The following is a 72,089-nucleotide window of genomic DNA, read 5'->3' as shown; positions in this document are numbered from 1 at the left end:
GAGTGTGGTTTTCTCATAATCAACTAATCAAGGATGTCAGTTTCAGAAAAGTTTCATTTTGTTTATGAAATATAAGTTTAAACATGTGAAATTTCCTAGTGGAAGCCATATATTGGCGTATAAACCTAAAAATAAAATAAAACAAAGAACATACATATAAACCTAAAAGTATGCATGTAGGTAATGGGTGGCTATGCTAGTTGGGTTGTTTAGTAAGCTTTCCTAGATGATTTAAGAATGTTACACATTCCTAAATTCCTCACCTACCCTCTTTTCATGGAAAAATTGACTCGAAGTACCTTGCCAAGTATGCAAAATTAACCATTCTTCAGAGGTAAATTTTTATATTAAAAATTGAGTACTTTGAGTGGCTAATACTAATTGTAAATAACTAAATACCACCAATACAAGTTGTGACATAAGGATGTGATATGGAGTGTGATTGAACATATGTGCTATTCAGTGTATCTGCCACAAGATCCCTGCACATGGCAGAAATAGGTAGTTTTATGTGGAAATCTCCCTACTTGACCCTAATAGTATCCAACTGGACCTATACTATTTTCTCATTTCTTCTATGATCAGATTCAATTGGATCATGTAATTGGGTGAATTGATCCATTAATAACCTGGTTGTGACAATCAAGCTATCATAAATCTCTTAAAAGAATTCCAAGAACATGCAGAGCAAAATTAAAGTGGGTATTGCTTCTTTATTATGAGATAACCACAATGTAAATTTGCATACTATATGAAACCAATATACTAATCAGCTATTTGTCTGCTAAAGCATCTGGACTGCTTAACATCATGTGATATATGGCAAGCTGCCATATTTAGTATCTATAGAACCTAAGAGTAAGCGTTTGAGATTTATACCCTATAATGATGGGCTACTTTTATAATTATATCTTGATTGAATAAAGAAAAAGAAACAAACAAAGTATGAGGGTATAAAGTAGATGGACTGGGTAGATACTTTTCTAGGACATCTGTATCCTTTGTCTTTTTCTTTACAAATACTGCACACATTATTTCACATTTTCTTTTCTTGGATAACGAAATCATTTAACCCTCGTTTATTAGTTAAATTGGGATTAACAAGTTGGTTTGTTTAAATGAATTGAGTGGTCAGAATCAAGTGACCAAATAAATTATTACATTCCACGTGGATGCTTTAGAAAATACTGGCAGACAACAATTTGTCCAAAGATAGGAAAAGTCCACGTATTTGTGGTCAGGATCACATTATTGGGCTTGTTTTTGGGTCTGCAGGGCCTTCTTTGGTGGGTCCTTTGATTGAAGGTGCATTACACATCTGTGCCACTTGCTGAATGATGCATGTTTCTTTCCGTTTCTTTATGGTTTCGTCTGGTTCAGGCGTTATATCTTCCTTTCAACATTGGACTTACTTTCACCTATTAATTTCTTTGGATTGAATGTCAGTGTATACATTGAGCACACAAAGCAATTTTCTGTGGCATAGTTTGTCTTATTTTTCTCTCTGCCTCGTATTTTTCTTCTCCTAATTTGCAATATAGCCTTGGTTTTCTCTCAGGTCACCGGAAGTTTTTTGTAGATCCAGAGTTTGATTTCCAGCAACAAAACTGAACTATGAAACAGAGGGCTCAAATTCATAATCTCCTTTAGATTATGAATATAATTATTACCATTTATCGAACAATGGGCATAGCCCTGGGCTATGAACAAAACTTCAACTGTGTAAGTTCCCTAGACAGCATGATTTACTACCAGACAAATAGTCTTGGGCTGTTTGTTAATGCCAAGAATGGTGGACCACTGGACTTTTCTCTTCCGCTTGGTGAACCCATACACCAGAAGTTTGTTTATTGGCCATTGACAGGCTGCATATGACAAAGCTGCTCATTTCCATTTTCTTCTTTTGTTTTCCTTTTCCCCAAAACTAGAAATAGTGTAAGAAACTAGTGTAATTAGCAAAATTACTTTTGTCTTAGTGTAATGGAAACTATTAGAAAAATAAGATGTTAGCTTTCAAAAATTGGCAAAACACCTTGTTTGGGGGGAAAACATTTGCACTGTTTTCATTGCTGCTTAATAAGCTAAGCGCCTGAGCTGGTCAGGCAAGTTATTGGATTGCATGCATTTCGTTAGTCTCTCCCCCTCTTTGGCAATCACAATTACAAATTTCACTTGTGGATCATATGCATTGCTTTTCCTTTTTTTTTCTTTTTCCTGTTTCTGCCTCTGTAAAATTACTATTCTCTGCCACATGTCAGAATTTAATCCATGGAATATTTTATGCCGTTAAAAAATAAATTTATAAAACAGTCCATGCATTGCTCATAACCAATACCCTTAGATGATATAGTCAAAGTCTCTTTTGCTTTTGTTTTCTTAGAAAACGAAATGAAAAAGACTACAAAGAAAAGAATAGCCAAAGGGAAGAGAGAGAAAGAGATGTCAGAAATGAAATTTTCATGTTAGTAAATTTGCTCTTATTACATTTCATGTTTACTGAAATGAGACTTGTTTCTGAAAGACTACTTTATGTAAATTCCCAACAATATTCACAGAAAGAAAGAGTTCAAGCCAAACTCTTCTTGAGACTCCTCCCAGAGCACCTACATCGAAGTATGACATAGGCAATAAATCTGTAAACCAGGATGAAGCAAATCACGAGCACAACGTTCCTCCACTTACTCGCATTTCCAAACCCTTCTTCTCTAAGAACATCCTCACCACTTATGACACAAGTACCAAACATGTAATCCAAGCATTTCCCTGAACCAGAGAACTCATTTAGCAAGAACCCTTCAAAAGGATACTTGAAAACCGAAATGTAATGCATGAAGATCCAATAATTTGGAATCTCATTCTTTGATATGAAGTAGCCGGAGAACAGGAAGAATGACCCCAAAACGCCAGATACCACCGAGTTACCAATGATGAAATTTGGCACAAGGGCGCTGAAACAAACCACAACCGAATTTGCTGTGTAGAGTATCAACCAGATCAATAGCAGGAAATACATGAATGCCGTGAAGTTCCGATTAAGACCCACCAACCAATACAGTGGAATGGAAAATAACAGAGCCAGGATGAGAAGAAATGGCAGGAAAACAAGCCCATTGGCGATTGCATAAGATGAGATCCTATAGCTTCCACATGCTGTCTCCCTCATCAAGATCTCCCTCTCTTGCAGGAAAATGGGTAGAGCTTCTGTGGTGGAAGATAACAAGAATGTCAATGTAAATGCAAACAGACCTACTCTTTCTTCGGCACCCACAAGATCATCTTTCAGATCATAAAAGATTGAACCCAAGACCAGCCCGGCGATCAGCATTTGAATTGTTCTACAGGCAAAGAGCTCCTTGGTTCGAAAGATGTTCTTTGAGAACCTATGTGTCAGCACAATCGTTTCTCGTAATCTAGAGTTAGCAAAACCGCAAGGAACATCGATCCCAACATTAACTACTTCTTCATCAACTACCTTAGATTGTTGAAACAGCTGCTGCAGAGTGAACCTACCACTTCTGAACTCACCTTCATCCCCTCTCCTGGGTGGTTGCGGCAATTGTGGTTGTTCTCGTTGCTGTTGTTGAAGGGTTTCAATGGCATCAATGGCGTATTCGACGACATTAACCTGAAGGGGGAGTTGCAAACCCATGGACCGTAAATGCATGCTCAGCTGATCTACAGTCCCGTGGTACAAGACACAGCCATTGGCCAACAAAAGAACTGAGTTGAAGAGCTTCACGATTCGGAACCCAGGCTGATGAACACTGAGAATTATCGTCCTACCCCTCGTCTCAGCCATGGTCTTCAGCATGTCGATGATTTGGAGAGCTGACGTGCTGTCCAACCCCGACGTGGGTTCGTCGAGGATCAACACTTTGGGGTCGTGTATTACGTCGACGCCAATCGACACACGTCGCTTCTCACCACCTGAGATTCCACGAACCCGATCGTCGCCTATTCGGGCCCCCGAGACATGGCTCAGGCCTAGCTCCTCCATCAATGACTTCACCCTGGAGCTCAGCTGCGAACGTGGCAGCCTCAACCGGAGCTTGGCACTGAACATGAGCGTCTCTTCCACGGTGAGGAGAGGAAAGAGCGTATCTTTTTGTGTGACATACCCTGATATCTTCTTGAACTGAGCCTTATCGACGGGCTTCTGATTGACAAAGATGGACGACGTCTGAGGCGTGAGCTTGCCGGCAAGGATCTCCAGCAGCGTCGACTTGCCAGCACCGCTCGGGCCAACAATGGCCAGAATTTCCCACGGCTTTGCTCGACAATTTACGTCCTTTAGTACGTGCCGGCACCTGGGTTTTGTTTCCTTGGCCTTCTCTAGCCCATCCAGTTCTTGATCTCCTTCCGCCGCTTGCTGCTGTTCATCTCTGTCGAAGATCTTAAATGGGTGTCTCCTGTTATTTGTGTAAACCTTGTAGTTGATACCAACTGCTTCTATCTCACAACCTTGCTTCTTCATTGAAGCTTTTTCCTTTCCCCCACCCCCCCCACCCCCTCTCTCACTCACTCTCTACCCACTCTTTCTTTTGCTTCTGATCTCTGCTCGTACTTCAATCTAGTCGACTGTTCCTCTCCTGTGAAAACATTCCCAAGCTTTTGAGAGCTCCAATTCAAATTTCAGAAAGCTTAAGACAGATAAAATGACCGTAATATCCTCTTTTGTTTCATGGTTCACGTGCTCTCGTTCTAAGCCATTTTTTGTTTTTGTGAGGGAAACCATTTTTTGTAGTTCACGTGCCCTGTTGGTGGTTTGTCAAGGTTTCTATCGTAATTCCCATGAGAATTTCCTGGTCTTTTGGTAAATTTGATAATCGATGATCTAGATTGACACGTGTGTCTTGCATCGGCCATCCAATTTAGAGGATCATGGGTTTCTGCCAAGAAATAGGATTCAAGGGTGGGTACTAGTGTGGTAATTTAATATGATAGCTCGGGAGGTAATTAAGCTCAAACTCAAATAGGGAATTGGGGTTAGTTTTGTCATTACAGAAGTACGGCCATGTCGCTTTGGAAACAAGCAAAAGGCTACATGGAGAAGTGGGCAGCTGGTCTCCTCTAGTCTAAGATTGTAGATTCTGGCTGAAATCACATGAAACCTTATTAGTGGCTAACATCCCAAGGAGGCATGGATGCAAGGAGATGGAGATCTCTCATGGCAAAATGCCCCTTCCATTTCCCTTTTAATTGCCATATTGCCACTACAACGCTCATCTATTGATCCGGGTTGGGTTGAATTGTCCACATCAAACTGGTTCTTTTGATTTATACATGTTTAGACCTCTTTACGGACCAGTCCGGACCGGATTTTAACAGAAAATGTCCAAGCTTGTGCCTGATTCTGGTCCGCTATCGGGCCTAGGTCTTGACCTAAAAAAATCCTATCTATAATATAATAAGTTAATATATGTTATATATTTATTATGTCATATTATTTGATTGGGCTTATTTAAGAAAGCTTGAATCTGCCTGAGAAGTTGAATTATGGGTCTAAAATTTTGTCCAATAAAGAATGGGCCGGTCCAGGCCAACCAATCTGATTACCCGGCCCATGAGTAGGTCTAAACATGTTGAACTCTAACCCAACCCGTTTTAATGAACCAGAGCAGAGGGGCAAAATGTCATTGAGTGGTGTGGATTTTTACTTTTCTGTGGACTATGTTTGGGGAGGAAGGAGATATTTTAGTGGTGCAGGCTTTCTCTTTGACGTATGACGTGGCAGCTGGAATTATGTGTCCTTTTTTGTCAGCATCTGACATGTAGCTCCCGTGATCCCTCGTCAGGTTTTTTCCCACAGTCAGACTGCGTGGGTCCCACCCCTTGGAAAAGAACCGAAGAACATTCATTAATTACTCTCTCGAACCCTTTCCAACCCGTGATCCCATCCCAGACAATCCCTTCTTTTTTTATATATTTTCTAACTCTCGTATTCTCCGGAGAATTTGATTTCGTGTGTTTTGTACGTACGTTCGTCCTGTGGGCCCACCCGTGGAGGACATCTTGCCGTACATCAGCATGCGGTTGGTGACGTCGGTGATGAGGTTCGGTCTGTCTGAGTGTTCTCCGGTTCAAGTCCTTAATCATTGATTAATTAAACTTAAACAGATATTGTCTTGTAATTAGAATGTCTCTATTAGAGGACGATAGTGGAAGAGGAAATAGGAGTTATTAATCCACTAATCTGGATTGATTGATGTAAAGTAAAAGTATTATAGTCTAATCATAAATAATGAAACAATTAGAGGGGAACCGTCCTCTCAATCCTGGATGAAGTGCAGACACTAAATAATGGAAAGGGGATTATGTAGGGGTGTCCATGAAAAACCCAAAAACCCAATTGAATCGAGAAAATCGAATTGGAAAATGTGGTTAATCGAATTGATTGGTTTGGTTTCAATTGGGTATTTTTGAAAAATCGAAAGATTGGTTTGGTTTTCGGTTACCTTAAAAAAAAATTGATGGTTAATTGAACCGACCGATATATATTTTATATATTTTTAAATATGTCATATATTTTCTATAATGTATTTTCTATATATTATATATAAATATATATGAATTATATATGTATATATATTATATTTATAATATCTATTTATAAATAAATTATATATTATATATTTTTATAATATTTATAATATATTATTTATTATTTATAATATAATATTATACATATATTCATATAATATATATTATAAATATAAAAAATCAAAAAATCGAAGAATCAAACCGATCAAAAACCAATAAAATGGTTAATTGGTAGAACCAATTTGATTTGCAAAAATTGCCTATGATTCGGTTAACCAAACCGTGGACACCCCTAGGATTATGGATCAACTTAATCTGGTTAACCCGCTCCAATGACAATGAGGATTGGCATAATCAAATTATGGGCATATTTTTTAAATCGAACCGATCCTCCAATTTTTTTTGGTAATATTTCAAACTGACATCGAACTGAATCAATCGGCCAAGTGATTGATCGGTTTGGATTTTGATCAATTCAGTTTATGGGTTTTTTTATTTATAATATATATCAATTGGTTAGGTTAACTACTGATTTTTCTTTTAGTTTAATCGGAACTAAATCCTGGTTTCCATTTATTTTTTGAATTTTTTATGAACACCACTACTTACTAGTTACTAGGGCTCAATTTTGAAGGAATATAAATGCAAATATGTAGAGTGCAAAATCTGGTATTTTGTATGTATTTACACTGTATATATTTATATCTGTACTCTTTTCAAACTGAACCTGAGGTTCGGATTAAGAGAATTATATCCTTACCTGCTTGTGTTGTGCAACTGTTTGGTCTGGATATGGATTGGCATTAATCCGCACTAAACATTACAGGCTTCCAGTAACCACTATTTTGCCCTTATCTGCCTTAAGGAATAACATATTCTGCAACCACCCCATTTTTATTCCTTTGTTCTTTAACTTTCTCTTCTGGGTTTCCGGGTTGCACATATGCCTTGGTCTTGTCAACCCGGTCACCTGACCCGACCCAGTTCACCTGGGATACGACCCATTTCTCAAGTTTGCCTTTTGTCCCCTTTCTGTGAGGAGGTGGCCCACAGATTGACTGTGAAGAGCAGGTTAAAACACAGATGGATGATTGAAACTGTTGAACACAGTTGGCGAAATGGTGGCACCTAACCCTAAATCCCTTGAAACCACCCCCCACAAACTAGGAACACCATTGGATTGAATGGCCTCAATATTCCAAATTGTGCTAATTGTCCATTGCTACCACATGAATTGATAAGTGTCAATACTTTACTTCATTCTTTTAATTTTATATAAAGAGCTAGATCAAAGATCATCTCTAACCACCCAATAAAGTATGATAAAGCAGAAATATTTTGATAAAATCCAAATAGGCAAATTTGTTGGCACATAGATCTTCTAGTTCTAGGTGCAACCCCACACAAGAGAGTAGTCCAACTTTCCAAGCTCTTCATTGTTGTCACATGAACAAACAGGGAACAGGGCTTCTTCCAATAATCCAATCCTCCCCTCCAGAGTCCTGATTTGAGCTCCCTTAGCTTTTAAAATATTAGTGGATCCAGGTTAGAAACAATGACTAGTCTGTCATTACAGTTGTGCAGTTCACGAGAGCTCAACATCTCTGTAAGTCTGTCTAACCCATCAAAAAAATAATAATAATAATAATAAAAATAGTTCTTCAACAGTTGAACTGAAAAGATTGTTGGTCCCAGTTCTGTATTGTGATGTTTTCTTTCTTTTACAGACCTTTCAATTGCAGGCTAGCTTTTTTCAATTCTAAATTAAGGATGGACTCATGGACCCAAAGCTCTCTCCCAATTGCAGGAAATACTGTGGAGCTCATGGAGGCTTCCATCTTTTCCTTTTGATAAAAGGTCAATGAACATGGACAATTAGGTGGAGTATGGCCCTGTCTTGTCCTGTGTTCCTTCCCTCAGTCCACTTATGATGCGTACAGGTAGAGGGTGCTTGCTTTTTTGGTGGCAGATGCATACGTCCAAGCGTGTAGCCGCGCTTATGATGTGCTATTCTCCTTTATAGGAGAGACTACTGTATCTGTATGTGAGAGAGAGAGACAGAGAGAGAGGCAGTTCAGATTTTGCCCAGGAGATAGAGAGCATAAGCCCCTTTGGACCAAACCAAAGTTTCAGACTCAGTCCAGCTTTCTGAATTTTAGAAACTAGACCAAACCACAAACCGATTATTATGATATTGAATTATATTTATTATTTATGTAGGTGTTTATATTGTTTGGGCGTTTTAATTGCATTAAATCGAATAGAATGACTCAAACCGTATCAAAAGCTGGATCCAACCATAAAAAAAAAATAGTCTAATCTAGTCTAGTTTCTATAATAAAATGGTTCGGTACTTTCTCCCAACCAAACCGGACACCCCTACCAAAGAAGACATCCATAAGGTGGGTATGCCATATAATTTCAAAAATTTTGTTGTATTGCACAGGTCTGATTAGGTGAATTAATTGGCTGTGTAGCAGGGTGTGGAATCAATCATAACAACATCCCATGTCAGTGATAAAATACATGGGGTCCACAGTAAGAGGTTGAATAGTTAAAGGCCCCATTTATTAAAAGACCCGTGTGGGTCATTGTCATTGGTCTCATCTTGGTATTATGCAGAGTAGGAAAATTTTTTATTAATGCATCAGTTCCCATCAAAACTCCTAAGTTAAAATATGCTCATATAAAAAAATATATATTATCATTGGTCCCACAGCCTGCTGAATAGCTATTGTCATGATTTTCCTCACAACTATACTTGGTTAAACAGGCATTCTACAATTTTTTTTTTCAAGAGTGTAGTTTTTCTCGGCATATGGAGATGATTTGCTTTATCATTGTCTGATTAGCCTTCTTTATTTTGATTTAGTTTTCATTGCATTTAGCATGAAACTTAACCTTAGTTTTGTTTACTTCTAAACTATGAAGCTTTTATGGATGTATGCAGACATCTGTTTTATCAGGGAGGGAGCACATGGCTAGCCCAGTTTGATATGAATTTGGATTAGCTGAATCCTTTAGCTGTTCAGAGGGCTGTGAAACTAATGATAAAGTTCTACGCCAGTGATAAAATCATGCCCCCAATGTAAAAGATGCAGGCACCGTATATTTAATACTGGTGTGGAACCTTATCATTGGTTCCACAGCCCGCTGAACAGCTAGTGTTCAGCTAAACCTTGCTCATTTGATATTTTAACTTTGGGGGCTTATAAAAAATGGGTCTACTTTAGGGTAATGTTACCCCTAGAATATCATTCAATTGGAGCCATTTGTTTTTTGAAAACATTCTATAGCATGGCTTTTAGCATCAACTAGCTGTTCCTTTGGCTGAGTTTGGAAGGAGTAAAAATGCAATTATGTAGAGTGTAAAACTTTATATTTTGTATGTATTTATATTATACATATTTACATTTGTACTCTTTCTAAACTGAGCCTTTGGGGGACTTGAAAAGTTTACTTTGCCATATGTTTCTAAAATAAGCCAAAGGTTAATAACCTTGTATATCGGCTATAACTTAGTTGAGAATTGAGATGATCAGTTGGCATCCTTCCAAAATAGAAGGTTTAGGCCCCCGTCGTATGGCCCATGGGCCCAATGGGTCATATGCCAATCCTACTCTATCTCCACCCTTGTCTGTAATAATATGTAATTATGTAATACCAAAAAGAAAAAAAAAAAAAGAATGATATTGAACTTCTCTCTCCATGTTGCTTCAAACTGAATATAGAAAATTTCAATGCATTTTGATGAACTAATAAGGGTAAATCACACCAACATCCTCTCTATTTTTGGAAAAGCTCACAGACCTCCCTGTTTTGAAAAATGCTCTTAACCCATTTATCATAATCTTTTTTCTTGTAGCTTACCTCCTATTAGGCTATTAGGATGCTGCTAGATAAAGCCAACAATACCTGATCATGAGATTTTTGAAATATTTCAAAACCCCATAATGCCCTTAGCACATGTTAAGGCAATGGAAGTCTTCTTTATTGTATTGGTCATGGGGTTATACTACATGGACATTGGAGGGAATGATCATGATTTCTAACTCCCAACTCCTAAATTTGGGGATATCAATGAGCTTTCCAAAAACAGGGGTAAAAATGTTCAATAAATTAGTATTAGAAAAAAATAATAATACATCATAATTAATATGTTTAATATTGTTAAAGTTTTTAATGATAAATAAAACTAAATATGTGATATTGATTGAAATCGAAATTTAATCAATATCGAATATTTATTTCTATACAGTAGTTGAACTCCAGTTATAAACACTCTTTTACTCTATAATCATATAGCGTGACATGCACAAAAGCTCTTGGGCTCTTTTTGCCAAGAGTTTGACTATGATAAACCGATCCTTCTAGCAGCAAAGATTTTTCCTTTTCCCGAACAACCAAAATTTTCAGAGGAAAAAATAGAAGAATGACTTCTGTGAACAGTGGCACATGGATCTGCAAGGAGATATTATTAGAGTATATGACACTTAATGTACCCCCAAACGTTGTCCTTTCAAATCAACCAAGAGAATGTGGAGAGTTCATTAGGGCTCTATTTCACTGTAAAAGGGGTGGAATATAATATTACTCAATCTATGAATTTTGAGTCATGTTTTTATTCCTTTTCTGACCAGAACTTTGCTTTCTTTATGAAACAAACACATCCTAGAGGAAGATTGATGTAGATCATTGAACATCCAATTTGGCAGGAAAAAAAAAAAAAAACTTTTTTTGAAGCTGTCTGTATCTCTGTATAATGCACGTAATACCTTTAAGACTGAAATATTCCAGCTATTATTTCTTCCCTTTTATTAAAAGAAAGAAATACTGTTTGGACGGTTGGACCGTTTGACTTGGGAATCGTTTAAGCAATCGATTCTGTTTTATTTCAAATATGGTCTCTGACCAAAAACCATTGAATCGGTCAATCACCCTTTGACCCGGGTGATTGAATCATCGATCCGTTCAACTCATTCAATGGTTTTTGACCGTTTTAAATTTTGATTATTTTTTATTTTTTATAATTTATTTGCTAGAACGGCCCATCCATTTGGACCAGATGGTCAAACCGTCGACTCAGAAACCGGTGGTTAAAATGATTCCGATTCTAGATCGTTTTTTAAAACATTGGTTCAAACATTTCATCCTGAGATATATTCTTTCCATTTTATGTAAAAATAAACAGACTTAGTTATAATAAAAAACAAAGAATGCATATTTCGAATACCCAATTTAAGAGTTGGTTTTACTAAGTAATATTGTGTGGGGACTGTTGTGCACTTATGTCTTGCAGTAGGTTATCATATAAAACAGAAAACCAAAAACTGATGGGATGAGTGTGGAACAACAAAAACATAAACTGAATTTGTTCTTTGGTGGGTTGGAGAGAGAGGGTTGCTTCGCAGTTTAAATGTCTAAGGTTGCATTTTACATTTTTTATTTTAAGGTTTTATCTTTTTTTTTGTAGTTAAAAATTCAGTGTTCATAAGAGCATTTTAATAGTAAAAGGAGATAAATCCTTAAAATAAAAAATGACAAATACAGCCTAAATAAGACGTGGTTTTAATGTATCAAGACGGGGGTTGGCAGCAAATCCCTGATCTAGGTGAAAGGTCAAATTATATAAAAATCTTTATTTTCCACTATGCTTCTCTCTATTTTAGTATTTTCTGTTGTTGTGGTTGTCTTCAGGGGTGTAGGAGGTGGATCAGTTAGGGAGCCAACAAATGATAAACCGTAGATAGATATCCTATACTTTGGGGTAGTCTCATTTAGGGCCTGAAATTTCAAATGTGCCATTTTAGCATATGAACTTTCGGAATATATATATACATATATATATATATATATATATATGGTTCTCTATTTTTCATGGTTCATCTTCTTCTACTTTTGGATTTTGAATGCAAAGCAGAGTTGATAAAGGCTCAACACAAGAGTGCTTTGACTGTAAATTATGAAAATGCCACTACTAGTTTGCACACAAAGTCTAAAGGTAGAAGAAGATGAATAGTGAATAAAAGAGAAATAGAATATGGGCATTTTTGTAATTTTTCTGGCACCTTTGAAAGTTCTAACACTAAGGCTATGTTTGGTTTGAAGGAAAAGGAAGGGAAAGAAGGGGAAACTTATACAATGTTTTTAAAGGTTTCCCCACCTTTCCCTTCTTTCCCTATATATATATATATATATAACAAAATGATAGTTTCTCTGATGGTTGATTGTAAAGGTCTAGGTATAGTCAATGAATATAGGGATTTCAATGCTTAGGTTAGTGAGGAAAGTGTTTCTATGGTAACTTGCCACGAATTGGAATGAGTCAATGATAGGGGTGTTCACGGGTTGGGTTGGATTGGTTTAATGGGATTTTCCAAACCGACCCGACCTGGTTGGGTTACCAGAGGTGGGAACCGAAACCGACCCACTGATAGGCCAAATCAACCTGGTCGGTTTGAGTCAGGTTGGGTCGGTTTGGGTCGGTTTCAGTTTTGCTCCTGTACAAAACCGAATAAACTCTTGAGTTGAGGACTTGAGGGGGGCGGACCAACCAAATTAGAGAATATAAGATTTTAAGAGAAGACAAAAGTGGTCAATAAAATAAAAAATTAGAAACCTGCTAAATTCTAATCTAGGTAAAAAATTAAAAAAAGGACACCTAATTGAATTCTAATTGTAATTGCCTAATGGGCCTTCTAGTTCTAGTAGAAGTCTAGAAGACTAGTAGGAATTAGGAAACTACTCAAACTAGGAAGTGGGAACTACCAAACTAGTAGAAGACTAGTTCGGTTCGGGTCGGGTTGGTTTCGGTTGAAACCGACCCGAGATATCGGTTTTTGTATGTGCCCAACCCGAAACCGACCGGTACGGATGAAAACCCGGCCAACTCAGGTTGGGTCGGTCCGGGTTGGTCGGTTTGGTCGGGTTGGGCATTCTTATGAACAGCCCTAGTCAATGACTATTATATGAAATGGCAAAGAAATGAAGAATTAAGGTCCTTATCTTACCTTGAGGCATCCTAATTCATAAAATCTCTCTAAAAATTTTCTCCTTTTCTTTGAAAATTTTAATTTTTTTAATTCATGTCATTTTCAAAACTACCAATTAGAAATTCTACCTTCCAAAAAAAAACTTCCTAAAATCTCCCTCCCTCCCCCTCTCTCTCTTTCTCTCTCTCTCTCCCACACACACACGTTCTAATAACCTAAATAATCTAGTATCCTAAAATTTCTCCTATACAACCTCCCACATTATCCCCAACTTTTCTCTAAGTTATCTCTAATTTAATAGAGAGTTTCTCTCCTAAATTATCTCCAATTCTTATTTATCTTCTCCCCCACTTTTTATCTACCTCTATTTAAAGAAAGTCTGAATTAAAAAAATTTAAGAATTATTTAAATATTCTAATAAAATTATACAATAACTTTAATATTTACTAAAAAGACAAAAAATAATTATAATCAAATTTAATAATATTCATATTATTAATATATTTTTACAAAATTCATCATGAAATTATGTACAAACAATATAAATTATGATTTTATGGATCATTCAATCTAAATGTTATTCAAAACAAGGATGGACGGACCTTTAAACTGGCCCCTCTAAACCAGATTTGAACAAAGAACTAAAACAAAATTAAAAAGAAAAGCTATCAATAACTAAACTGGCCCCTCTGAACCAGATGTGCCTCTACTGGCATATTGGGTGTATTGATATTTTGAACCTTGATTCAAATAATAAAAATCTAACATAAAAAATGAAATATTATTTAAATATTTCAATAACTAAATATTTTAAATAACAAAATACTAAAATTAATATTTTATATCAACTAATAATATTTTTTAAATAGTTACTAAATAACTTTTAATTATAATAAATAGATTAAGGTTTTAAATATTTAGTTAAATAACTAAATATTTTAAATAATAAAATATTTGACATAACTAGATTTTAAATAGTTAAAAGAACAAAATTATGTATTAATAGTACTATAATTTTATGGATTATTAAATTCAACAAGTAATTAATATTTTAAAATTTAAATAATGATATTATTTTTACAAATAAATAATATTGTAAATAATTAATTTCATTTATACCAATTAATAATTCTAGAAAATAACTTTCAAAAATTATCGTTTATTAATAATAATTTTAAAAACTTAATCTTTATTATTATATATCTATATATACTAAAATTAATATTTATTGTATTTCAGTAATTATTTATTGTTATTTGAGATAAATATATTTTCAATAATTATTGGAGTTTAAACTACTATAATTTAGCTTTTTAAATTTAATTTGTTGTGTATTTTCACTATAAATTTTTTAATATTTATTGGAGATTAAACTATTGTTCACGAGTTGGTTTGGTTTAGCTGTAGGTTGTTTGGCCAATCAAATCGACCTGGTCAGGTTGGGGGTTGGTCACTTAGGTTATATTGGTTTGGGTCAATTTTCAGTTTGGTCGATCGATTCAAAAGATTTAAACTTAAATAATTAAATTTAAAAATTAAATAAATTTTCAAAAAAAATTACAATGGCATTATTAAAAAAATAAATTTAAAAATTAAATTAATGATATAAACTATTTTAGCTTAAGAAATATTGGAATTTCCCACTTTCCCATATTAAAAAATATATTTAAAATATAAAGTATTAATATATATCTATAGTCAGGTCATTTGATTTTAGTTAGTTTACAAATGGCCAAAGCGAAATTGATCCAACCTAGTCTGGTTGGGAAATTATTGAACCAAAGCCAATTGGAAATACTAAAAATCATGTTGGTCAGTTTCATTAGCTTGATTTGGAATGGCAACAGGGCGGGGCAAGGACAAGGTGCCTCTCCCTATCCCCGTCCCCGTGAAAATCCCCATCTACGCCCTTGTCCCCATCCCTACTAACAGGGACAAAGCTATCCCCATCCCCGTCTCCTCAGGGATCCCCACTCCTCGTGATTCTTTATAATGTTAACCATTATGTGTTTTTTATTTTATTTAAAAAATAAAAATAAAATAATTGAAATTTACAATCCTATTAGAAAATATTCAAACATATTCAACCATATTTTTTAAAATATTATAGGGAGTGCTCTCCCTGTCCTTGGCAACGGGGATGAAAATTTCCCCATCTCCATCCCTGTGGGAGGGGGGGGGGGAATCATCCCCATCCCACCTCATTTAGGGCAGATCCCGATAGGGATCATGGAAATTGGGAAAATTGCCATCCCTAAATTTGATAAACAACCCTATCTAAAATTAATTATTATTAATTTTGTATTATAAAAAATTATTAAAAGTAATATATAAAATATAAATAATTATTAATTATTATATAAAACAATTGTATACTCTTACATGTTTCTATTTTTTATCTTTAACTTAATAAATCCCGTGCATCACATGGGTCCCCACTAGTAATAGTCATTAAAATTAACTCTTCATTTCTTTGCCAAAAGGTATCAATAGGGTTTGCAAGTTGGGTGGGCTGGATTGGGTTTATGTCAATCTAGGCCCAATCCTAAGATTTGGGTCTAAGGCTTGAACCTGCAACGAGCCCTAGATCAAGCCCAATCTTTCCTATTTGTCCCTAGTCTACATTGTAATTTGATGCACTCATATCTATATATGTGCATGAATGTTGGAATAAGATTAGGTCGGATTTGGGATACCTAAAGGCCAAGCCGGAGACTAGCATAAAGAAAAACTCAAAATCCTGGACCTGAGCCTAATCCAATGCCCAAAAATCTTAGTTCAGCCTGTCTAAAATTTTCTAGATAGGTTTGAAGGCTCAAGTTGGGCCAGCCCGAATTGCACCATAAGTATCAAACACCCTACATGAAACAGAACGTGCACATGAAACGCAAAGATATCAAACACCTGACATGACCATTGGGAAAAGCTTGAATCTGAAAGCAAATTACTGCAAGTTGGGTGGACCCAACCTTAGCCCAATCCAACCCAATCTGAGCATTCATATGGGTTGGTTCTAACTTTTGGGCTTTAAGCTGGCCTGCTGGCCAGAAAACTTGAGCCTCACCTAAATTTGGATTTGACTTGGGTTGAGATCTCAGATAATTAAAGTCCGATTTCAATCTGGCCCGGCTCAACCTAAGCCTGAATATATAGTATGTTTGTGTATATTTTCGATCTAATCTTCCCCTGTATTGGATAATAAGTCCAATAAAAAACACAACTGGGGCCTGTACACCTAGCTACCAACTTGATCCGGCACCGTACATCTCGCTCTAAAACTGAGGCCCACCATATAAGTGAGACCCGCCATGAATTTGATGTGCGGTGTCGGATGTTGTTGGTATTTGGTAGGGTGTTGGAACGCATTTTATTGACAGGTGATTCGGACTCATATGGATGAGTTCCGTTTTCTGATACTGCCACGTGGTAAGTTACGAGAGTCCCAGACCGCAACAAGCCGGACTGTGTTCCCGGACCGGACCTAATCCCTTGTTTATTCTTTCTTTTTTCATTTGTTCTGCTTTTCTCTGATTCTCCTTTGGCACCAGCAGCAAGTCGGGGTGTGTGGCTGTGGACTGCATGGAGCTCCAATCGATATCTCGTTCTGCTTTCACTGGTATGTCTTTCGGAAATTGCTCGGTTCAAAAGCCACGAACCACAATGTCATTAATCTCTCTCTCTCTCTCTCTCTCTCTCTCGCACACACACACACACAGGGCAAAGCCATGAACAGATGATTTTGACCTCGCAATTCTATTCAATTAAGCTATTAAGCTACCATAACTTACGCAACTTCAGATTTCTCTTATGTTCTTAATTTGCTCTGTGAATTCACTGAATATAAAATTAACCTCAGTTGATGAAAGGAGCTGCATATGCTATAGTGGATGCAATTTTTGATTTATACTAGCGGGATTTTCTCTCTGGTTGCTGATGAGGTCTTCTTTGGTTATTTATTTATTTCTGATGGGGTAGCCAGTATTGCATTGATGAATGTTTAGTGTTGAACTTTTTTTTTTTTGATCAGTAACTCACAAGAGGAATTTATTAATTTTAAAAGAAAGCAGAGAAACAAGATATTGTGGAAACTACAACAGACACCAAGTGTCTAGACCCCCCAAACATATTACAGCTGAGCCCAAAATATACCCTGTCTCTGAACCCTTGCTTAGCTAGAAATGTGTGTTGAACTTATGTGAGGTTATTGGATAATCTTCTTTTAGTTTTAAATGAGGCAACTTAGCTGAGCTACTGGACGAATATTCTTGTGTGCATAGAATGCAACTTTTCAATTTTATAGATGGTCATAGGACCCATTAAATTAGATGTTCAATTGAGGTAAGGGCAAGACAAAATTTTCCTGTTTGATATAAATATATTCAACTTAAAGGGAACTGAAAGACATTTTTGCATCTTTAAATTATTATCTTTTCCTCTACCGAAAAAAAACTATCTTCTCCATTGAGGTCGTTGAATACAGAGATAGAATTTCCTAATGGTTTCATTTGTTTTTGTAGAATTCACTTCCCTCCGCAGGTACAAGCGTTTTACTTTTGTAGGCTTTAGGTGTTTTCTCAATCCTAGAGGGCTTTTGGTAGCATGAGTGTTTTTCTTCCATTTGTTGAATTAGGTTGTTATTATCAGTGTTTCTGCATAAATGGACAAAAAAATTATATCTGGTGTGCCTATTTATTCAGAAACACCAATGCAATGGTCATCGTTATATTTTTGCATGAATCATCAAATTGATGTTTCTCCAATGGCGAGTGAATGCCTCCTATGATGTGATACATTGGTAAGCGCTGTCACTCCATCCAATGTCAATTTCTCAAAAATACAAAATAACCCTGTCAGTTATGTATCATATAGTTTTTTCATTGTTTTTCCCCCAAAAATGAAACTTTTGTCCTTGACAATTTGTAGTAAAGTTTTGAAGAAGTGCAAGAAGTGCATTATTGAATATAATGTTGATTTTGACATCAACCAATTGGCCTCAGTGGTTTAGTGAAAATAAAAAGCTTAGTGGGATAAAATAAAAACATTAAGCCTTAGTGCACTAACCTTAAAGGTGGGCAAAGAAATCACATAATACACTATTTTGAGCTCTGTTATTCATGTGCACTTTATTTATGTCATGATGTCCACAGTCCAATGTGGTACCTCCAGGGAATGGCTTGCCTAGCTCGCTATTGCTTCATATTAGTTGTATCGTTTTCTCTATATATCATAGTTTTCAAGGCGCCTAGGTGATGCTAGGTGACATTGGGGCGCCTAGGCGATAAAAATTTTATAATATAAAAATCTAACTTTTGGCTGGTTCCCTAGTTTTATATATCATTCAGCATGTATATTGATTGAAAAAATAGCAATTCTCTTTATTAATATCATTAAATTTCATCTAAAAATGTGGCAAATCATCACATCTAGAAGATAAAAATCTTTTACATATATTAATTTAATTATTTTAAAAAATAATACTGTTATAATAAGGATTTAGTAGAGAATTTTTTATCAATTAGCAGCTAAAGAAGGTCAACTTTATATCAAAAGTATTCAAGATGGAAAGAAAAATAGAAAAAAACAAGGATGGGATTTCTGTTTTATTTAATTAGAGAGAGAATAGAAAAAAACAGAACCTCTTTATAATTCTATTCTTTCTTTTCCTCTTTCTTTCTTTCTTTCTTTCTTTTTCTCTCCTCAAAACCCTTTGATCTTTTAAATTTCAATAGTAAAACATTAAAACAAAGTACATTGATATATATAGCATATAATAAAATGTATTAACACATACATTAATAAGGTACAGCAATATAAATGATATTATAAAAGGTGCCTGCCTTGTCATTTTTGTTGCCTAGGCAGGCGCTTAGTTGCCTAGGTGGGTGCCTAGCCGCCTAGGTGAGCGCCTAGTCACCTAGGTCAGCGCCTAGTCGCCTAGAAGGGCGCCTAGTTGCTAAAAGTCAAGGCGTTTGGGTGAGGTTCCCAGCCAAGGGTGCCTAGTCGCCTAGGTGATGCCTTGACAACTATGCTATATATCTATAGATATGTATATCCATGTCATATATTATCATACAAAAGGATATCTAGATGAAATGGAGGCCAGGCTATACAATTTTTAGTTTTCTTCTCCTTTTTTGGATAACATTTGTTGATTACTGTTCATAAGGTAATGTTCATTTCATTATCTTTGTTTTCATATAGTTTCGATTCTCAACTTTTGTCATTTTATGCCAATTTTAGTATATAATTTTTAGAATGAAATTGACATTTGTTGCAGGGTACTTGTACCTCTCAGTGAGCTATCAACTATGTAAGCTAAAAAATCATTACAAGTTTGGTTTAGAGAACAACTTGGTAGGTGTTAGATCCTTCCACAACCAATTGAAGTCAGCAATGAAACATTCATCCAAAAGCATTTGTGCTTCCAATTTTAGTTCAAGTAATGTTCATGAGGATCTATATTTACCTCCTTCTACTGCACGCGTAATGTACTCTGTAGCTCCTGCCATGGGTCATAACCAGGTAAACTAATATTGATCTGTGCTCTTCCTGATTTTACCCTCATAATTTTTTGACTTTCAGAAAATTATTTTCTTTTATTAAGATCAACATAACTGGGTACTGAATGAACTAAAAGTACACTTTTTTTTTCTTTTTTTTTTCTATTCATGCTTGTTATTTCATGGATAATCATCAAACTATTTGTGGCTCCAGTTGTATTGCACAGAATATGGACTTAACATATCAAATGTAGTTCCTCGAGTTTCTTTTAGACCCTGCTATGTTGACTTCATTCATTGGTGGTCGGATGGTGTAAATGTCATGTGCACTGTATCATATTTTTTACATTTATTATCTTCTTAGGAAAGGTTTCATGGACCGACAGTCCAGATAGGAGTCTCAACAGGATGGTCAACATACTAAAGGATCACTAAAGTCAATTATGCTTATTTTCAAGTTAAGTTTTGTATATATATATATATATTGTACATATTTGCATTAACTAAGTAGGTATTCATAGCATATAAGGGTCAAAATGGTGCTATTATCCAACGCCATATGGTTGGGAATTGGGATAAAGTTTCAGGACCTATACAGCAAGTTGACTATTTTAGGGCTGAACTGTTATCTTTACACCAAGGGCTCAGACTTGTAAATTACAAAATTTCAGAGGTATCTTGGTGAAGGGTGATTTGAGTATTGTGTTCAGCTGTTTAATAAAAAACAATCCAGGTCCATGGCAACATTGTCATTATCATGAGGGCAATCAGAAAATTGGAACAATAATTAAGAGATCAGTTCCAGTGGACTAGAAGGGAAGCAAGTGGACTAGCAGATGCTTTAGCCAAACAAGGGTCAGATAGATCAATTGTATATTTGTATTGAGGGGATGATTAGTAGGGAATATGGGTGATGAATAACAGGTCCCTCCAACATGCCTCTTCTTCTGTTGAAAATGCTTTTGCTAGAATTGAAAGGGGTCTGGTTAGTTGGGCTTCCATCTACAAGGAGTTTTTGGGTTTGAAGTTCTCTCATTTTGTTTCTCAGTGGAGCAACCTGATCAGGGAAGAAGTTATCAATATGTAATCTGTTTTTCTCTTTGTTTTATTATCTAGCTTTCTTTGTATGTGAAGGAATATCTCCTTCCCTCCTTTAATGAAAGTTCTTACCTTTCAAAAAAAGGGTGATGGCTTCTATAGACACATTTTGTACATTAATGAAGTATACAGTTATGAATACAAAAAACTCAATAGTAGGGAATATGGATGATAGATTCTATACATCCTAAGGTGTAAAGGGATTAGGTAGCACTGTAGCATAGTCTTCTTAAGCGTATTTGTGATTCTTAACATTACCAATTGTAAATATTACATATTTTGTACATTAATATAGTAGAAACTTCATAAAGACTTAATTCTCTGTAGATTGATAATTTGTTCTTGTAATGATCACATTTCATTGTTTTTTATCTTGATTTTCAGTTCATATTATTTGTGATTCCCTTATGTAGTATGGAGTCTTCTATTTTTGGTATATTTTTTCATGAAAATTTGGGTTGATTATCATTAACAGGAGTCACATCCAGAATCTCATTTGAGAGTTCCTGCAATCATAAATGCTTTGGAAAAGATGGAACTCACTTCAAAGGTATGGAATCATGAAACACAGATATTCACCTTCAATAATTCCATATCTATCATTGTTTTGCGTTTTCATTATTTTTACTTTTGAGATGCATTGCAAGCCAATGATTAAAGAAACATATCACTGATTCATTGTTACATTTCTTCTAAAAGATCATGTAAAATATTCTTTATTACTCAGATTCCATTTATTGCCTACCTTGCTCTTTCAGCTGCTCTCTTAAGTTAATTGAACATCTTCTAGCTAGTTTTCTACTTTGTTATGTTGAACAATGACTAATTCCTATTAAAATGATTTCATGCTAATGTAGGAGAGAATTTAGGATGTGGAGTCAGTCAACAAGACAATAAACTTTTCAAATAGTTTAATATCTTACCTCTTCAAAAAAAAAAAAAAAAAGAAAAGGAAAAAACAAAAAGAAAAGAAAAGTCATAAAAAAAAACAAAAAGAAGCATGCAACCTATTCAAATGGTGCCCACAATTCTCATGTGCTCAAACATTTTAACATCTAGGTAGCTATTTGCTAGCAATTTTGCCTCCTTTCCAGTCATCAAAGTACATCTCTTGCCCTTCTGTCTCCTTAAGTTGAAAATGTCATGAAATTGTTTGTCTTATGCTATTTTTTTGGGATTCTTGGTGTCCTAAAAATCGAATTTTTTTTTTTCTGATGAAAAGTACATATTGCTTATAGCAATGCTTTCTATTTTCTTTTGAGATATTCCCATTTTTCTAATTATTTCTTCATTTATTTTTTTAATCTCAGTATCGTGGGTCAGAGGTCTTTGAACTTCAAAATTTCAGGCCTGCTTCTGTAGACGATATTGCAAATGTTCATGCCAGAGCTTATGTATCTGGTCTTGAGAAGGTAGCTCTCCCTTACCATTTATGTTCCTATTTTACCTTCTATTAGACATCCATTTTCATGCTAAAGGAGATGTCTTTTCATTTGATTTAGATGTAATTATATTTCTTATAATTATTTTATTGTTGTATTTCATATTTTTATTACTATAAAAATAGTCAAAATTTTGTAGCCCGAGAGAAAGTTTTAGAATTTCCATCCTGTCCTCCATTTGTTAGAGAATTTTAATTTACTAAATCCACTCTATTTCATTGACGTTGCAGTATGCTTATTGTTGTTAAGATGTTCAACACAATTAAATGTGGATGACATTTCATGGAAAACCTATCATGCCATTTTAATCAGAAACTTGTGATAGTAGGACTGTAGGAGTTGGTTTGGGATTGTTTCAAAACAATTAGTTAGGTCAAATGGGCAGTCTCTTTTACTTGGGAACAAATCTCTTATATTATTGGTATTTGTAATTTATCTGTTCTCCCAAATTAGTGAAATGGGGTCAATTTAAGAGCACTTTTAATCTCCCAACACATCACCTTATTGAGTAGGATGAAACATGTGATACCGAATCATCATTATCATCATAATCCATGCCTTATCCCAACTATGGGGTCAGCTCCATGAATCTTGTTTCACCAGTCCGTTCTTTTTAAACCCATATCCATTGTTAAATTATTAGTGCTTAAAGCATTTCTTACTACTTCTACCCATTCCCTTTTTGGTCTACCTTGAGCTCTTCTAGACCCTTCAATGTGTAACAAATCACTTCTTCTAACCGATGTAGTTGGTGGTCTTCTATGCACGTGCCCAAACCATCTTAGTCAACTCTCTCGTTTTATCACCTATTGGAGCTACTCCTAGGTTCCTACAAATAACTTCACTCCTAATCCTATCATTTCTAGTTTTTCTACTCATCCATCTTAGCATTCACATTTCCTTCTCAATCTCTCCCTTATGAATTATTGAACCAAGGTACTATAAATGGTCGCGTTGAGTTATCTCTTGGTCTCTAATCCTAAGTGTATCTTGATTTACACTCCTATTATTACTAAATTTACATCACATCATATACTCTGTTTTAGTCCTACTTATTTTAAAACCTCATGTTTCTGAGGCATTTGTCCATAAGCTTAATTTTGCATTTAATCCTTCATTAGTTTCATCAATTAAAACAATGTCATTTGCAAACAACATGCACCATGGAACTTCCTCCTGTACATGTTTAATCAATTCATCTAGGATCAGTGCAAATAGATAAGGGCTATCTGTTGAACCTTGGTGAAAACCCATAGTAGTTGTAAAATCTGAAGTTCTCCCACTGGTGTTCTAATATTGGTTGTTGCCCTCTCATACATTTCTTTAATTAGGTCTATATACCTATTTTGAACCCCTTTTTTCAAGACCAACCATATTATCTCTCTAAGAACTTTATCATATGCCTTTTCTAGATTAATAAACACCATATAAGAGGTCTTTCTTCTTCTCTCTGAACTTTTCTATCAATCGTATCAAAAGAAACATAGCTTCCATGGTTGATCTCCCTAGCATAAAACCAAATTGGTTCTTTGGTACACTTGTTTCAAGTTGTAATATTTGCTTAATTATTGTCTCCCAGAGTTTCGTGGTGTGGTTCATAAGTTTAGTCCCCCGATATTACAACTTTGTATATCAGCTTTGTTCTTAAATATATGCACCATGTTGCTGTTTCTCCAATCATTAAGCACCTTCTTTGCTTTCACTATCTTATCAAATAGATTGTTTAGCCATAGCAAGCCTACCTCTCCCATACCTTTCCAAACTTCTATTGGAATCCCATTAGGTCCTAACACCTCTTTTACTTTAGTAAGTCTAACTCTACGAAGGTACATATCATTTTTAACACTTCTAGTATTTCTAGATTTTCCTCCGTTAGCCCTTTCTCCCTGCCACCTATTTAATAATTTTTCAAAATAGTTTTTCTATTCTTGTTTTATTTCCTCACCTTTTACCAAGACTCTTTGATTTTCTTCTTTAATGCTTCTAATAATTTGATGCTTTATACATTCCTTTTTCTCCCTCTTTACTGCCTAATTCATAGTAAAGCTCATCATAAGCCTTACATTTAACTAAATTCACTTTATTCTTAACTTCCTTTCTTATGGTTTTATGTTTTTCCCAGTTTTCTACATTTCTAACTTTTTGCCATTCTTTGTAGCATGCTTGTTTTAATCTAATTATATTTTGGACCCCTTTATTCCACCACCAAGTTTCTTTAGTACTTTGCCACTTCCCTTTATATTCTCGTAGGACACCATTTGTCACTTTCTTTATGTTTGTCATTTGAAGCCAAATAACATTAACCTTTCCATCTAAATTCTAATTCCCTTCTGTTATCAATCTGTTTCTAAATTGAGTTAGCTTTTCTCCTTTTAGGTTTTCCCACCTAATTCTTGGACATCTATTTTCTTCCCTATTTCTCTTCCATTTCCTAATGTGCACATCTACCACCACTAGTTTATGTTGTGTTGGTAAGCTTTCTCTAAGAAAAACTTTGCAATCTTTGCACATCATTCGTTCAGTTCTCCTCATAAGGAAAAAATCTATTTAACTTATGTTTGACCCATTTTTAAATGTTATTAAGTGTTAATCATTCTTTTGGAAAAATGTGTTTAAAATTGCCACATCATAAGCTACTACAAAATCTAATATTGTACCTCTTGATTCATTCATCTCCCGTAACCCAAATCCTCCATGCACCATATTATATCCTGCCCTTCTTTTCCCTACATACCCATTTAAGTCTCCTATAAAAATCTTCTCTTCATTTAGGAATTCTTGGATTAATTCTTCTAAAATTTCCCAATATTATTTTTTAATGTTTTCTTTTAGACCCACTTGAGGTGTATAAACACTAATTATGTTAATGCTTTCTTCACCTAAAACAAGTCTAATCAAATTTCCTGAATCATATCTTTTTTTTTTTGGGCATGGGGTTCATGATTCTCTCTTGCACAATCTGACTTGAATTTCTTCATTGTATCTTTTCCTAAATAATTTAAAGCTACAATATGGCTGCATGGACACACAAAGGCAGAGATATGGATTTTGTTGAGAGCAACATGGATTACTATCAATCATTTAGTAAGAGAACTTGCAAACTGTTGCTTGGATCTTGTATATGCAGGAACATGTGCTTCTGAATTCCAGTTGAACATTATGCATGTAGGGGGCAACATGTATCTTCTTGGGGCAGATAGATTCACTAACAGCTATCTGGTGTCAATTAAAAAAGGAAAAAGAAGACTCACTAACAGGTGAAACTGATACAGTCTCTACACAGGAGATTAAGAACCACATATTGGGAATGATTAGGTTGGCTAATGGGATGTAAAGAACATGAGGTTGGTTGGTTGTGTGTCAATCCAGTTTCTAAGGTGCAGTTTAGGGAAGATATGATCTGGGACTATCTAAATGCTGAAGAAACTTTATTGTGCAAAAACCAAAAAGAGGGAAATAAAATGAACTATGGTAGTAATCTAAGAAATCAATAATCAAAGAAAGAAAAATAAAATAAAAGGTAAGGAGTTTGGATGGTCATTCAACATCCCTCTGAAAGAGGAGGCGCAGGTTCAAAACCGCATATCTGACACATCAGACAATTTTCTTTCTTCAGGTTGAGGCCCTTGTAATTCTTGAATAATGCTAAACATAATTTTTATCAATAAAAAAGAAATTGTATTAAATATCAAAGATGAAATTGTACAAGCTTCATTGTCTTAAGTCAGGGAAGTGGGTCAAAGTCCCCAAGGAGGTTATATCCAAACACAAAGAAAGCCCAATTGGGTTTGAAATTCAGGCTCTCTTACAAGGATTGAAACTTGCTGAGCAGTTGGGAGGAAGAGAGCTGGAAATTGAAAGGGATTCACTATTAGTAATAAATTGGGCAAAAGAAATTGACTTAGCACTTTGGAAGTTCTGATTCATCCTCAGAAAAATTGGTTTACTAGCAAGAAAATTCAGTTCAATCTTTCATTGGGTCAAAAGGGAAGCAAATAGCAAGGCGGATACTCTAGCAAAGCAGGGAGCTAATAGACCCACTTTATTTTGGGCAATTCTGTAATATGTTGTAGTCTGGGTCATTTAAAGATGACTTGCCTTGTACTTTCACAGTAACTTTTAATTAAATAAAGGAATTTTTTACTGATAAAACAACGACCCATACAATCACGTTATACTTGAAATAACAACCAACAAACCAAAACAACTTGCTCCTTCAATCCTTACTATGTCTAGGCTGTCAGCAAGTAGCAATAGAACTAGTTAGTCTGTAAACTGAACTAGTTAGCCTTTGTAATAAATGTCTAAAAGATCAAGGTCCCTCTGACTCGTCTAACAGCTAATCTGTCTCCTTTTTTTTTTATCAATAACCCGCAGATTTTATTAAAATTAGAGAGAAAAAGCACAGGTACAACCATACAGGAAGAGGGAGATAACACTCTTATCTCACCTAATCAGAACAACAAAACAAGAGGACAATTACAAGATAGCCCAGAACAAAGAGTCCCTATATACCCCTTGTTTAGCTAACCCATCAGCAAAGGAGTTAGCACTTCTTTTAACCCAACTCAACTTCACCTCAATGTTCTTGGTTAACCAATTAAATTTCCTCTTCTCATTTCTGTAGTTCCATACCTGATGGACCCGGATTACCCATGCTACTTCCATCAAAATTAAGTTTAACAAAACCACTAGGAGGAGGAGTCCAAGAGGGTAAGGATGTGTCTTAGCTAATCTGTCTCCTTTCCTCCACCTCTATCTACTTGAAATGAAATGAAAAGAGAACATCAATCCCTGGAGCTATCCCTTAATCCATTCTCAATGCGCCACTATTGGTTCTGACACCAAGGGCCCAGGTATCAAGATGATCTCAAACCTACTGGTCCTTGAAGACTTAACTTTTGATTCATAATACAAATAATCATTAGAGTCGGAGGGGAAGTCAGTTCTATTGGAATTTACCTTTTTTTCTGTCTATTTGAGGCTGTGGGAAAAGTTGTTCTTTTTTTTTTGGATCAGTAACTCAGAAAAAAATTATTAAAATTATAAGAAAACAGAACAAAAAGAATTTGTTAAAGAAACAAGCAGACTCAAAGAGTCTAAACCCCTACTATATTACAACTGATCCCAAAACATAGACCGTCTCTGAACCCCTTGCTAACCTAGACCATCTGCCAAACTGTTGGCAGACCTATGGGAAGAGTTGTTGGATTGTGGGGTGAGGTCGAAAGTCAGAATTTAAGAGGTTGTGGGGTTTTTCTTTGTAAGGGATGTTTTTGGGGGCTTGTTTTTTCCTTTTTGTGGGTGATTTCTTATCACCTTCATAGTACTCCTTTTCTTTCTCTTTTTAATAATTTTTCTTTTTTATTTACTACCCAAAAAAATTAAATTGAGAGATGAATTCCGTAAACAAACTTGGTAGAAAATGAAGAACCTATAGGAAATAGAAAATAGCATCCAAACTATAATTCCACCATTGGCCTGCTCCTTGTCAGTATGTTTTGACATAATTTAATGTTGAGTTACATAATCTAGTCAATTCAGAAGCCTAGCCAACTTTACATTGGTAGCAAAACTGTGGCATTCTTCATCCACTTGGGAAAAAGAAAATGGCCTGAATAAGAGTGATTTAAGGAGAATTTTGTTCTTTTTTATTACTAGATAAATGGACTACACAATGTAGGGTGTCCAATCCTGCAAAAAACAAAAGCCCTACAACCCTGATGAAAGCAAGAATAGCTCCCTGGTCTAGGCTACAACCAGCAGGAGACATTACCAGCAAGCCAGTTGGTACCTTCATGAAGAATTTTCTTCTATGTTTCTTGTTTTTTCATAATTTGTTATTTCAATCCAATTCTTCTAACTGTTGTTCTTTCTATTATGAATACACTAACTTTGTTTTTTTTTGAAAAGCATTGCAGTCATTATATTACAAAAAAATTGTTTTTTCATTTGTTTTGTTCCTTAGGCCATGGATCAAGCTTCTCAAGAAGGTATTATATTCATTGATGGATCTGGACCAACTTATGCTACTTCAACTGTATGTACTATGCCTTATATGCTCTCTCTTTTTCTTGAGCAAACCAATTTACACATGTCCTGTATCTGGATAATTTCTACGTCTAATAATGAATCTGGAGCATGGTGGATGCTGTACCTTCATCTATAGTTATTTGGATTATGAGAACATGAGAAGACTGCAGACTGTTTCTTTGGATACAAATGAAAAAAATGATATTCAAGTATATCCTCATTCATCAAGGTCAAATATTTCTCCAAAATGTTTGGTTACTTTAAAGATTTTTCTATTTATCTTATATCTTATTTTCCATATTTATGTTGAATATAAGAAAATTTATTCAAAGTCATCACAACTCAAATATCTCTTCTATTTTTGTGGATTATGGAGAAGGTTAGAAGGAATTTATGAGTTTCTGATAGGACAATGCATTTTTGAAATCTTACTTTGAGTTCAAATTTCTTTAGGTAACCCCTTGGCAATCAGGAGTTTTTTTTAGGATAGTAAAACCTCAAATTATATAAATATATGATAAACCAATCAAAGCTGTAGAAATAGTTAGTAAGCCACGAGTGTGGGGTTCCATACCCACACTTAGGCTCTAGTGTGTGTGGTTCCATACCCACACCTAGTTATTTTAATTCTTTTTAAGTTGGGCTGGCTGGCCTTATCCATGTTATGTTTTGTTTTATTAGGACTAGAATTTTATCTTTTATCTCCTATTCTTGTAAGGAACCAAAACTATATATAATGAAGTGTATGGAGTGGCAGAATTAATCAACCGAACCCCTTTCTTCTCCTCTCCTCTCTTCTCTCTCTCTCTCTCTCTCTCTCTCTTCCCTTCTTCTTCTCTTCAAGTCTAGTTCTTTTCTTCCTTTTCTTTTTATGACAGAAATCCACTAGCTCTCTTCAAGTCGGTATCAGAGCTATTGGTGAGAAAAACTAGGGTTCTCATGTAAGCCTGATCTGGTCGGCTACATGAAAATCCATTAGATCAAGATCTCTGCAACAACCGCCTGGTTCTTGGAGGTTACTGGAGTACTGAAGACTGCCCAAGAAAGTGAAAAGATTCTTGGAGAATGATCCGGTGACCAGGAAGAATCAGAGATCAGTTTCGATCAAGATAGGGTTTTAAACCAAGAGGACGATCAGAATTCTGAGAAAGAGTTCAGATTCGATCAAGGTTAAGGTTTCAAACCAAAGAAGTCAATCAGAGTTCTTGTTGCTGAGAAAGGTACAACCTTTAAGGTAACTCGATAAAAGTTATCAAGATTTCTTTTATGATCAGCTTTCTTTTCTGAAAAAGGTGCAACCTTTAAAGGTTGTTCGATCTTAGGTAACTTTCTTTTAGCAGCAGCATAATAAATCTTAGATCACCTTGCTCCTTTTAAAAAAATCAAGACCTGTTCCCTGCTGAAATCAGTTTCTGGGCTGTTATTCTCTGATGTTTTGATTAAAGTTACAGTTCTGGTTCTTATTCTTTGCTAAAGTCAGTTTCTAGACTGTTATTCTCTGGTATTCTTGATTAAAGTTACAGTTTTGAGAAGGAACTGTTGACTCAAATTAAGTTCTGGGTTTTATTCTTTGCTGAGATCAGTTTCTGGATTGTTGGTATTTTAGTAGAAAACTAGATTTTTTCTTGGAGTATTGTGATCTACTTTGTATGGAAAAGGTTGGAAGTGAGGTGAAAACTCAAGGGTAAGCTTTTGGGACTGGTGATATGACAGAAAATTCATTCCAGATTACCACTATTAGGTTTGATGGAACAAATTACTTGGAATGGGCCCAATCGGCAATGATGGCCTTTGGGGGCAGAGTGGGTATGTAACGGGAGACACAAAAGAACCAACCAAGGAGGATATTATCTCATCCAAGATGGGTTCAAGAGAACTACTTGGTGATGACCTGGCTATGCAACTCTATACAGCCCCACATCAGTCGAAACTATCTCTGGGCAAAACAACAATGGAGATTTGGGACAGCATGAAGGAGATCTATTCCCAACCCCTCAATGTTGCTAGAGCTTATGAGCTGAAATGTGAGGCGAAAAACCTCAAGAAAGGAGAGAAGCTAGTCTTAGTATATTTTGCTATTCTAAAATCCCTTTGGCATGAAATTGATCACTTGGAAGCTATTGAATGGGAAAGCCAGAAGGATGCAACAACATATAGAAAACTGATTGAAACAAATAGGGTTTTTGAGTTCTTATCCAGTCTAAACTCAGATTTTGATATTACAAGACAACTTCTCACTAGGGAGAGTGTGACTCTATCTCAGGCCTACTCATTAGTCCACAGTGAAGAGAGTAGGAGGAAGGTAATGTTATCTTTTCAACCCACAGAAGCAGCCTTGGCAGTAACAAAATTCAAGGCTGGAGGGAAAAAGGAAAGGGAAGTTAAGAAGGAAGACAAAAGAGATATTTTTTGTGATCATTGCAAGAAGCCCAAACACACTAGGGACACCTGTTGGAAGTTGCATCCTCACCTATGCTAGCTAGACTTAGAAATAAGAAGGGAAGTGCTAATGCAGCAACTACTATTGACAGTACATCCTCTTCTAGCACAAGGACTACACCCTTGGATACCTTAGCAGCTGTCCGGGCTGCATTGACATAGCTAGAGAAAGAAGTTGATATTTCTGGATCTACATTCCAGTCTTCAGCTACTACACCTGCTCAGCCTACTTCAGCCCTTGCTCATACAGGTATAAGAGCTACTGCATGTCATGCTTCTGTCCCAGGTAACACTATGGGTAATAAATTCAGGTGCTTTAGACCATATGACCAGCTTATCTACTTTGTTTAGCACCTATTGTTTATCCTCTGGGAGAGACAAAGTTTCTATTTGTTGATGGCTCCCTTGTGCCAATTTCTGGCAAGGGAGACATCAGATTGTCTGATGCCATCACCCTATCCTCAGTTTTGCATGTTCCCAAGCTTAGTGCTAACTTACTTTCAGTTAGTAGTATTACTAAAAATCAAAACTATTCAGTAACCTTTTTCCCTGATCGGTGTGTTTTTCAGGATTTGAAAACGAAGAAGGTGATTGGGATTGGCCGTAAGATGAATGGAGTCTACCTGCTTGAACATTCACAAGGGGAGCAGAGTAAAGTGGGGAAATAGTTTGTCTCTCAGTCTTGTAGTAAGATTATGCTTTGGGACAATCACTTAGGTCATTTATCTTTTGAGTCTTTGAAGAGTCTTTTTCCAAACTTATTTGAGTCAGTAGAAGTGTCTAGTTTAAAGTGTGAAAGTTGTGAGCTTGCAAAACACAGTAGATCATCTTATCCTTTGAGTAATAAAAGAAGCAACCTTCATTTTGAAATTGTGCATACCGATGTTTAGGGGCCATATCATACCCCCACCATGGGGGGTACAGATATTTCTTATTATTTGTTGATGATTATACCCGTTTTTCATGGGTCTACCTTATGCACTCTCGAGATGAGGTCCCTTCTCTGACCCAGGCTTTCCATCAGATGGTTCTAACCCAGTTTGAAACTAAGACAAAAAATCTTAGATCTGATAATGCCAAGGAATACTTTGCAAAACCCTTGGCATCCTATCTCCATGATCATGGGGTCATTCATCAGAGCACCTGTCCTCGTACACCTCAGCAAAACGGGGTTGTTGAGAGAAAAAACAGACATATCTTAGAGGTAGCTAGAAGTAGGGGTGTAAACGGAGCGAATTCGAATCGAATCAGGCTTAGTTCGAATTCAAAACCGATTAAATAGATGAATATTCAAATTTGATTCGATATGCGGCGGTTTCTTAAAGCAATACTTTGAATTCGAATTTGTCTAAATAATCGAATATTCAAATTTGATTCGAATTCGAAATGCATTTTTTTTTTGAGAAAAAGTAAGGTAATTGTATTAATGCGTATTGTTGTCAGTTGTTTATGTATTCAGGTTTAGTACCATAAGGGTACTGTTGTAATTTCTCCTCTGTTTATATTGTTCGACTGTACTAGTATAAATAATAAAATCATTCTTTCGCCCCCTAAGTTCTGGAGGGCTTTCAGTTACTCGACTCACCTCTCTTCTCTCTTCTCCTCTCCTCTCTTCACTTGCTCTTGCTCAACATGGTATCAGAGCAAGTCGTCCAGGCCTGAAGGGTGGTGTCAAGCTAACTACTGTTGCATCCAGTGCTGTCTCCAATCGAACCCCTGATCTGGTGAAGTCAGTTCGACCCAGAAGTTACAGAGTCTTTTCGTCTTCCAGCCCAAAAATTGCTCCTCTTGTCTGCTCGACTGTAGAGAGACTACTGTTTGCAGTTCGTAGAGGGTGTTCTGTCTTCAAAAATTGCTCATCTTCTGTTCGGCTGCCTATTGTTTGAGGATTCGTAGAAGGAGCTCTGGTTTACAGTCAAGGAGTTCTGGTTTACCATAAGGGAGACTATCATCTGAAACTAAAAGAGGTACTATCATCCTTGTCTGTTTGGATGCCTACTGTTTGCTGAACTGTTTGATGACTGTTTGGCTACCCTACTGTTGTCTGTTCGACTGATGAACTGTTCGGCTGCCCTACTGTTAAGCGACTGTATTCCTTAACACAGTAACTGTATTCGAACTTTTTTGTTGTTGGTATTGTGGACTGTTGATGGTCTGTTTTTGGCCGACTAATTGTCTGCTCAACATTAATCTTATTAATTGACTGTTCGGCTACCCTATCGATCTTCTTGACTGGTTAGCTATCAGCCCTACTAAGTAGGTCATTCAGACCTGTTCTTGTACTGCAACAGCAGTGTGCAGACTTGTTTCAGTGAAACCGTAGGTCAGATGGACCTGTTTCAGTACTGCAACGGTAGTGTTCAGTTTGTTGTTTGTTCTCAGTGAAGCTGTAGGTCAGAAGGACCTGTTCTTGTACTGCAACAGTAGTGCTCTTTCTTTTGTTCTCAGTGAAACCAGTGGTCAAAAGGACCTATCTCTAAAATAGTCTTGTACGGCTGTATCTTTTTGGTTGCTGTTTCAACTTTTTATTCAGATATCATGGGCAGTGAAGATTCAGCCACATCTGGAGTTTCCTCAATGCTGAATGGAATGGGTGGGGGTGACCTATCCTTTCCCATGGCTGTTGTCCCTCTTGATGGTTTAAATTACCTAGAGTGGTCAAGAGGGATCAAATTATACATCACGGCAAGGGGGAAGATAGACTATATTAATGGGAGGATAAAAGAACCATCCTCTGGGAGTGTTGAATATGATAGATGGAATCAGGAGAACAGTATTGTTATGTCCTGGCTCTTGGTTTTCATGCAACCTCAAATCAGGAAGAATTTCATGTGGGCTGAAACAACGAATGAAATCTGGGAACAAGCAAAGTCTACATATTCAGAATTGCGACACTATGTCAAAATTTATCAACTGCAGGCAGCATCTTCTACTTGTAGACAGGGGGAGAGGTGTTTATCAGTCTATTACTCTGACTTAACATCTATCTGGAAGGAGGTGGATCACTACCAGAGTGTGGATTGGAAGTGTGATGAGGATGCTAAGAAGTACAAACAGCTTGTCTCCCAGCAAAGGGTGTTTGCATTCTTACATGGTCTGAATCCTATGTATGAATCTATCAGGGTTCAGATTCTCAGTTCTAAGGATCTCCCTTCTGTTCAGGAAGTCTATGCTCTTGTACAATCTGAAGAAAGCAGGAGAAATTTGATGAACAGCCCTGGTGGGGATGCTGTTGTGTTAGTTGCAAAAGGAGGTGTATCTACTGGTGTGGGATCTTCTTCCCGAAAAGGAGATCTCCAGAAAAAAACAGAAGATAAGGAAAAATTGTGGTGCACTCATTGCCAGAAACCTCGACACACCAAAGATACCTGTTGGGATCTTCATGGGAAACCAAAATGGGCTCAAGATCTGACTAAGAAGCAAGGTTCAGAGGTGAATAAGAAGTACGGACAACAAAGTACAAAGAAACATCACATGGCCAACATGGCTACTCGGGAGAATTAGCCCCCCATTTCTACTGTGACTCAGACACATCTCACTAGACCTGACCCAAGGGAGGACATTATGAATTCCTTCCGTGACCATTTAGATCTCTATGGTAGAGCAATTCGTCAGATGGATACTCCTCCCTCAACCTCATTTGCATCTACGTCAGGTAACCTTGCCACTGCTTTCCATGTTGCTTCTCACACCCCTGACTCTCCATGGATCATTGATTTTGGAGCATCAAAACATATGATTGATACGTCCTCTTACTTTCAAACCTATCACCCTCTTTCTAGAAGAGACAAGGTGAGACTAGCCGATGGATCATACTCTTCCATAACTGGTCAAGGAACTCTCTCTTCCTCTTGGCCTTACCCTTTCTGATGTTCTTCATGTTCCAAATTTTCCCATTAATTTGTTCTCTGTTAGTAGTGTTACTAATTCCTTGAATTGCTCAGTGACTTTTTTCCCTTCTCATTGTGTGATTCAGGATCTGGCCTCGGGGAGGACGATTGGTAGGGGTCGTATGGCTGATGGACTTTACATGTTGGAGAATAAGGCTGGTCTTCATGTTACAGAGTCTATGAGTTAGTCCTGTAAGAAAAAAGTCTATTTATGGCACTGTCGTCTTGGTCATTTGTCTTTTGAGTCTTTGAAAGTTGTATTCCCAGAACTGTTTAAGTCAATGTCTGTTTCTGATTTTTTTTGTCAAACGTGTCAGTTGAGTAAGCATTGTAGAACTCATTTTCTTCAAAGAAATAGTAAATCAGAATCTCCGTTTCACATTGTTCATTCTGATGTGTGGGGCTTTGTTACTTTACCATCTGAGAGTGGCTACAAGTATTTCATTACCCTCATTGATGATTATTCTAGATATACTTGGGTATACCCGATGCGAACCAGGGAAGAAGTACCAAAAATCATTCAAGATTTCCAGCGGATGGTCTTCACTCAATTTCAAACTGAAATCCAAACTTTCCAATCAGACAATGCAAAAGAATTTTTTCATAGTGACCTCACGGAAGTTTTTGCTTCGCATGGTTCCCTTCACCGTAGCTCTTGTGCCCGCACACCACAACAAAATGGTGTGGCCGAGCGGAAGAACCGACATCTCCTTGAAGTGGCTCGAGGTTTACTACTTCATATGAATGTTCCCAAACGGTTTTGGCTTGAAGCTGTTCTTTGTTCCACTTACCTTATAAACCGTATGCCCTCTCGTCGGTTAGAGTACAAAGCCCCACATCAACTTCTCTTTCCTAAGGCTCCCCTTCTTTCTATTCCTCCTCGTGTCTTTGGTTGCCGGTGTTTTGTCCAAAATCTGTCTCTCACCCGTGGGAAATTGGATTCTCGTGCTATCCCTTGCACATTTCTTGGTTACTCCTTCACTCAAAAGGGATACCGTTGTTTTGATCCTGTTTCTCGTAAATTCTATATCTCCATGGATGTTTCTTTCTTTGAAGATGAGCCTTTCTATCCTGTTTCTCCTCAGGGGGAGTGTAGGCATGAGGAGAAACTGGTTCAGCTTCCCGCTCTCCCTGACCCTCCACCTTTTCGTGTTTTTTCTCGTCGTCGCAAAGGCCAACCAAATTCAAGAGCTGTAGAGAATCCAAAAGCTGTACCTCCAGTGCCACCAGACTCCTCGGGGGAGGATCATACTCACTCAGGTATTTTGGCTCCCAATGATGTCCTTGAATCTATTGAAAATGATTCCTCTACTGCTAATGATCTTGACCGTCCTATTGCTCACAGGAAGGGTGTTAGATTATGCACCAATAAACATCCCATTTCCAACTTTGTCTCCTATGAGAACATTTCATCCTCATTCCGTGCTTTCCTTACCTCTATTGACAGTGTCCCTATCCCTAAGAATGTGGCAGAAGCTCTTTCAGTTCCTGAATGGACAAATGCCATGAGGGAAGAAATTAATGCCCTTCACAAAAATGGCACATGGGAACTTGTTGATCTTCCTAAGGGAAAGGTTCCAGTTGGATGTAAATGGGTGTTCACAGTCAAGTATAAGGCTGATGGAACAGTGGAAAGGTATAAAGCTCGCTTAGTGGCAAAGGGATTTACTCAAGTGTATGGAGTTGATTATGCAGAAACTTTTGCCCCCGTTGCCAAGATGAATTCCATTATAGTCCTTTTCTCTCTTGCAGCTAATCTGGATTGGGTTTTACACCAGCTGGACATCAAGAATGCATTCTTGAATGGTGACTTTGAAGAGGAAGTGTACATAGTTCAACCTCCTGGTTTCCTAGCCCAAGGCAATGAACAGAAAGTGTGCAAGTTGAAGAAGTCCTTATACGGGCTGAAACAATCACCAAGAGCTTGGTTCAGTAGATTCCATGTGGCAGTTCAGCAGAAAGGATATAGGCAATGTCAATCAGATCACACACTGTTTGTGAAAAAAGGAGAAGGTAAAATTGCTGCTCTAATTGTATATGTGGATGACATAATTGTTACTGGTGATTGGGAGGATGAAATTCAGAAATTGAAACTTTTTCTTGCCACTCAGTTTGAAGTGAAGGATCTAGGACCTGCCAGATACTTCCTTGGAATTGAAGTTGCCCGATCAAAGAAGGGTATCTTCATTTCTCAAAGGAAATATGTCCTAGATTTACTTCAGGACATTGGAAAGATGGGGGTGAAGCCAGTTGACTCTCCCATTGACCCCAACAATAAATTAGGTGACAACTGTGGTGAATCGCTCAAGGATGTGAAACAGTTTCAGAGGCTTGTAGGGAGATTGTTATACCTTTCTATGACTCGCCCAGACATTGCATATGCTGTTGGTGTCCTCAGTCAGTTCATGCATGCTCCTAGGTCTTCTCATCTTGAAGCAGCAGAGAGAATCCTCCGATATCTAAAGAAGTATCCGGGTACTGGTTTGTTGTTTCAAAAGCACGGACATTTGAAAGTTGAAGTTTATACAGATGCAGATTGGGCTGGATCCCAAAGTGACAGAAAGTCTACCAGTGGCTACTGCACCTTTATAGGAGGGAACCTTGTTACATGGAGTAAAAAGCAAAATGTGGTAGCTAGATCCAGTGCTGAAGCTGAATATCGTGCTATGGCCCACGGGGTTGCTGAAGGCATGTGGATAAAGAATTTGTTGGGGGAGTTGGGTTTCCCAGTGACCAAACCTATAACTCTATTTTGTGATAACAAAACAGTTATAAGCATTGCTGCCAATCCGGTGCTACATGATAGAACAAAGCACATCGAAGTTGACAAGCATTTTATCAGAGAGAAAGTTATCACAAGCGAAGTGTGTACCCCCTATTCACTTCTGAGAACCAGCTTGCAGACATCTTTACAAAGGGTTTAAACCTTTCCAGACATCATGATCTTTGTGGCAAGTTGGGCATGATTGATATCTATGCTCCAACTTGAGGGGGAGTGTTGTTAGTTGTTTATGTATTCAGGTTTAGTACCATAAGGGTACTGTTGTAATTTCTCCTTTGTTTATATTGCTCGACTGTACTAGTATAAATAATAAAATCATTCTTTCGCCCCCTAAGTTCTGGAGGGCTTTCAGTCACTCGACTCACCTCTCTTCTCTCTTCTCTCCTCTCTTCACTTGCTCTTGCTCAACACGTATAATTGTAACATATTACAGCCTTTGGTCCACAAAACTCCATGTACAGCCAGCAACTATACAAAAAGTTACCAAAAAACCAGTCTCTCCCAAATACATACAAGAGACCCCTAACTAAATCAAGTAAACAAAAAATCCAAATCAAAGTATTGATGGTGGGGGATATGCTTAAACGAGTCCTTGGCTGATAGCCAGGAATGTAAAGTAGCCAATGCCCGAATCACCAACTCATCTAAGGAGCACCTTTGACCTTAAAAAATCCTACTATTTCTTTCTTTCCACAGGACTGACAGCCAGGAATGTAAAGTAGCCAATGCCCGAACCACCAACTCATCTAGGGAGCACCTTTGACCTTCAAAAATCCTACTATTTCTTTCTTTCCACAGGACCCAACACACTACATGAGGGATCATACACCATAACACCTTACCCCTGTTACTTAAGCCTGTCAACTTCCAAGAGAAAAGCAGTTCACCTAAAGACTTGGGGCAGCACCACCTCACATTTAGCAGGGATCAGAAATGACAGAGCAGCAGATGGGCAACCTCACAATGAATAAATAGGTGACCCACCGATTCAACTTCTCCATTGCACATCACACAACTTGTGGAGGGCAGAACCAGACCCCTCCTGATTAACTGCTCCTTGGAGAGACATTTACCATGCACTGCAGTCCAGACCAAGAAGGAGACTTTAGTAGGAATGTGAGGAAGCCAAATCTCTTTCCAAGGAAAAGCCTGAGCCGAACCAGCACTCAGATTTGAATAAAATGACTTCACTGAGAAAATCCCATCCTTAGTCCATTTCCAAATTCTGGTATCTTACTGATTTGGGTTCAGTTGATATTCCTGAATCGCTTGTAGCAGCTCTAACAGATCAGAGAATTCCCAATCGTTGAGATGCCTCCTAAATTTTGGACACCAGTATCCTATATTTTTCTGCCACTCAAACCGATCTGCCACCACCACATTCCTGTCTTCTGCTATAAGGAATAGCAACGGGACAGTCTCCATTAGGGGAACACCATTGCACCAGGTGTCTCGCCAGAAACTAATCCTCTTGCCATCCCCTAAATTTAGCCTAATCCCTTGGATAAAAAGAGAATAAACCTTCTCAATTCCTTTCCAAACTGAGCATCCAGCAGGTGAGGGTGCAGGTCCAGGGAAGGAAGAAGAAACCTGGTTTGAAGTTTTTTTTTTATTCCTTGTCGATCAAATTTTCAAAAAACAAAGAAAAAAAGCAATTAAATTTTTTTTTGAACCATAGCCATCTATTTGATGTCGCTGCAACAAGCATCACCATTAGTGTGGTCTACAACAGAGAGATTGTCCACCATGTTCATGTGCTTTGCAACATCAAGAGGGAAAGAGAGCAAGAGAGAGAAAGAGGAAGAGAGAGAGAGAAAGCGATTAAGAAAAAGAAAGAGTAAGAGTAAGAAATGTTGTAGAGTAAGAACCGAGTTAAGAAAAAGAATAAGAGAAGCTGCGAAAAAGAAATGTTGCAGAGTAAGGATGGAGGAAGAAGAAGGAAGAAAGAGTAAGAACGAGGAAGAAGAAGGAAGAATAGTAAATTAAAAGTGGTTGAAATGAAAAGTACAAAGTAATTAATGAGATAGAGGCCTTTTGATAAAAAAATATTAAAATATTAATTTGTTTGTTCCAAAATCATCATAACATCTGTATTCATTGAATTGTTTTATTATTAAAATATTGCTTTATTTGACCGAAAAGTCATCATAGCATCTCTTTCTTCATTCAATTCTTTATTATTAAAATAATATTATAAAAGAAATTTTCAAAAGTCATCATTCATTGTACATTTGTACTCTAACAAAATAATATATTAATATATTTATTTAATATGAATATAATTGCATCACTAATATCGATATGTACGTATGGTATTAATATATATTATCGAATCGAATCGAATCGACTCGACTCCTTTTCGAATTCAATTGGATTAATTAACCGGTAAAAATACTTCATTCGAATTCGACCGCTAATGACATTTGAATAATCCAAATTCGATTTGATTATGTCGAATCTCGAATTCGAACTCGAATTTTCGAATATCGTTTACACCCCTAGCCAGAAGCATCATGCTCAACTCTAATGTTCCCATACGCTTCTGGGGGGATGCAATTCGTACAGCCGTGTACCTTATTAACAGGGTTCCTTCACAGGTTCCAAACATGCAAACCCCGTTCAGTCTTCTATATCCAGATAAGGACCTATTCACTATTCCCCTCAAAACTTTTGGGTGTAATTGTTTTGTTCAAATCCTTGGACCTCATCGCTCCAAGTTTGATCCCAAAGCTATTAAATGTATTTTCCTTGGGTATGCACAAAATCAAAAGGGATATTGCTATTATGAGGCTGCTTCAAGGAAGCGTTTTGTGTCCATGGATGTCACCTTTTTTGAGGATATGCCCTACTATTATAGGGCCTCTCCTCAAGGGGAGAGTAGTGAGGAAGGGATTTCAGTTTCAACTCGAAAAGTTCCTTTACCTATCCCAGTTACTGAAGGGGAGAGATGTGAAGAGGGTGAGGGTTGTCAAACATGCAGAGAGTTGAGAGTGTATCACAGGAAGTGGTGGAGGTAGGTTGATTCTCATGCTCAACAACAATCTAGGTCAATTCCAACATCTTCTACAGCCCCAAATCTGGACACTACTACTGCTCCCACAGTTGATCCCACTATTATAGATGCTCAGCCCTCACCTTCAAATGACCTTGATCTTCCAATTGCAATTCGTAAAGGAAAGCACCGTTGCACCTCATCCACTGCCCATTACATCTCCAAGTTCCTTTCCTATGATTGTCTCTCAAAATCCTATAAATCTTACTTAGCATCTATTGCTACTATTCCTATACCTAGAAAAGTGCAAGAAGCCCTTTTGATACCTGAATGGAAGGAAGCAATGCAAGTAGAGATGGATGCTCTTGTTAAGAACAACACATGGGAACTAGTTAACCAGCCTGAAGGGAAGAAACCTGTTGGATGTAGATGGGTGTTTATTGTGAAATATAATGCTGATGGTACTGTAGAGAGGTATAAGGCCAGATTGATTGCAAAGGGATTCATACAAACTTATGGCATAGACTATACAGAAACCTTTGCACATGTTGCAAAAATGAACACTATTAGAGTTCTATTATCCATTGCTGCGAGCTTCTCATGGCCACTATTTCAGCTGGATGTTAAGAATGCCTTCCTCAATGGAGACTTGCAAGAGGAAGTATACATGGGATTACCCCCTGGTTTTTATAGTGCAAAAGTAGGAAAGAAGGTTTTCTTTTTGAAGATGGCCTTGTATGGGCTGAAACAATCTTCGGGAGCTTCGTTTGATAGGTTTAGACTGGCTTTGGACAAATTCAAATACATACAGGCTCAGTCAAATCACACTCTCTTCTTTAAGAAGACAGGTCATTCCCTGACTCTACTTGCAGTCTATGTAGATGACATTGTGATAACAGGGAGTGATATTAGTGAAATTGAAACTCTTAAACAGCATCTTCACAAAGAATTTGAAGTGAAAGGCCTAGGGGAATTGCACAATTTCCTAGGAATTGAGGTGGCTCGATCTAAGCATGGGATTTTTCTCTCTCAAAGGAAGTATGTTCTGGACTTGTTGGAAGAAACTGGAAAGTTAGGAGTGAAACCTGCTGACACACCTACTGAGCTTAACCATAAAATAAGTGCAGAAAATGGAGAACTTCTTGAGGACAAGGTTATGTACCAAAGACTGGTTGGGAAACTTCTTTATCTCTGCTTAATTCGGCCAAATATTTCTTATGCTGTCAGTGTTGTTAGTTAATACATGCATTCTCCTAAGACCACCCACCTCCTTGCAGTAGAAAGGATATTTGCCTACTGAAAGAGATGTCCAGGGAGAGGTATACTCTTCAAGAATAATGGTCACATGAAAATAGAAGTTTATATAGATGCGGATTGGGCTGGATGTGTTGATGACAGGAGGTCCACCTCTAAATATTATGCATTTGTGGGGGGAAATCTTGTTTCTTGGAGAAGCGAGAAGCAGAATGTTGTTGCTCGATCCAGTGCAGATACAGAATACAGATCCATGGCCAATGGTGTTGCAGAAGTGTTATGGATGAGATCCTTGCTTAATGAATTGGAAATTGATTATGAGAAGCCTCTGATGCTGTATTACGATAATCAAGCTGTAGTTAATATTGCCCACAACCCAATACAGCATGATAGGACTAAGCATATTGAGAGTTGACATACATTTTATTTGAGAGCGAGTCACATCTCAAGAAGTATGCCTTCCTTACATTGCCTCAGACATGCAATTAGCTGATCTCTTCACCAAAGCAGTCACGAAAATCAAATTGGAGACAGATTTATGCAAGTTGGGCATGACAAATATCTACTCCCAACTTGAGGGGGAGTGTAGAAATAGTTAGTAAGCCACGAGTGTGGGGTTGCATACCCACACTTAGGCTCTAGTGTGTGTGGTTCCATACCCACACCTAGTTATATTAATTCTTTTTAAGTTGGGCCGGTTGGCCTTATCCATGTTATGTTTTGTTTTATTAGGACTAGAATTTTATCTTTTATCTCCTATTCTTGTAAGGAACCAAAACTATATATAATGAAGTGTATGGGGCGGCAGAATTAATCAACCGAACCCCTTTCTTCTCCTCTCTCTTTCTTCCCTTCTTCTCTTCAAATCTAGTTCTTTTCTTCCTTTTCTTTTTAAGACAGAAATCCACTAGCTCTCTTCAAAGCAGTTGGCATTTTTTATTCTTTTATTGAACAAAATTGATTTTCCCTTCTGTTTAAGGCTAAGGCTTCTTTTTATTATGAGAGCTGCAAATGATCACAGATTTTGATTTCCATTGGCATTATTTTTTGTCCTTAACAATCTGGGTTGGCTTCTAACTTTTAACCCGTCTTAAACATGTTTGACTGTCAATAAAATTCAAACTTTTTTGTAAGTAGTATTTGGCTCTCTTTGTGAATGAATATTATGCCATTAGAGAATTAAGGGGGAGTTGGTAAAAAAAGGAAATTCCCAACTAAACTTCCAGCCAACCACCCAGGCACTTAACTTTTCAATAGATCCCATGGCGGAACATAGGAAGGCACTTTTCAAAATCTCTTTTGTGCTACTACAAATCTAACCCATTTCAATGTATGGTATACAACCCTAGGGATTGACCTGGCCATATTCCAGATCAACTTGTCAACCATTTTGTCATTGATCATAGTGAAGGCTTTGACAAAGGTCCTGAATTAAAGACATTTTTTTTTCAAATAGGTTCTTACCTATTCTGTGCATTTTATCCAATTTGGATAATTAAAAGTTCCAAGATAGTCTGATAGGCGGTTCATTTGCATCAAGCTCTATCAAGAGTGCCTGAGCAGATTAGAGGAAGGGACTAGAAAAAAGTGCATTAGAATGAAATGTGAGAATGAGTGCAACACCCTATTTTTATGAGTGTTTCATGGACTCATAAATGGACGTCTTGTTTGTGTCAGGCATGCATCAGAATCCAGTAGTCCACAGGTTCCTGGGGACACTTCTATTAACATTTCCTTTTTCTTTTTTTTTTTTTTTTATCTCCTATCTTATTTGACATAAATGATCAGCGAATGTACAAGATGAATGCCACTTTCCATATCAAATGTTACTTGAACCAAGGCAACAGATTATATAATGTTAGAATTAAAAAAAAAACCTATATTAATAGTATATACTTTTCCATAGATGTCTACGAGTCCATGTTTTCTTATCTTGCAGTCAGACTCTTGGGCACACATTGGATTCTGACTACTGTGCCTGTCCACGCAACACTGTTTTGTATTCAATAAGATAGCAACAGAGAAATTACAACTACAACCCTTGTCTGTTGATAGTTGCTCATTTTACTTGTTATTTATTTATTTATTTATTACATTTACTTGATGTTTTGAAACTGGGGTATCTGCCGGTTTATCTGGAGTCAGACCCCTATTTGTTTGAATGAAAACCAGCTGGTTTTGGTGGTTTTAAGGTGCAACCATCTGGTTAAGCCAAGAAATCGAATCAGTTTCTTTCTGATTCATGGTCTGGTTGACACCATGGTGTATGTGTCAAAGTCATTTACAACATGTCTCTGTTCCACCTCTGGTGTTCATAAGAGGTCATAGCCTTGAAAACACCACATGCAGCTGAGGTGCATGTCCTTTGACATATGTTATAATGACCTGTCAGCCAGTGGCGTTTACTCTTTGTGATGAATGTGTTTAGCAACTTAGCATAGAGTATCAAAGATTTTGTTAGCAAAGTACTATGATGGCTATCAAAGCAGTATATTCATTTTAAAACCATGCTAATATGTTTTCTTTTGCAACCATATGTGTGGTTGTGCACACCTGACATTTAGCAATACTTGGTAGTTTAGGTCTATGGGATCTATACACAATCAAATTTTTTGTTCATTATCCATACTAATGGAAGGTATCTTTAATGGTGCAGACATTTCAAGAGTCACTAATTGCAGCAGGTGCAGGGATTTCTTTAATCGATTCAGTGGTGATGTCCCAATGTTAATTATTTTATTCCTGTTCCGTGCAAACCTATTTTTTGTGTAATACTTTTAGTTTTTTGGGGTAATCATAAAATCTTGGGCTGAATGTAGCCAACCCCATATAATTGGGACACGGCTTAGATGATGATGGTGGTAAAATATCGGGCTGACAAGCGTGAGAACATGGGTGTGCGTCTGAGAGTGGCCACTTCGTGCGAGAATGTAAAAATTTCAATGTTTAGGTCTGTACCCTGTCCACCCCTCCCAACACCCAGATAGATGGGACTGATCTTGGGTAATGGCCTTTTTTAGTGTTTTTTCACTGTAGTTTCTTTCTGTAATTTTCTTAAATACGTTTCAAGGATTGGTGTTTGCATTATTATTTTGCAGATAACCATGAATATGTTCTATATTAGTTTGGAATACCTATCTGCCAGAAACTTTTGTATTATTTTTCAGGTAGCAGCATCAAGGATTGACAATAATCCACCTGTGGGTTTTGCTTTGATAAGGCCTCCAGGTCATCATGCTATTCCAAAAGGTCCTATGGGATTCTGTGTCTTTGGAAATATTGCTATTGCTGCTCGTCATGCTCAACGTGCACATGGTTTAAAGCGGGTTTTTATCATTGATTTCGATGTCCACCATGGGAACGGAACAAATGATACATTCTATGATGACCCAGATATATTCTTCCTTTCTACTCATCAGGTAAGGTATTGCTTGGTTAAATTATTTAGTGTATATTATTTCCATGTTATGCTGAATGGTTGAGTAAAGCATGCATTTCATCTTATTGTTAATTCGATAGTCCATACCTGTCTAAACAATCTAGATGATAATTTTCATTTTGAATTGTGGAATCTTCAGCTCAGTTTCAGAGAGTCCCAACTTAGGGTAGCAAGCCAACTTATGTTAAACTCAACATATACACAAGTTCAAAAACTTCAGGCTTGAGATTAGTAGAGAACAATTGATAGATCCATTAATTATTGGTCACCCATAATCTACAAATCACACCTATTAATTATGATTTCCATTTGCTGGATCTATTTCTTAGTAGTGTTTATTCTGCCTATATCTTAATTCATACACCATGGAATAATTTATCTATCTTTTAATTTCTCTTTTGTTATAGCCAGTGTAGGCAACTGGTCATGCTTCTTGTAGTCCAAGAAGTGCAATATTGCAAATTGATGTCCTATAGCATAGATATTTGTTGTCAATATAACAGATAAATTATAGAACACTGCTACAGCAATACTTTGTTAAAAGATTTTGAGGTGTTATCATCAATATTTGGTTCTCTTGATCCGCTGGACAAGAAGTTGACTTAATTACAAATTCAGTTGGTCTCAATCCAGTTGGTCTCAAACCCAAATTCAGGTTAAGGCAGTTTGAAAGTCGTGTTCCCAATACTTCCCTAAAATGGAAATTTCTTTATTGATTGTTGTATGACCAATATTTAAAAATGCAGAGGCATGAGGCAAGGTGCCAGAGCCTTTGGACGTGTGAGGTGTAAGCCTCAAGATGTGAGGCCTAAGCCTCATGAGCTACCACATTAATTAAACCAAAATGAAGTACAAATATAAGAGTTTATGTAGAAAAAGCATATAAATGAATAGATGATCACATAATTGTAATTTATGAATACCAGGAGCTTTAGAGGTAGCCATCACATCCTTGAAAACCATTTAATAATTATTAAGAAGCCATAAATGCTAAATAATACCTTAAATGGCTTCAAATATGTCTAAAGCATAAGTATAAAGATAAATATCAATGTTTTAAAACAGTGTATGCGACTTATTTGTTGATTAGTTTATATGGAAAGATAAAACTGGTAAATCTTTTCTGATATCTGTTGATGTAGGATGGAAGTTACCCTGGTACCGGTAAGATTGATGAGGTGGGTCATGGGCGTGGTGAAGGAACAACATTGAATCTACCTTTACCAGGAGGCTCTGGTGATGCTACAATGAGATCTGTTTTTGAAGAAGTCATAGTGCCATGTGCCCAAAGGTTCAAACCAGATATCATTCTTGTCTCAGCAGGGTGAGTTACTTCTACCCTAATATATTTGTATGCTTAAAAAATTAATTGAAATTCTTGTATCCTTGCTTTTCTATAACTACATGATGAAATGAACAGTATTCTGATTAAAGTGACTCGATATCTAAGACTCTAACCCATCTGGTCAGGCAAAATAATTTGCAAAAGGAAAAAAAAATTCCAAATTACTATAATTGTTCTGCATATGCAATTATAAGTAGTTGAATCAGCCTTATAGTTCCTGATCCTCTTTTCACCCACTTAAGTTGGTTTTGGTATTTTTTTTTTCTTCTCAGTTATGATGCCCATGTGTTGGATCCGCTTGCCAACCTGCAATTTACAACCGGTACATACTACATGCTTGCATCAAACATCAAGCAACTAGCTAAAGAGTTGTGTGGGGGCCGTTGCATATTCTTTCTTGAAGGAGGATACAACCTCCAGTCTCTCTCATATTCTGTGGCAGACTCTTTCCGGGCTTTTCTCGGTGAACCAAGCTCAGCTTCCCAGTTTGATGACCCAGCCATATTATATGAGGAACCGTTGGCTAAAGTGAAACAAGCAATACAGAGAGTGAAGTCCATTCATTCCATTTAAGAAGCGTCTATATATAGATCAAATTACATTGACTGCTTATGGTCTCAGGCTCCCAGCCTACTGCTATGATGTATTTTTGTGTGATATGGTTGTATAGATCAAGTTTCCTTTTTTGTTTTTTTCCCTGTTTCAATTAAACACCACTAGTTCATGAAGGTGATGGAATATTTTTATGTATTTTCTGTATTGCTTTTATATACAAAACCCATGTTGGGAGGCAGAGTAGGGTGTTAACCACTAAGTAAAGGTTACATGAAATGAGCTTAATCTTCTCAGTTGCAGCTTTCCTGTAGAAGAGTTCAGTAACTTGAACCAGCTAGAAAATCAGACTTGATTTCCATATTCAGTTTTCAGGAGTTTAACCTTTGCTTTCGAATGCTCAGAAGCATGGCATACATATCCCGGCCCCGGGCAGTCTGAAATTCACTGTATCAACTATCAAGGACACAAGGAATCACATATCATGATCATCACTTCTAATAATAAAAACCACTTTGTTATTCTCTCATAAACATATTCAATCAATGAGAAAATATCTGATAAATTAGATGATAACCCGTTAACTGTATTCATATCCAAACTTTTTTTGTATATGGCTTGAACAAATTGTCTGTTTTATTAGGATTATTGCTTGTCCAGCTATATTATTTAAATGCATGGGAATGGAAAAATACAAATTTTGCATCCGATTCGGATTTCCACTACAAACAATGGAGCCTTAAGGACACAAAGGAGATCAATCTGTCATTCACAGATTCCTTCTCTTTGGCAAGGTGGAGAAGTAGCTTTGTAGCAGACATTATGTGTTGGGTCTTATGAACTGTTCTGAACTGAGCACATCACATGTTCCAGCTTCCATGAAACTTTTGGCTGGGAAGGTTTATTTAACAATAACAATTAATACTTTGTTCTAGGCTAAAACGTGAACAGTTTTGAAAAGCAACGACATGTGGATAACTGACAGTAACCTGCCAAAGCTCAGTGTCAAATAAAAAATATGCTCATGGAGTGAGGCTTTTCGTGAGCGGTTTGGCCATCTTGCCTGTTGGATTTCCGCTCGGTGAATGTCCAGAGTTCAGAGGTTTATTACTTTGATCAATGATGGGTGGTGTCGTGGCGAAATTCCCCGGGTGGGAGCTGGGCTGACAAAAGGGAGAGATGGTTGACCTTAAATGCTTTTATTTTTATGTTGGGAGAGGGAGATAATGGAAGTGCAGGAGCAAATTGGATGTTCAGACTTCAGAGATATTGATAGCAACCCAAGTGGTCTCCTACTGTCTAGCTAACCTGGGACTGGATCTGTTCTTCAGCTCCATGGATCTACCACAAACTGAAGTAAACAACTCACAGGCTTCAGACCCATTGGTCTCCCCCCTCCCCAACTCTGAGTTAAGTGCAACTGTGACGAGGTTTTGAACCAACCATCTATGGAGGCCACTGTGGCTTATGCAATCTGAGCACCCTCTGCTGGAGATAGGAGGGTAGAATTTGGTTTAAATAATAAACTATTACTATAAATCAAATCTGAAATAACCAAGAAATTACAATAGTAAATGGACCAAATAGAGATATGGTCGAACAGTGTCGGATCTCCTACCCCCACATCACTAGTCATCTTGTGGGTAGGATTCTTGTAAGTAGGAGATCCGGATTGGATCGAACAAGGCGAAAGAAAATTTAATTAAAACACTTAAATTTATTAACACCTGTGGGTGCCCTTGTCAAAGCAGAAGGGAAGAATCTCTGTACTCAATTCTTACTAAAATGCAGTTGTTTATATCAGATTCCTCATATTGCTTCTCAATCCTTTTAGAATTTTGTGGGTTTTTTTTTGAATTTTAAAAAATAAGAATTTAAATATAAGGCTATTTAAGCTCACCCGCAAGGCCACAAGTTAAGAAATTCAATGTAACATGGGTATCTTTTTAATACCAGTCCGTGCATCGCACGAGTCTCTTCTAATATTTTCTGTAATTCAGTTTAGGAGGCTGCCAAGTGGTCCATCTCGGTGTCATGGAACTCTCAATCTTGCTAGTAATTGATATCCAAGTAGAATTGGATGCACTTGAGTTGATAAAATGTAGAGGTGGAAATCGGGCTGTGACGGGCTGACACAATACCATTTTGCAGGCCACCCATGCTGTGCCAGTTGGCAGGCCTCCGTGGGCCATGTTTGCCTCCTTTGGGATCCTTAACAGGTCAAGCCCAGCATGGCCCATGGAACAAGCCCATGCCCATGCGGTCCTGGGTCGAGCCGTGCCATGCAACGGGTTGGGTCTTGGGCCAAGTCATGAGGCATATTTAAAAAAAGATGAAAAAAAAATTTAAAATAAATTAACAAAATAAAAAAATCTTAAAATTTTATTTTATATGAATTTTGATATATACAATTGTTTATATATGAAATAATAAAATGAAATTAAAAAATTATACAACACTTATCGTATTGTGTCGTGTCGTGCCATACCGGCCCGTAGGCCTGAAAATCCAAACCTTGATATGACTTACATGCTATAATAATGGGCATATCCCAATGTTGACATAGCCTGATTTACACCTCTAGTAAAATGGTAGACTTGAATACGATTGTATTTAGTCCGGATCCTTACAAACACAAAAACGACTATGAAAGTAATTTATTGTACCATTCTCGGTATGGAATCATTTGGGCCTGGATGGGTCAGTCGTCTAGATATCTTTTTGGGCTTCTAGCTTCTTAGCCCAATATGAGCATAAGACCCTCCCCAAATTCCAGATGAGGACAGAATTCATGTAACATTGTGGCTAAACCCGTATGATCATTAGAGATTTATCAAATGAATTGAAGTCAAGGTTTCAAGTATCCATATGATATATCTCGTACCAGATGCATTGTATTGTATCTTTTGGTCTTTGATACATCTGTTTATAAGTGTTTTCGGAAACCAATTATTTTTTTTAAATAATATATATAAAAATATATTCAAAACAGAAATTAAAAAAAAAAAAAAACTAAAGAAAAAATGATAAAAGGAGTATGGTTCAAAGTACCAATACACCTCTGCTGATACACAAAGATGTATCGATACTTTAAACCTTGAATTGAATTAATGTTATTAATTCTTATTTTTATATCTAGAATAAAGGCAGAGATAAGGGAAGAGAAGCTTGGGCATAGGTAGCTCTTGCAACAGGGAGTCCCATTTGCAGCGGTTGTTGGTGGTGAATCGTCCACTAGGCTATGATGCCTTGGCTTCTGAAAATTCTACCCTCCATTGATCCAAAACCAGCTGGACACAGATGAATCAGTGATGTTCATCATTGTTCACAAGCTGGAGAGAGACCAGTTGCCGCACTCAAAATGAAGCTGTAGTTACTGCTTCCAATGCTTCTGAAGATGGACCAAAATACCTAATATCTATCGATGTGTTTATAGAACTTTGTATCAACAAGTGTCCTGCCAATCTAGACTCTGACAGCCCAAGCATTGAGAATGCTGGGCACTAGGCTGCCTTTGCTTCTTAGAGACTACTAAGCTGTTCTGACCGTACACTGTAAAAAGGCTATGAAGTCATGAAAATGTTATTATCAGAAGAAGATTCCATTTTAATGATGCCTGACAAACTTTTTGTGTGCACATCAATGCGGGATTCTAGCTTCCACTGGTATTGCCACTATACATGGTGCAATTCTAACATTATAGGGTCCCACCTCTTTCAACTTGGGCGGGCCTGGGTTTGACGATTTGTTAAAATTTAGAAGGGGCCCAGGCCCACACATCAAACATGCACCATTAATAATTTCCCCTTTTTGATTCCTTTTTCTCCAAAGCACTGGTTGTGGGATTCGATTCCACGACAACGCACGCTAGAACAAACCAATTAACACACCAATGAGCCAACCTTCGATTAGTGCGTCTGAGCCTGTTTGGGAGGACTGAATCGCAGTGGCTCGTGGCTTTTCCAGGTGACTCCACATGAACAGCCTAGCCTATGAACTATGTTTGATGAAAAATCTCCAGAGACAAATCTACTCAGTCAAATCATTTAAAAGTCTGTCTTCTTCAGTCTTTTAAGTAGTTTATCTAGAGTGCTTCATAGCAGTTGAACCAGTTGAGCTGAATCTTTATCTCTGTCCACCCAAATGGAGTGGTTGAAGAGCCCAGATCTCTTGAAAGCAAAAATTTTGCACTCTTGAGACTATAATTTCCAACACTGTATCAGAAATATCTCTCATACTTATATGTTAAATTTATTAGAAATCCCTAACAGAAACCGAGAGAATTTCATAAATTCTACGATTTATTAAAAATCCCTAACAGAATATGTCAGAATTATGCTGAGACATGCGCCATTCACACATCACTTCTACGATTGTACCCCATGGAGGATTTCATTTGAGGACTCTAAAATGATTCCCTTCACTAATTTTTTCCTTCTAACCAAACACAGTCTTAAGGAATTGGAAAATTTCAAATTCATCCATTTCTGAATTCACCAACTTTTAGTATTAAGGTGCCCAAAAAGTTATGCATCACAAATTCAGGCTTGATGCATAACTTTCTACTTTACTCGTAGAGCCGATTTTAGCTTCAAAGCCCTTGCTCATAGGGCTGCAAACGGATTGGATTGGTTTGGGAATGTCAACTTGTCGGGTTTGGCATGGGTTTCATTCAGCCTGAACCAGATCCAACCAGGCTAAGTGAGAAGAGAACATCAAATCCGACCCAACCTGTATATAGAGCTAGGGGTGGTGGCCCCCCATACCTTAAGTTCCACAATACCCATTTAGTTCCCTCTTACATTTTGGCTCCATCCATATTTTGTTAGCTTTTGGCCTCCTCAATCCTTGTTTATTAGTTTTCACCCCTCTAAGAAAAAATCCTGACTCTGCCCCTATCTATCTAGCTATCTATCTATCTATACAAAACAAGTCCATCTCGACTCAAACCCAATTCCAATTAAGGATGACCTGACCCTAACCAAATAGCGATGAAAGTGCAATCTGGCTTGATTGATAAGGTATCTAGCTAGTTGGTGCAGAGACTTGGGATTGAATCTTACCTTCACCAAGGCTGGAGAGGGTGTTATGGGTTTGGGGATAGACTAGTCCTATGGAGTGTGGGAGTGGGGAGGATATATCGAGTTATACTAATGTGTCGATTCTATAGGCTATAGAAACCAAGGTATAAAATTTCGTCACGTATCAGCCCGTATCATTTGATGCATATTGGTTTTTTGACTTACCGGCATGAGAGACGGCCCTAAGTCGAAGGTACCGTCTCTTTCTTCCGTGCTGAAATAGTATCGACTTCGCATCAGGCTGGTATCAGCTAGTTTCGGTATGTTTTGGCTGAGTAGATATGCAATGAGTTCGTTGTTACAAATAGAATAACCTTTGAAAGAGGGCTTCTAAACCCATTTAAGAAGCCCTCTTTCTTCCCCAAACCCTCTAGAAACTTTCTTTACATTCCTAGAGACTCGAATCTAGAAAAAACCCATCAAAACACCTACAAAATTGAAATATTCAACAAGTTCTTCAAGATTGTTTAAAAAGTAGAGAAAATAAGATGCTTTTTTCAAATTTTTTTACATTTTCAGCCAATGTTTTTGGGTTTTTTTTTGTTTTTTTTAGTTTGGATGCTTGAAAACATTTTTATGTATGTTGATACGTTATTCTTGTGCAAAAAATCCCACTTATTTTGCTGCTATATGTAAATCTTTGTGAATATTTGAAGAAATTCCAGAATAATAAAAAATCTGAAAAAGATGAGATTTTTAGGTTTTTCTTTTGATCTACCTCTAGAAATTGATTATGTTGTAGATTTATTGATGATCTACCATATTCATAGATCAATTGAATTTTTTCTAAATAATGTTTTTTCTTATTTTTTTTATTTTTGGAATAAATAAAATATATATAACTTCTTTAATTTTATGTGATCTAACCCTATAGGGTGAGTATGCTGTAGATCTATGGATGATCTACCATGCCCATAGATCAAATTCATTGATTTTTTCTGTTCATATTTACTTTTCTTAATTTTAATTTAAATTTTAAAATAAAACATGAAAAATAATTATTTGAACAAAAATAAATAATTATTTAGTTTTTAGAAAATTAGAATGAAACATGAAAAATAATTACTTGATATATTATGTCCATAAATACATTCAATTTTCTTTTACACATTTACTTTTCTTAATTATATTTTAATATTTAGAATAAAACATCCAAAATAATTATTTGAATAAAAATAAATAATTATTCAGTTTTTAGAAAATTAGAATGAAACATGCAAAATAATTACTTGATCTATTATGTCCATAAATCCGTTCAATTTTTCTGTTACATATTTACTTTTCTTAATTTTAATTTAATTTTTAGAATAAATTAATAAAACATCCAAAATAATTATTTGAGTAAAAATAAATAATTATTTAGTTTTTAGAAAATTAGAATGAAGCATGCAAAATAATTACTTGATCTATTATGTCATAAATCCATTCAATTTTGCTATTACATATTTACTTTTCTTAATTTTAATTTAATTTTTAGAATAGAACAAGCAAATACATTAGAATTGAATTGAGTACTTTATTAAATAGTATGTTTTTGTTCCCGTATATTGATTATAATATGCTTTTTTCATAAAACCCATTAAAACATGTTATTTTTTTGCATAAATAGCCCATTTATGTCTTATATTTAGTGACACTGATGTTTATTTATGATTTATTGGAGTATTTATAGCATTTCCATGCGTATCTTAATTTTTCGTCCCTATCTGTGTATCCAAGGCGTATCCCAATACCTCTCTTAAAGTTACCTTTCCGATATGCATAGTGTTTTCGATACTTTGAACCTTGATAGAAACACCCCAACCTCTCATTTCTTGAGAGTTGAGGTAAAGTGAAACCAAGGGTTATAAAGTGGCATACACACCAATACAAGGGAGCTGTATGGTCACATTTCATTGTGGTACCATATAAAATGAACAATGCTCCCACATATTAGCATTTTGCTTAAAAAATTAAGTTGAATCGGATAGGTTGGGATGCATGAGCCTAGATTCAAATGTCTTCTAATATTTTCTACCAAAAGAGTGTGATCTAATATTTAGGTCCCATTTAGCTTGCATAAATAGGGGTCTAGAATTAGAATAGGAATGGACCACTTAATTCCTAGTGGAATGAAATGCCATTTCAGCTTATTTCAATTCCCATTCCGATTCTTGTCTGAAACAGACTAGGGAATAGATTATTCCAATTCCGATTTCGAAAGATTTTGATTTTGATTCTAATTCTAACCACAAATCAAATGGACTCTTAAATTTTAATCAAATCTTATTCATAGATAAAATTAGATATTAAATATATAAAAAAATCCAGAATGTTATATTGTTAATAAAATGAACTAAAAATTAATGTTTTTGAATCATCGTTAGCTCGAACGGTCAGACCGTTTGGCCTGGAAACCGTCCAAGCAACCGGTTCCATTTCACCCCTAACCCGTTCTTAGGTCAAAAACCGTTGACTTCGTCAGAAAACCGCTGACCTGGGTGGTCAAACCGTTGATTCATTTGACTCTGACTCTTTGAGTCTGAGATCTGATATCTAGAGAGAAGAAGAAGAAGTTGCAGGTTTTTCTCAAATCTCATATCTGAGATCTGAGAAAAAAATGAAAAATCGATCTTAGATCTGAGATCCGAGTTCTCGTATCTCAGATCTCAAATCTGTCATCCATGCTAGTACCGCCATGGCCATCTTGTCATTGCCGTCGCCGGTGAACATCAAATGATTCTCTTCCTCTTCTTCTTCCCTCTTTCCCTCTTTCCTTCCTTCCTTTTCTTTTTTCCCTTTTCCTTTCTCCTTCCTTTCTTTCTTTCCTTCTTTTCTTTTTTTTCAGCCGACAAAAACTCTCTTTTCTACTTCTCTTTTCTCATATATAAATATATATAACTACTTGCTAGTTTGCCCTATTGCAAACTGTCCGAACCGTTCGATCTAGACAATTAAACTGCTGACCCGGAAACCGGTAGATAGAACGGTTACCTTTCCGAGTCAGTTTTTAAAACCTTGATAAAAATAGAATAAGACTGATTCAAAACGATTTCTTTTGAACCTATGATTCTTTAATAAATATACAACATTCAAGCTAACTTCAATCTTTAATTTGATGGGATTGATCCATTGTCTTAGCTATGGAAGACATGGTAAGTGACAATCTGAACTACTGGGTTATTGGATGTGATTGATCTCTGATTGAGGTGATTCCTTATTGAACCAATTATAAAGTGATTGGATTCAACCCTTCAGATTTCCATATAGTTGGATCAGATTTGATGTCTCTCTACATTAAAAATTGAAAAGTTACATCGTTAATATCACATTGGAAAAGCTTTAATACGAAAGAGAGGTACAGAGCTGACGTAGGAGAGTTATGAACATGTGGCCAATCCAGAGGGTTCTTTATCTGAAAGGAAGCTTAACTAACCCTATCATTTCTGCATTGAATGATTGATGATGTTTAATTGGGTCGGGTTTGGATCAGAATCTGACTATGTGGCCAATCCTGAATAATCTGTTTATGTAAATGGATTATCGAAATTCAAAAATAATTGGATCGGATGTCAAATGAGGTATCGTACTGTTAACAGCCCTATTAACTAACCCGGTTAAGGTAACATTGTCCAATACAAAAAGGGGTTATTCAGAGATAATAATTAAGGGTCTGTTTGGCTTATAGGGATAGGGGTTTGGAATTGGAATAAGAATGATCCTTTTTTATTCAAGTCTTGGGCAGAATGAGATTTATACCCATTTTTGGTGGAATGAAATTTTCCCATTTCATCTTCCCCTTGGGAATGAGAATCTCATTCCAGTTGACTAAAAATGTAGACAATTTAGGCGATATTTGGCATCAATGCTGATTTTTGAGAAAACGATGCCATGTAGTCATTACATCAGAGAAAACGGTGCTTCAAACAATACCTTTTTGTTAATTTAGTATCGTTTTTTCAAAAAAAAAAATGTTGTTCCAAACCACGCTTTGGAAATTGGAAAAGTATGATTTAGAGCAACACCAAATTCAACGTTTTCTAAGAAAATGGTGCATTGCTACTAATGATACAATGACATGGCATCAATGTGGCATCATCTTGGACGTTGGATAATATAGATCAATGTTGAAAACGTTACTGCTAGCACTGGTACAAAACAAAACTAGTGCTGTTTTCTCAAAAAACACCTATATGGCAATACCAATGCCAAACTCCTACTTAAAATTCCCCCAAACCCTCTCTCTTTACCTGATGCCAACCTTCCTTAGGAGTTATGCATATCCTATGAAATCTGGCTCCATTCCCATCGGAACGAAACAAGCTGGGGGGGAGGGGGGGCATTAGGCAATTCCAATTCTGATTCCAGAGATTTTGATTCTAATTTCAATCATGAACCAAACGGACCGAAAGAAAAGAAAGGGAAATTACTTGTTAATTTTATGAGGTGATAGAGTGCCATTTAAGAGACAAGTGGGATAAAACGGGTTAAGGGTGTCAATTGGATGGGATTTGGTCCAATCTGATCTAGTCCTATGTGAGTCCATTACAAATGGACCAGATCCAATCCAATTCAATGTTTGGACCATCCAATCTGTTCAAATTTGTTTTAATTAAGATTAATTCTAATTCAAACCTGATTCATTGACACCTATCTTAATTCTTATCTTCTATCAATAGACCAGATATTATTTCAATCCAACTCAATCCAATATAAATTCATTATGAATGAACCGGGTCCAATCCAGTCCAATAGAAGGAATCAACTAGAATTATGAATTTGGCACTACCACCTGCTACCACCACAAACACTCACATTCTGACCCTTGCTCTTCCTTTTCCAAAGAAAAAACTAAAAAGCATTTTCACGTTATTGCCTACATGATGGGTTCATGTGGATTGCATCATTAGACGTCATCATGAGAAAGTCTAAGCATTTCCTTGAGCCAGTCCTTCCTTTATGTTGTTGGTGTGTATCTTTGTTGTGGTGCTGGGTGTTCCATCTCATAGTGAGTGTGTATCTGCATGTCCGTGTGTGTGTGTATGAGTTTGTTTTTGGTGGTAGTGGTGTTTGGCACTCACATGCTCTTATGTCCTCTACTTCTATCCTTGTAATGTACTCGTCCCAACCCCATTCCATTACAATAATAGTAACACACAATGCCTATTTTTTTATTATACATTAAAATAAAATAAAATAAAATTAGGGTTTTTACACTTTGTGGAGAGCAAATGATGAGTGAGTTTAACTATCATTTCCAAAGTGGGCACTCTGGTTGTGGATCGGTGAGAAAAGGTGAGCATTTGAGGGAGAATGAGAGAAGCCCATTTGTGCCTTTCTTCTCAAGTGATTCACCTGTACTTTGTCACCACATCCCCCCTCCCCCCCTTTAGTATATGCTTACTACTACTCTAGACAGTCCTAAGAATTTACAAATGTTGACGCATTTATTGGGTTTGTGTGACATAAGCTTTCATCTCCATCTCCATGGGTTCATTACATTTTAGGTCTTCTACCTAGGATGAGATGAACCTACTATACTTGAACAGTAGAGTTAATCACCCTTAAGAAGATGAATCTTCTATATGAGTTGATCAAGATGTTGACAGGTGTTAGTCATCGATCAATTTGAATTTACCCGATCGCCATAGACGGTTTAGATTAACCCAAGAGCCATTATCATGTAAAATTAAAAAGAAAAAAAGGGGTGGAAACCCTAATTCAACTAGTGTATTTTCAACAATTTGGGCTCACAATTTTGCTGACCCAACAGGCACAAAGGAGAATTTGGGATGGAGCAATCATAAGCATGGCACTAAGGAAGGATAAGGGTAAAGCGTCCCTCTAGATGTTCTTCTTCATTTTTTGGTACACCGTTTGGATGAACCGTAGAAAACATAGTTCATGCCATATTTCTATTCACAGCTTAGTGCGTTTGGGTACGGGTTACCGTAGTACTTGCAACCATCCTATTTCCTAGGCCCCCTAAAAACTGGTGCTCTACTGGGTAAAACAAAAACAAACGAAGAGAATAAATGATTTCTCTAAAAGTTTTGGTTGCTCCTTGCTCGTGTGAATTCTACTGTTAGGAATGGAGTTTGCAAAGGGCACATTGAACTCTGAATCATCAATTTCTTTTAATGATCCGTTTGTTTCACTGTAATTCAAAGTTTTCAGTTATGTCTATTACTCTTTTTACACTTTTGTGAGTAAAGCTTTGCTTTCTGCTTCTTTACTTGGAAAGAAAAACAAAGCTTACAATAAGCAATTTGGCCACATTTTTTGATATTTCAGAAAATTTTCAAGTTTTGGGACCATGAGTTTTTCTTTTTTTATGGGCCCATGAGTTTGGTTCTCCATCATTGTTGGCTGGTTCAGAGGATTGGAGTCCACTAGTAAATAGTTCTGAGTAGAAATATTTCCACTAAGGACCGGCATTATTAAATGACTCCTTTCCTGCATGAAAGAGTAGAAAAGGACTTGAGGGAAAAAATTGAAGCATAAGTCATCTCTTTATTAAAAAGTAGAATTTATGTATATATGTATGTATTTGTATTATTCAATTTCTTCCTATAGTCATCTCATGACCTATTTTCTAGAAAATTTATCTATTAATCAAAATTATCCAAGGAAATTAAAGTGTTTTAGTCAATGTGATTGGTTTTGCTGAAAAAGAAAACAACTGTCATATCAGCAAAATCATTCATATTCAAACACCCCCCAAAATGGAGGCTGTTGTACAGAAATTGCACTTAGTGATATTTCAATTTTTCAACAACATAATTAGTGCTCAGGAAGAGGAAACAACAAATTGCTACTTAAATGATCTCTATTCACATGGAAAAATGTCCAAGCAATTGACTAGAAAAAGTGGGTCTTTACTATTATGGTGTTGTGTGTTTATTGTGATTCTATTTTAGTGATACATCAACATCACATAAGCGATGATGCATATATCTTATTTATTAGGCTAATTAAGTACAAACGTTTTGTACTTTTCTTATCTCGAATCATTTGAAACTCTTTTTAGAGGAAACATCATTTTGACATTTTTATTATTGTGTTTTCATTTTGCCTATGTGATGTGATGCTTAATGGTGCCTAAAGATGCATGCTTATATGTAATAAAATACAATAAATAATTGTTCCATCACACTTCATGTCCATAATGCTTTTTTTTTTCGATTTATAATGTATAAATGCAATGAACACAAATGATACCAAACATTGCCAAAGAAGCCTTCACAGTAATATGTCTAGTCTAGATCTGACTTAAAATTGGGACTGACCCAATTAGTCTAAGTCTACATTTTCTTAATCAAAAAGAAAGAAATCAAGGGAAAACATAAAGACTTTCTTTTTGAGCACATGGTTTTGGCAGGAGTGAGGGACTGCTGGGTTGGATGTAGTAGTGGTGCAAGTGGGGTTGCCCAATTCGAAGAATTTCAACCACATTGAGCTCAGGTTCATGCTTGGGCCCATTGACAATTCAACAAATTCATAACCCAAGTTGCACTTCTAGTTGAAACTAGCCACATGAATAGAAACTGATATTGGGGCTGCATAGAGCACTAGAGCACTTCCAAAGTCCAAACCACCACTTAAACTACCCTTTTGAAAAACTCTGGTTACCCAAATATCTTTGTTAGATAACTAGTCTACCCCTTCCTATAACTAGTAAACATGTACTTGCATTTGCACGTGGTAGTATCTCTCAGACGAATCTGTTTATAATTCATGGACAGTTTCTGAACGGTTATAACTTATAAGTGGGTAGTTTCTGAACAGTTATGAGTGGGCAGTTTCTGAAATGAGAATAAATGACATATATGCCCTCTTTATGCCCATTGTGTGCTTAGAGAAGAGGGGTAGAAAATGTCCAATGAAAATTCCAGAAAAAAGGGGAATTTGCTCTTTTATAAGTAGTATAGATATATTGATTTTTGAAGTATTTTTATCTTTTATCAATTAAAATAATTTTGGTATAACTTGAAAATCCAAATGCAATAGAATTCTATTGAAATAACTTATGAAATTTATCAAAATAATTATAAATTTTGACAATTATCAATTACAGTTTTAGTGTTTTTTTTTCTTCTCTAATAGAGAAAGCTGCCAAGGAAAAATCATTGCTTATATTATAAAAAAATTCAACTCATATCATAATTAAGTATATATATACATACATACATACCTACATACACACACATATATATATATACTATAGTTAATATTTAGTGAAATATAGAAAAAAATACATGAAAATACTCAATATCTTCAAATTAAACTATTGGACATAATTGCTCTAAATCTAATTAAAGTGTTTGTCAATATATGATTTTATTTTTTTTAAACAAAAACAACTGCAATATAAATAAAATCATACATTGGCAATGGATTGTAGAAGCAAAAGGCGTGAAGTAAGGCTCTTGCAGGTCGGTGGCTTCTATTGATAGTGTTCTTAAAACTGAGCTGGAAAGAGAATCACTTTTTTATGTGTGGCATGTCAGCAGTTCAATAAATTGGGTCAAATAGGCCAATTTATGATATCATAATTAAATAATAAAAATAAAAAATATAAATATAAATACTACAAAAAATATAATAAATTAAATATGATTAATCATTATATTATATAAATAAATACGATAAATAAAAATTATTTTTAATAATAATGAAATGCATAAAATACAAAAAAAAAAAAGAGAATCAAAGGAACCAAATGTGAGATCAAAATCACTGCTTGCTGGCTTATGAATTTTGTCCGTTTGTCTTACAAAAATAAATAAATAACAAAACCTAACTTCTAACTTTACAAGAATTGTCAAATCCAAAGCATAGAGTAGTGCACACCATGAGTTTGTCGAAACAAAGTAACCAACTGTAACGGAGAAAATACAAAAAGAAAACAATTTTCTAGTTTTAGACCACACGTGCTAAAAGATGTGGTAAAAAGTTGTCCCTATTTTCTTGGATTTTCTTATTACTTTTTTCACGATTGAAACTCATCGCAAAAAAAAAAAAAAAAAAAAAGAAACCCAAGAAAAAAAATGCTGCGCTGTATTATTGGGTCAGCTGGATAAGTCAACCTCTTTAATGTACCCTTCTAAGTTCTTAGTACCGTCCAGATTCTTTGGACTCAAATTCCAAAGTCCTAACTATCTCAAAGGTAGGGCTGTTCATAATAAGACCCAACCCGATTAAACCGACCAACCTGGACCAACCCAATTTAAGTCGGTTGGGTTTTCTTTAGTACCGGTCAGTTTCGGGTTATAAAAAATCATAAATCAATGATTCGGTTCGTGAAAGCTGAAACTAAACCAACTTAATAGTTAGTTCCTAGTTAGTAGTTACAATCTACTTAGTTCCTACTTAACTAAGTTGTCTCTATCCTACTTACAACCTACTTAACTAATTTGTCTCTTAAACTTTGCTCCTTCCACAACTGGATCCATGGATGGGTCATAAAACATTAAGAAAATGCTGGTTTCCTTTAAGAATGCAGAGCCAGAAATGAACACTTGAACAACAACTAAGTCACCACTAAATAGAGCCGAAACTGATCCAAATCGACCCAAACCGACTCAAACCGACTAGGTCGGTTTTGGTTTCAATTTCAGGTAACCTGACTAGGCTGAGTCGGTTGGAAAAACATCAATAAACCGACTCAACCCGACTCATGAACTGCCCTACTCAAAGATTCAATATGCTCGTTAATTACCAGGGCATGAATGAGAACAATAACCTATCACTGATATGGTATCAGAGTTTATTTGATTAAATAACTTAGTATTAGATTTTCATAATTCTTATTATAATTAATTAAATTTCATACAAGGTATAGGTGTGTTTTTCATTGTTCATACTTCAAGTCCAATGGATGGTGAGAGGGATGAGTTCAAATCAGCTCCCTACAATGTCTCACAGCACATTTCTGTCGTGTATTGAAAACATCTGATGATAGTACCAAGAATGATGATGTCATCATTGGAAGATGTTCTCAATACGCAGTGGAAATGTGCTGTGGAACGTTGTGAGGGGCTGATTCGGTCCCGTGAGGGATGTATTAGAGAATAATAACCTATTCCGTAACCTCACCTAATAGTTTATATTTGTTCAAATTGGATTTCCTGCCAATTACTCTCTACCAACACTCTATCTCCTTGAATTGCAGTCACATATTGCCATCTTGTATTGTGAGATGTGTGACTGCAGTGTATTGTGGGCAAGGAGCAGATAGAGAAAGTGAGCAAGAAATTTGGGTTCATATTTGCCACCTTTATAGCTGAATTAGATGTTTGGCAATGAATATGGTTTCTGTTTTTGAACATTTTGGGTGTATGATACAGTGGTATTGTATTGTAGTTGTATTTTGAATTAATTAATATAATTTTGTGAATGTTTTAAAAAAGGGTTTGTGTTAATCAATAGGGGTGAAGCTGGGATATTTTTATTGGAGAGCCAAAAGCCAATGAACATGGACTAGAGGGGCCAAGAGTTAATAAATATGAAGACAACGCAACACCATTATACCAAACACCCCCATAATCAACATTTGTAAGGGCAATAGTCCAATTTATCCAGGGCAGCCATCATCAACAAATCTAGGTCAACTGGGTCAGTATGAAACCAGCCATGTCAAATGGGTCCTTCCAATTGTTATGCACTGATCCTTATCACCCACTTAATTCAGGCAACCTTGCCAGCTAGAGAATAGAAACTGCTTCTCTTATCCTTTTCATTCTTTCTCCATGATGCCCATGTGGGTTTGGGAAGAAAGGACATGGCAATTCCTTACCAAACAGGGAAAGTAAATATGTAGATTCCAATACCAACGGAATTTAGGGATTCATTGATCTGTCACATCCAAACAGACCCTATGCATGAGCATTCTTCCACTTTGTGGAATGCATTATATATTTAGATTACTTTCATGCGCCCCTTCATGAAACCATGAGCTTCAACTTGAGTCTTGACTACTCATTAATCATAATTCATTCAACAAACACTGAGATTTGTCAAACAAACACTTAAAACTCCAAAAACCCATCAACCTCTCTATCAGCTCCTAATCATAAGATGGGACATCTCTCCCCCATGAAAAAACAAAGTAAAAAAACCCACCAAAACTCAACCACATAAGCCACATTCCTGCCACAAGCTGATGATCGATCACCATGGATAATGGCACTGATCTGTCTAAGTCTAACCCACTCTTGTTAATTTAACCTAGCTAGGTAGCTTACTAGGTTGGTAGATTAAAAAAAAATCCAAAAGTTACCATTTTAATAATTTTAAAGTGTATTTCAAATCATTTCTACAGGAAATTGAAGAGAAGACAAAAAAATTCAATTCTCACGTCAAATCACTCACAATGAATTTCCAATAAGAGAAGTTTGAATAACACAAAAGGTTAAAATTAGAGACATCCCAGCAGGTCTATCACGGCTGCTAAGACCCTAGGATAAGTTTGAAGTGTGCACTATTGTTCATGATGGATGGATGCAACAAAAGATGTCAAATGTGTAACACCCAATGCTTGTTATAAAAGTGACCCACTAAGTTGAGGATACAATAATTGCCCCTTAGTCGGCATATTTGCGCTTATGGGATCATCCCATGCTCAATTGTACTATTGTTGATTGATATGGAAATGGAATTTTGGTGCAAATGGGTCTGATCTGAATATGCCAAAGCCAAATGATTTTCTTTCAAATTCAATCTTGTTTTTAAGAGGTTGAATGATGGGGTTTGGTTATCTTTCATATCTTTGCTACTGTAATTAGGTCAGAGTTAGGTTTGGGCAGGAAAATTCCAACCAGATTCAATCCAGTTATCAACTGGTATCCATCGTCAGTCTAATCCCTAAGCAGGGTTTTTGGATAAATCAGATGGGTCAACAGAAAATGGCAAAATTAAGCCAAACTAATCATTTATCCGGTCTCAAGTACCAGGCAGGTTGGCTAAGGATTGACACCTTTTTTTAACAACTAGTACATTCAATTCAATTGTTGCATATTGGACGAGTCTGTTCAATTGACGACAATCTCTTATGACTGATTATCATTTTGTCATCCTAATGCTCCAACAACACATCAATTTGGAGATGTCTAGATGCTCTACTTTGGTTCATTATGCCTAGCTTTTGTTCCAAATTAAGCACCTTTATTCTTTATTCTTATGAGATTAAAGCAAAGATAATCACAATCGACCTTCCAAACCAATTTAGTTCTCTCTCTCTAGCATCTTACGTATCTATTTATACATAGTTAAATTTCTGATAAAAGTCTATTTGGGAGGAGTGCAAATACAAATGTTTGATTCATAATAATGCAAAGTTGGTTTAGTTTTGCGACGATGATTTTATATTCTTACTAAAGTAACTAAACGATTTTTATTTGCAATGGATATAAATATGAATTTCAAGACTAGAATCCACATTTTTTATATTGATCAACTTTGAGTGTAAAAGTCATGGTTTTCAAAATCAGACTGGACCGGACGGTCAGATCGGAAAAACCGGGAATTGGTCAGGTGACCGGTTCTGTTTTTCCCCAAAATTGGATTTTTTCCAAAAAATGTTGATTTTGGTTAATAAATCGCCGACCCGGGCGGTTAACCGTTTGAACTGTTCGAACCATTTTGATCATTTTTTTTGTCAGAATCGAACAATCGAATCGTTTGACCCGAGAATCGGACCCCCAACTGGTTCATTCTCCAGGTCGGTTTTAAAAACCTTGGTAAAAGTTTTAGCATCTTTTTATGGATGAATATGCATGTAAAGTCTTGAAATTTATAATTACTGTTATTTTTAATATACAAATGTATTTAATGAGGGGTAATTTGGTCTTTCGAATAATATCACACGTGGCATCCAGGTGACACCTCGGCACTGAGTAAGCAAATCACCCTGGCAGGTCGACTAGTAGTACCTCGCCTAAGACCGACCTAAAGTACCTTGGCTTGGCCGAGCTAAAGGACCTTCGAATAAGGAGCGACCTCCTTTGGGGACCGATCAAGCTAAATAGGGTACAAATGGTGACCTACAAAGCATGCTCGCTGACCTATTACATAGATTTGTTACCAAGACCGAGTTCTCCGGAGTGATAACGCTCGACCATTAAGCCGGCCTACCTACATCACCCGCATCTGAGTCAATCGGACAGACTTTAGCTCTTTGCACAGATTACGTAATCGATGGAGATATTCTCTCCCAACTTAGCGGAAATGGCTCTCTGGGAATCTCAAACCCATTACAAAAGGTTTTTAATCCCTCACACCTATATAAGGGCATCATTCTCCTGAGAGAAAGTACGCACGATTTAGCTCTCACACTCTCTAAACTCCTAAAGCATTCTAATACTCTCTAAAAAAACTCCCAAATCGCTGACTTAAGCATCAGAGTGCCCTCTTCGGGTAAAACAACCCGGGCACTCTAATATTGCTCTCTTGCATAACAACTTAACTTGTCGCTACTCAACTCAATATTCGAGCTACCTCCAGCTCGACCAAACTTAGTTCGGCTTCCAACAAAGAAAACTTCCAACCCGGGATCCGAGTCATCTACCAAGCGAAAGCCGCCAGATTGTGCACCATCAGTATTATTATCAAATGCTTACAAAACTGAACCAGAGTATATATGCATAGTCATCCCAAACAGAACTTAAGGAAGGGAGGGATACCATAAGCTCTGTACATCATTGTTTCACCTTTTGTTGCTTTCTCACCACATTCCCACTGTACGTGGTTTTGTTTTATCCAAACGGGTCACTTTAGTTGTTCTCCACACCACTTACACATCCTATGTTTATCCCCACGGAGGATGACACAGACATTGAAGGCCATCCATATCTAATAAGTGATACTTTCAAATTTCAATGGACTCATGATCCATTAATGGAGTGAACCCAACGTGGGTTTTCAAATTGCCGCTGATCCGAATGGTTCAACAAGGGGTGCCGACCAACATATACGGTTTAGTCGTAGTTGAGATGACTGCGAATCTCTTGCTCACGAGTATTCTGCCCACATCTACTCACAACACATTACTCCTGTGAATAAGGAATATCTCTCGTATAATACTATGCAAAAAATGCAATGTTCTTCATATGTGACAGTGATAAACATGGACAGAGTTTGTATGGACAGGAGATGCAGACTCAGTTGAGATGGTCGTTACTAGTTACAATGGATGAACCGCCATGTTGAGGAGTCAAACCAGTGGCCCAGGCAGCTTTCCGGTTTGGCATCTCCATCAGTTTTAAAAGAGTCAACCATGAGCACTCAATTGACTTAAAAAGTTAAAAGCAGAAAAGCTCAAAAGTTAAAAATTGAAAAGAGAAATTCACTTTCCTGTCTTAATTTTCGAGCCAATAAACGGTAAAAACGGTGGGATCTTCATGGTTTACTCAACCAGAGCACTCCTCTTCTGATCACCACTGAAGTGGTCTCTATTCCCTTTCCCTGTCAACTCTGTACCACAATTCAAGCACTGGCAGCCATATGAAGGAGAGAGAGGGAGAGAGAGAGGGTGATCTGTCTTTAGAACAGCAATGGTGGAGGGATAATGTGGGCAATCCTGTCCGACTCCGACAGGAGATTCTAAATTAATGTGTATAACTCCAATACTGAGAGGAGTGCTGGGTGCACTCGAAAATGTGGGGTACCCCAATCACCATGGGACACTTATCCCTCCGTGCAAAGTTGGGTCCCATGCATTACCCAATCACAGAGCCGTACCGAAGCAACTGTACACTTTGCTTGGGGCATCTCTTCAATTCTCCCTCTGCACTTGAACCCCAATGCTTCCAAAATTTTACACAAACCAATTCTAACAAAGTTGCTTATATTCATCTCAGACAGGTGTTAATGGGCTTGATTGGACTACACCTCATTCACAAGGTCCAACCCAGGGATCCGGTTCACAAAATCAAAAGGAGAAGTGCTTTTTTCTTTTTATTTAATGCCCATTTACTTTTTATAGTCCAATCCAATCATCCAAATTCCTTCCGTTATCTATTATGGGCCCTTCTAGATCTGGGCCATGATGCCATGAATGGTTCGAGCTCAAGACCCTATCTACAAGGTGCCACGTGGAGGCAGCTGATGGCCCCAAACAAATAAGTATGACGTTCGAATGACGGCCCATGATGGCCCACACACTCAGCATATATGATGAAGAAAAATAGAAGTGAAGAAATCAAAATACCAAACCAAACTCTCCTACTTGTCTCCCTCCAGCATGAACAGAACAGAATCCCGTTATTTGAAGTACCTAACGAGTAACGACGTTCCGTTACCCGCCGCCTTCCATCACCCAACTCAGACTCAACTCTGATCATACCACCTTCTCTCTCACGACAAATTCTCCCTCCTCTGCACTATAAATATCAACCAAACCTACAATAACACCAATCATCCAACACTCTCTCTTGTCGATCTCTAGACCTGCTTCTCGTTCTTCTTCTGCATCATCAATTCATCATAATTTTCTTCTTCTTTCTCTTTTGGGGTGAGAGCGAGATGGGAGATGGAAATGTCAACCTACCTCCTGGTTTCCGATTCTACCCAACTGATGAAGAACTCGTCGTTCATTTTCTCTACAGGAAGGCGGCACTCCTGCCTTGTCATCCAGATGTCATTCCGGATCTCGATCTCTATCCTTACGATCCATGGGAGCTCAGTGGTCCGAAATTTCCTCCTCTTTTCTAGCTCTGTTCAATGACAACTCTGATTCTCATTTCTTCCTTTCTTTTGCATTTGGACTGTGCAGGCAAAGCGTTGGAAGGGATTAATAACCATTGGTATTTCTTCAGCCGAAGAACGCCAAATCGAATTTCTGCAAATGGGTATTGGAAGCCGCTGGGAGTTGATGAACCCATCTTCACAGGTGAGAGTAAGAAAGTGGGTATGAAGAAATATCTCGTCTTCTACCTTGGTGAAGCTCCGACGGGGATCAAAACCAACTGGGTAATGCAGGAGTACCGCCTTTCAGATTCTGGTTCCAGTAGTAGGTCCTCTAGAAAGAAAGGAAACTCAAAAATGGTAAGTAGTTTCGTTTGCCCAGAACGAATTTAATTTCATTCCAATCTAGCTCTATGCGTAAACTGGAAAACCAAGCTTGGTTTCTGATTTCTTCATTCAGGACTCGAGTAGACTGGTCCTCTGCCGAGTCTATGAGAGGAGTGGTGGCTCTCAGGGGAGCTTCTGCGATGAAGATGGAGATGGCACCGAGCTTTCATGTTTAGACGAAGTTTTCTTGTCACTAGATGATCTCGACGAAATAAGTTTGCCGAATTAGATTGAGGGTTGGTCTACTAAAATGGGCAACTGTAATATTAACAAGTTCTTGGTAAAACATTAGTAGTGGATGAACATATTTGAAATCAACTGTGAATTGTTTTCTTCTCCTTTTCATCACTGAGATGGGATTTTTACGTGCTTGGCTTCTTGGGGGAGAAGAAGGGTAAACGTGGGAGAAGGGGTGGAGCCCAAGCAGCACTGTTAGGCTTGCTGTGCTTTGAGCAATCCTTCTTGGCTTTTAGCTTTCTTCTCTCTCTCTCTCTCTCTCTCTTTTCTGCTTTGATGGCCTTTGGTGGTTGTTTTGTGTCACAAAGGTAAGGAGCAATTCTTGTTTGTTTTTCTTTTTTTTTTTTTTAATGGGTTCCTGCTTAGGCTAGCATTTCGTCATGGGTGTTGTAAGCTTTCACACGTGAAGCAAGTTTACTCATGTCTGTATAAACGTTCGGATCTACCCAAAAATGGAAAAAAAAGGAAAATTTGATTTAGGGCTCCATGTTCATACTCATCAAGATGTGTGGCTTTCCAGTTTATGGATCAAAAAATTAAAAACATTTTGAACTGAAAAATGGGTGGGAATTGAATAGGAAAGGTCCTGATTTCACCCTATTAATTGTAGTAAATGAATTGTACTACTATCAAAATGTTGACGGAACGTTGATAGCTGATAGGGCATTAGCTTGGTTGAATAAAAAGATGGGTGGAGAGGACCACCTTCTTATATGCCATATGTATAGGATCTAGTAGTAGTGATGATACCAGCAAAGTGAATTCAATGATAGCAGCACCTGATATATCACTTCATCAGAGAGGGCAGTTTTGTCATTTTGGGCATCAACAGTGTTATCCTTAAACTATGGATAATTAGAATAATATTATTCGTTGCTTAATAAGCTAGTAACCTCCAGGCATCCTAATCATCTCACCCATACAAACAGGAGAAACACAGGGTTTTGGGGTCAAATCAAATACATGCATGAAATGGGTTGGTTCATGGTGGGCAACTGAATTCTTTAATCAGAGCTTCCTCTTTTCAACCTTGAAAATGGAAAGACGTGAACGTATGACTGATTCTTTTCTTACATCTTAATTGTGACAGAAGCCAACCCCATTACTTAAGTGTGGTGGGTTTGGGGACTTTGCTTGAAACGACGAGATCAAATTGCAAGGCTGGTATGATTGCTAAGAAACATGGCCTTGGCCCTATCTAAACTTGCTTATAAAGCTTAGTGTTTGATGCAGACACTAAGAGAGAGAGAGAGCGCCCACTCTCTCCTTTTTACTTGCTTAGTTATTTATATATAGCTAGCTATAGAAGGTACTTATTAATATATTGACTTAGTGAGAAGCTAACAAAATTGTTGGGCCAAAAGGTGGCTTTTGAGCAAAGGAAATCATGTTAATCCATGCAACCACAACTAGGTCAAGCAAACCCTGTTTGGGTCAACACCCACTTAGATAAGAGGGAAAAGCTTTACAGCAAATGAATCATCCGTAACAGATAAGTGGTCCTAATTAAAAAAGATCATTTGTAGATACAAGAACTGACGGTCTGACTCTGACCCTGACCCGGCCCCCAGCTAATATGACCAACCCAATCCCCACCTAAAACATTGTCGGAGTTTCTCCGGCCAAATTTATCCTCCCCATGCATCTGAATTAATGGGTCGGGTCAGTCACATGAGACAAAACTGGATGGATGGTTAAGGACCAGTCCAACTCTGACCTGGATCCAATAGGGACTGTCAAATGGACCCTAAGCCCGGTGAAAAGAGGGCTAGTTCGTTGAGTCCTTTCGTTAGGAAACAGCTAGCTCTGGCTCAGGGTGATAGAGTCGTCTAGAGATATATGCAGCTTTAATTAACGGTTTAGAGAAGAAGCCTGAACAGTCCATGACTCTTCACTGCAGCAGAATAGTTGGAAGTTGGGACCATAAATGGCTGAACCTCAACCATCTTTATTCAGTATTCAGAAATCAGACTATGGCAGTCAGTTTCTAGCCCCAAATCCTTGCTAGATGTTCAAAGTAAAACCTTTCTTGTAAGCAGCTTTCCACTAAAGAAATTGAAACTATCAGTGCAGAAAACGACTAATCACTGGACTAACGTAGAATGGCAGAGCTAACACATGGCAATTCCAGACTCATGAGGGTCTCCCCATCTGATGGATGTCTCTAGATTGGTCACATCATTCATCCACGTGAGATAACAGAAGGTTGTTTGAGGCTTGACCCAATTGGGCTATCCTTGATTTATTTCCTATTCGAAGTGGGGTGGGTTTTCCAGTTGGGTCAACGATGGCCCAGAAATCTTTACTGTGGAACCAAACTTGGGGGCCCAAAAGGGGTTCTAATGCATAGGTACCTAGAGAATATAATAGTAAGGAATAGGAAAATAGACTGAGAAAGTGAGAATTCGTTGGCAGCATGCTGGTTGCTTGCATTTGAAGAAAAAGTCTATAGATAGCTAGTGTTGAAGAAGCCATTCCAGGAGCTATTGGAGATGAGGAAAGGAAGGAGGAGGTTGAGCAGATTTTTTTTTGCAATTTGCTGTCGGAGGTATAAATCACCAGGTCAGATCAGAAAGTTAAGTTTTCGATGGGAACTTCAGCTCAAGTGTGCATTTGAAAGAGAAGTTGACAATAAGTATGGAAAAGTAGTTTTAGAGCACATGATCCAAACAAAATCATACTTTTGAGGCCCCAGGACTTCTTTGGCTTGACGAGTTATTGGGTGGCACATAGATTTTGTAGGTGTTTGGCATATTGGTGTCGATAAAATGGTGTTGTGTATGTTTGAGTTGTAAGTACTGTTTTTTGTTTGGAAATGGTGCTGCCATATAGGCTATATTTTCTGAGAAAATACATTGGTTTTGTTTGGTTCCAGAACCATTTTCAGTATTGGTTATATTATCCAACGTCCAAGATGATGCCACATCATTGCACTACTGTCAGAAACGTGATATTTTCCAAGAAAATATTGAATTTGACTTTCTTCATGCCACACTTTTTCGATTTCCAAAATATGGTATGGAGAAAAGTTTTTTTGAAAAAACGGTACCAAATTCTAAAGAACCACTTTTTCTGATGTGGCACCCACGTGGCACAGTTTTCTCAAAAAAAATGGCATTGATGCCAAACACCCTTTCATAATTCAGCTCAGAAGCTGTACAACATTGCAAGGAGAGGTTTCATAATAGAGCGCTATTCTTGCATGTAAGATGGATCCGCATGTTTTGATAAAATTTGGGAACTAAGAGCATAAGATCTCTGTTGCAAGGAGAGGTTTCATAACAGAGCATAGGTCGAATTGGTTCTACTTGCAGCATCTTAAAATTACATCTTTTTGGGTGCCTGGTGGGGGGATTAGCGGTAACTAGGTGCTGGGAATGATGGCCTAATGGGACGATGAGATGCCTTGAATAATATTGGAGT

The 72,089-nt window shown here is 37.0% G+C and overlaps 3 protein-coding genes across 4 annotated transcripts; 2 read left to right on the top strand and 1 right to left on the bottom strand.

Moving 5' to 3' along the window:
- Positions 1-2,440: 2,440 nt before the first annotated feature.
- LOC104606709 (ABC transporter G family member 5-like) lies at positions 2,441-4,690 on the bottom strand. Its single transcript, XM_010272049.2, has one exon. The coding sequence runs from the start codon at positions 4,472-4,474 to the stop codon at positions 2,567-2,569; it is 1,908 nt and encodes a 635-aa protein (XP_010270351.1). The 5' UTR covers positions 4,475-4,690; the 3' UTR covers positions 2,441-2,566.
- Positions 4,691-16,989: 12,299 nt separating this feature from the next.
- HDA14 (histone deacetylase 14) lies at positions 16,990-47,659 on the top strand. Of its 2 annotated transcripts, none has more exons than XM_088888396.1 (9): positions 16,990-17,148; positions 19,810-20,054; positions 21,606-21,680; positions 22,441-22,542; positions 28,541-28,565; positions 44,619-44,646; positions 45,183-45,381; positions 46,544-46,725; positions 47,019-47,659. In XM_088888396.1, exons 1-9 carry the CDS (start codon positions 17,112-17,114, stop codon positions 47,317-47,319), a joined length of 1,194 nt encoding a protein of 397 aa, XP_088744522.1. In that variant the 5' UTR covers positions 16,990-17,111; the 3' UTR covers positions 47,320-47,659. The 2 variants fall into 2 exon arrangements, with proteins under 2 accessions (XP_088744522.1, XP_010270352.1); XM_010272050.3 differs by having other exon boundaries at positions 28,541-28,612; positions 44,619-44,675; positions 45,130-45,381.
- A 20,099-nt stretch (positions 47,660-67,758) lies between these two features.
- XND1 (xylem NAC domain 1) lies at positions 67,759-68,772 on the top strand. Its single transcript, XM_010272052.2, has 3 exons — positions 67,759-68,043; positions 68,131-68,402; positions 68,503-68,772. Exons 1-3 carry the CDS (start codon positions 67,881-67,883, stop codon positions 68,656-68,658), a joined length of 591 nt encoding a protein of 196 aa, XP_010270354.1. The 5' UTR covers positions 67,759-67,880; the 3' UTR covers positions 68,659-68,772.
- The last annotated feature ends 3,317 nt before the right edge of the window (positions 68,773-72,089 follow it).

Source organism: Nelumbo nucifera, chromosome 5 (assembly GCF_055504915.1).
Source record: "Nelumbo nucifera cultivar China Antique chromosome 5, China Antique-T2T, whole genome shotgun sequence".
Taxonomy (NCBI): Eukaryota; Viridiplantae; Streptophyta; class Magnoliopsida; order Proteales; family Nelumbonaceae; genus Nelumbo; species Nelumbo nucifera.
The sequence above is the reverse complement of the archived record's forward strand: the minus strand, read 5'-3'. Positions and strand labels throughout refer to the sequence as shown.

Coding starts and splice junctions, on each gene's coding strand:
- LOC104606709 (XM_010272049.2), bottom strand. CDS start 4,474: ATGAAGAAGCAAGGTTGTGAGATAGAAGCAGTTGGTATCAACTACAAG.
- HDA14 (XM_010272050.3), top strand. CDS start 17,112: ATGGAGCTCCAATCGATATCTCGTTCTGCTTTCACTG. Junction 17,149..19,809: donor ATCTCGTTCTGCTTTCACTG/GTATGTCTTTCG, acceptor CATTTGTTGCAG/GGTACTTGTACCTCTCAGTG. Junction 21,681..22,440: donor AGATGGAACTCACTTCAAAG/GTATGGAATCAT, acceptor TTTTAATCTCAG/TATCGTGGGTCAGAGGTCTT.
- XND1 (XM_010272052.2), top strand. CDS start 67,881: ATGGGAGATGGAAATGTCAACCTACCTCCTGGTTTCCGATTCTACCCA. Junction 68,044..68,130: donor CGATCCATGGGAGCTCAGTG/GTCCGAAATTTC, acceptor TGGACTGTGCAG/GCAAAGCGTTGGAAGGGATT. Junction 68,403..68,502: donor AGAAAGGAAACTCAAAAATG/GTAAGTAGTTTC, acceptor TTCTTCATTCAG/GACTCGAGTAGACTGGTCCT.